The 72,089-nt window shown below is 39.0% G+C and overlaps 3 protein-coding genes across 3 annotated transcripts in view; 1 reads left to right on the top strand and 2 right to left on the bottom strand.

Moving 5' to 3' along the window:
* Window positions 1–20,882: 20,882 nt before the first annotated feature.
* LOC139737969 (uncharacterized protein MT2135-like) lies at window positions 20,883–49,698 on the bottom strand. The gene is made up of 17 exons (XM_071648636.1): window positions 49,670–49,698; window positions 48,119–48,293; window positions 45,945–46,091; window positions 38,920–39,097; window positions 37,409–37,470; window positions 35,302–35,388; window positions 31,041–31,076; window positions 29,685–29,724; window positions 28,891–29,027; window positions 28,080–28,202; window positions 27,516–27,650; window positions 26,633–26,728; window positions 24,427–24,503; window positions 23,752–23,817; window positions 23,049–23,165; window positions 21,831–22,011; window positions 20,883–21,079 (listed from the first exon to the last, which is right to left on the bottom strand). Exons 2-17 carry the CDS (start codon window positions 48,224–48,226, stop codon window positions 20,999–21,001), a joined length of 1,671 nt encoding a protein of 556 aa, XP_071504737.1. The 5' UTR covers window positions 48,227–48,293; window positions 49,670–49,698; the 3' UTR covers window positions 20,883–20,998.
* Window positions 49,699–56,699: 7,001 nt separating this feature from the next.
* LOC139737967 (thioredoxin-like protein 4B) lies at window positions 56,700–58,809 on the top strand. The gene is made up of 3 exons (XM_071648635.1): window positions 56,700–56,833; window positions 57,754–57,905; window positions 58,387–58,809. Exons 1-3 carry the CDS (start codon window positions 56,702–56,704, stop codon window positions 58,550–58,552), a joined length of 450 nt encoding a protein of 149 aa, XP_071504736.1. The 5' UTR covers window positions 56,700–56,701; the 3' UTR covers window positions 58,553–58,809.
* An 11,482-nt stretch (window positions 58,810–70,291) lies between these two features.
* The window catches only part of LOC139737966 (zinc finger CCHC-type and RNA-binding motif-containing protein 1-like), a 7,603-nt gene continuing 5,805 nt past the window's right edge, over window positions 70,292–72,089 (bottom strand). The window contains exons 6-7 of the mRNA XM_071648634.1: window positions 71,653–71,722; window positions 70,292–70,945 (exon numbers count right to left, since the gene is read on the bottom strand). Of these exons, the coding sequence (XP_071504735.1) occupies window positions 70,799–70,945; window positions 71,653–71,722 (217 nt within the window). The 3' untranslated portion in view covers window positions 70,292–70,798. The remainder of the gene's footprint in view (window positions 70,946–71,652; window positions 71,723–72,089) is intronic.

Below are 72,089 nucleotides of genomic sequence, written 5' to 3'. Positions count from 1 at the left end.
GCTGATTTAATCATATTGGGTGCTATCAATGCAAAAGTCTAATTGTAAATTTTTTTGGGGGGACATACTATATGAATACTTGAACACAATGTTAACATTGAATGTCACCTCCGAAACAAAGTTATTCTTCCCTGGTGTTGTGGAATGAAATGTTCTGAGAGCAAAGAAACATTACTAAGATGATCTTACACCCTCATTTTAATTTAAGGTAGAAAATGGAATGCCATGTTTCTTAAGTTTACTATATCTAGTTTATTTCCGTCATATTCTTACTGTAAATTAATATTTTAACACAATGTTAACATTGAATGTCACCTCCGAAACGAAGTGATTCTTCCCTGGTGTTGTGGAATAAAATGTTCTGAGAGTAAAGAAACATTACTAAAATGATCTCACACCCTCATCTCAAGTTAAGGTAGAAAATGGAATGCCATGTTTCTTCAATGGAAGGCAAACTACCGGTACCCATGCTAATTAATGAAGTGTAAAAAAACACTTGTTCTGTGTGGTTTATCTGCTTGAAACAGGAGTTAATTTCTTGTTCTTGAGTTATAATTATTATAAACATTGATAAAAAGAAGAAGTTTTTGTATTATTGTCACTTATTCTAAAAAAAGGTGAGTGTTAATGTTAATGTCACCTCCGAAACATTCTAATATGTTAACTGTCACCTCCGAAACATCCATGTGTGAAAAATCCAAGTTTTAAAGAAATGATTGGAATTTCATTTAACCTACATAGGAAGGTAGCCCTTCTTAAAGACTTCTTATAGTAAGAGTTTGACCTGGCCTGCCCTCCAATAAATAGTTAAAATCTTAAAAATTACATGTCAATTGGTATTTTTAGCAAAAATTTATAGATCTCATGTATTTTTTTTCAAATTCACTTTATATTCAACCCCAAAATAGTTTTGATTCACAAACTATATATTGTTGTTAACCATATAAACTTTGCATGGTGAAGTTTGACTAAAGAGTTTTGTCAATATGGTGGAATTCATGAAAGCAAAATTTTGCTTAAATTTACTTCAGGTGCCATGGTTTTCCTTAAATTACACCAATAACCCTTCAGCTTTAAGGTCTGAAATGTTATTTTTTCAAAAATTTGAATACTTTCAAACAGGAATCAAACAGAATAATGAAAAAATATTTTGTTTGAAATTTTGACCCTCCGAGTACAAAAGTTACACCACTGATCGTAAAAAAGGCCATGAGGGAGTGACACTTGCTATTGGATCCAGTTTTGGTAATTACATGTATGAAACTTACCGGTACTCCCTTTATTAACAGCTAGGAGCAGTATATACAATGTATCTACCAAGGGGATGGTAATAAGGTGGGGTTTGGGGTGGGTGATCTTCAAGTGGAACAATAGTGTGATTCATATCTGATCCTACAAATTCCTATCCATAGGTGATGTCCATAAGGTGTGGAAGCAAGGAGGCCAGGACAAGCACCGAAGCCCAGCCCATCAACACTAAGGAAACCACCAACAAAGATCTGCAGGAGGCACAGGCCAGGGTAACCGGGCAACAGGAGGTTACCAAGCAACAGGAGTCAATTGCCAGAGAGGGTAGGATACCTACATGTACGGTCACTGATGCACTCTCGCAGTCAGATGGAGACGAGAGTCATGAAAGGCAGCCGCAAGAGGGCGCTAATCCTGCTGTTAGCAGTAATGAAGATGAAGAGCAGGTAAGCTGAAGGTGTAACCATACAGTGTGTCCCAGAAAAAAAAAATCGGGAAAAAGAAATGTTCGTAACACAGGAATAGAGCCAGAGATGAAATGCTTTATTTGTCCTACATTACTTCTTTCTGCTGTTTTGAACTCCCAGTAGAATGACTTCCAACTTCAAAGAGAAGGTTTTAGTCAGCGACTGACTATAGCCATAGGTGGCCTGGCTGCTCTACAGCAGTTCAGTGCAATTGGGGCCAATACAATCAGGAGAGGGTGCAAGAGAAAGGGGGGCCAGGAGGCCAAGAAGCTTACTCACTTCTGGTATGCATACCAGAAGGGGTAGCAATGCCAAACTTGAAGAAGCTTCAGACATGCCCCATTTACAGGGCCCAAAAAGAGGCAGGCTATGGTTAGTATGATTCATCAGATGCAGGATAAGCAGTACAAGTTAAGTGGTAATGCACAAAGCAACTAAATCATTATTTTGAGGGTTTTTTGTATTTTTTTAGGGGGGAGGGGGTGGCAAATAAGTATAAATCCTACATGTAGTTGCAATTATGTAGAAATCATACAAAAATACTGTTTTGCATTTCATTCAAATGTACTGATATTGAATGGGCTATTGAAGAAGTAAATGAATCAGGAGAAGGAGCTATGGATGGCATTAAATTGTTGCAATGTTGCTTATTATCAAATGCTGTTTTTGTTTATTTCACTTGTAGCTCTACACAGTAGCCACAAAATTTGCCTTGGAGAAGGATGTTGTTGAGAATTTCTACCATCCACAGATGCTGTCCGCGGAGGAAGCCAAGAAATCACCAAAAAACAACAACAACAACAAACGGAGACTTACGGTGGAAGTGGCAGTCTCGCAAGTAAGTTTAACTTCACTTATTAGAAATAAAATGAGTTTACCCTTAGTGGTTATTAAATTTGTTTTAAAAGTTACTTTCATTTATTAGTTATTGTATGTAGAAAATTGTTTTGATCTGTTAAAGAAGATTATTTAGTTGTGTACATGAAAATAGAAGAATTTTGTTTATGAATCTAAGAAGCTGGCTGTGATCATAATTAGGCAAATAGTATGTAAAGGTGACATGCATACAAGAAAGTAGTTGGATACACAACATTTTGGTGTGATTTTTATAAATAGGGAATATTGCTTTTAGCATACTAATTATTAGTACTCAATACTGACAAAACGTGCACAATAGCGTTGTGCACGTACATGCAACGGTCCCTTATTAAGTTTAATACTGCTTATTACAAAGTTGCTCAACTTGTTGCTACTCTGACTGTTGTGTTAGTTATCAATAGGCTTTTGTTGTAATTTCATATTATCTTCTGATAATGAACTCGATGACTTCATTTTACAGTGCATGAAAAATTATTGTTACCATTGTTAACGTGTTACTCGATACTGACGAAACAGGCATCTCGCAAATCTAGCTATACAGCAAGAACTATTACACGTGCCAGACTGCTTGTCAGCTGCTAAAAACAAACGAGGTAGTTGTTCAATCTACATAAATTGGTAATGGCCCGACCAACTGATGCCCCAGTATTTTTCAATGTATCAAAACATTATCACATTAAAAATTTCTCAAGGAAAAAAAAAAAGTAAACAAAGCGTCTTTTTGTCGCTCGGCCCACGGTTTATACCTCCCTCCCTGAATGAGAAAAAAAAAACCAGAACAACTTCATATGTCTATTCTTTTTGAGGCTTTTCATTATTTTCAATTGTCTTGGTGGCTGGGGAGGCGAAGGGGAAGCAGTCCTTCATCCGGTTTGCCAACCTCTGAACACTATCAAAGAAAATTCAAACAACAAAAATACCATTCTTTACATTTCGAACAGGAGGCGGTGCTAGGACATCCAGACGTCCATACTACCGACAGCAACACGGGACAAATCAACCTCAAAGACTTTTCATTCAATTAAGATATTTTATGTTACACAGCAGCAGACTTTCTGCCCTCTTTTCTTCTGATACGTTGTGCTAATTATCATGGTCAATTTCCTCCTGTTTGGTCATTCTTTTGTTCGGCGATACTCTCAGTCTTATCTTTCTGTTTCCTTCAGTCTTGATTTCAAGCATATTCCTGTTCGATGCATTGGGGTGGGAGGGCTCTCTTTCGATAGGGTGAAACCTTACAGTGTTAAGTTCAATGATTTAGTTAATAACTTAAACAGAGACAAGATTCTCATCTTTGACATGGGCACAAACGACCTGACCGCGACCAACCCCTTCATTGTCTGGGACAAGTATGTCGATTTTTTGGTGTCACTGCAAGCCAATGTACCCGTACTCCTTGCAGGTGTTGTTATACTCCCGGTGGTTCTGGGAACACCGGAGGTTGAGTCATCCGCGCTATTCATGCACAGTTAATGATGGTGTCCATCTCACTACAGAGGGCATGCGTGTATACCACCGCATGGTTGAGGCCATCGTAACTGTCTGTGCTGAGGAGAGTAGACTGTGCTCGTCAGCATATAGCACATGCATACATTACCATAATGTATTGTTTTAACAATGTTACTACAATTTGTAGTAATAATGATTGTGATGATAAAGCCTACTAGTAATGAGTACAAAGTTCATTTTTGGTTCTTGACCCGATTAAACAAAAACTTGGCTCGATCTTGGCTTTTTTCGGGAGACGAAAGTTCAATGCCCAACATATGTCGATATTATTGTACAATAGAAATAATTTTAAAAGGTTAACGTAACAGATCCATGATTTGACCACCCGATGCCATGATTTGATCGTTTGCATTAAGTCAATGCGAATTTCGAGCTGCAGTGCATGTGGCACTGCCCAGTGGCAGTGGCAACATGGCAGATGCTCTCGCACCGGCCGCTCCGGGCACGTTTGCAGTGAGATTCAATACAAGCAGCAGTCAAATTGTTTACGTAATCTAGTCTCGAAACGTGGAATATTATCTTAAGAATAAAAGGAAACTAATTCAATAAATAAAGGTCTAGCTGATGAACAAAATAGACATATTTGTTTTTTTAATTGCATAAGATAACCCTTTAAACTTTTTTATTTAATCAACAAGCGATTTGTCAGATCCACTGTCACTGGTAGTGGTAGTTGATATTGATTAAAATTTGTAGGAAGATCTTGAAGCTTGCTTATTAATAAGATCATCATTTGACTTGAGTTCACATGTTCACATGCGCATGTTTTTTTTTTTATTATTAATTCTGCTGTTGTGTTGAATGTTTCTTTTAGGCCCTTAAATTTATATAAAGACATAATATATACCGGGTGTCCAAGAAAAAGCAGCACAGCGAATTTTCAATACTTTGCGATTAAAAAAAAGTTAATTATAGTTGCATGTGATAATACATTTTTGTAGCAAAAAGAATGACACCAAGATTGTTAAATTTGGTTCAGTAATTCTGATTCTTTTGCAATTTCATGGATGTTTGTAATTTTCAAATGTACATATCCGTTTTCATATCTGAACGTGCCTTGAACAGCATTTTATACGTTGTTGAATCTTGAGCATTACTCTGTGCCAACAGAACAAAGAAAGAACGTACCTGTATGACTGGCACAACTTGTGTTACTCATTGACATAATCTGTGTCAAATTCAGGAAAACTTTTTTTTTTTTTTTTTTTTTAAAGATGACCATAGAATCAAAAGTACCAAACCAATTTCGATGATCTTGGTAAATGGTGTCATTCTTTTAAGAAGAAGATATCTTATAAAATGAAATCAAAACATGGATGATTTCTAATTGAAAAGAAATTAACATTCACTGTTTTGCTTTTTCTGGGACATCTAGTATTGTACCTACTGCATATTTTCTTATTCACCTATATCATGCAACTCTACTCTAGACAATTATTTATTACTTTTTCTTATCTCTTTCTTCTTTACATACATAATTATACTTTATAACTGCATAAATTGTAAGGGGCCAGACTTGACTAGCATTCATGCTATTTTCTGGTTCCTATTATCCTCGCTTTTTTACGTAACTGATACAACTATAAACATGTACAATGATTGTTATTGCATTGGAAAATAAATTCATTCATTCATTCATTCATTCATTCATACATGTAGGCATGCTCATCTGCCTTCAGACTGCGACACAATTCTTGTAGGTGACTCTCGATTGTCCGTCATTGCCAACTGTATGACACCGCAATAACTGTATGCTTTCCTGGAGCAACACTGCGCAGTTTGGGAAATTTGTTTTTGACTTCTTTTAATCAGCCATATAACTTTTCTATTAAATTTGTAATTGTTCATATGGGAATTATCTCCGAGGTGGTAGTTGGGACAGAGACGGTCAAGAGTATTTATATCAATATAATTTAGTTAAAGAGATTTTTTGCTCTGCCTGTGTTATATTTTCATCAATTACCCCCCCCCCCCCCCCCTTGGGACTCTGAACCGTTGTATGAAGTCAGTTTACTTTATAATAAAAACATAGAGCAGTTGTCATGGAAGCTTTAAGGATTGTTTATATATTGTTTCTTCCGACCTTTTCAATGAAGACGCATTCTTTTTTCAACCTGATGGACTCAATTTCAATTTTTCTGGAGCAAAGGAATATTCCAAAGCACTTTCATCTTTTACCGGAGAGGAACTCCAACGGCAATAAATAGCAAAACTACAACCATAACACCAGCTATCTGGATCCCATCTGAACGTAAGAAGCTCTTCACTCCTCCAAAACAGAAGAAAAAAGCACTCAAGACCTGGAAAAGTACAGATTTGGATGATTATATCAAGAGACATGAAGCTAAGCGACCCTAGTATCGCGGTTCGCCAAGATGCAGAAAGTGGAAGCTTGAACCCGTGGACTTACCAGATGGCTTCAGGGAGCCATCTAAGTCACTGAAAAGTAATCCAGAACTCATTGAACTACCGCCACATTGTCACATTCCAGAGTACAGATCACATATCCTCATTCCTTATTTTAACATTTTTAGCAGAAAACAGTTTTTCAAATCAACTTCATCGCCAACCAACTTGCCCAACAACAGAAATGCGTATGTAAGGCGAAAAGTCAGAAGGCAACAGCTCAATACAAGTGGTTGTTGAAAGAAGAGGAGAAAGAGGAAGAGGGTAAGTCGTATGTTCATGTTCGATGTCAGTACAATTTAAAGCACAAAGATAGTTTTGGTAACTCTGAAAACCCTTCAGATATATATACTTTTTTTTGTTGCAGAAATTCAAGTATTTCATCCTGATTATGTGTGCAAGTCATCAAGCAGTAATGGTTTGCCCTGTTAAAGATCCTGTGTATAGCGGCCACCTGTCTAACGCGGCCAGCGGCCACAAATTTTGTTTCCCGCGGTAGATTTTAATGTCTATAGTGGCCAAAAACCCAATGGAGCCGTAGCCAAGCCAATAATTCAGCATGTTTTTCTGCTTTGTAGCCGTGCGGGCAATGTTCAGTGATCGCCACCGCTGCATTCATCCCTCATTCAGTCATAATAATGCACTAGTGTTAAGCTTTCTTCACGACAATACACATACTACTGTGCATTAATTTCATAAACACCGGCATGGTTATATGCATGAAACACACGATGTGTGCATACGTACACACATACATGTACATGTAAGGATACAACGATGATACATGTACATGTAAGCAATGCACACAAAGTTGAATTGCCTGTCTATAGCGGCCACCTGTCTATAACGGCCACTTTTTCCGTCTCCCTTGAGTTGCCGCTATAGACAGGTTTGACTGTAATTGGATTATTTTTCGAATTATTCAGATGGCCTCCGAACAAATCTGAACAGGTTATCAATGCACTTTGCAAGGTGTATTTATCATCAAATTGTTAATCGCTTCAAAGTATGAAAGTTGTTCAGAAATACTTTGCATTTGGTCTTATCAAAACTCGACGATGTTACAACTGCAATGAAACTGGACATCTGAAGAGATATTGTCCGCAACTGAAGGAGGCATCAGATTCTTCACGGGCCATGACGGAACAATCTCATGGAGAAACCACTCGCATGCTAGCTGAACAGAGAGATGGGGATGAGAAGAAGAATGAGGTGAAACAGCCTGAAGACAAAACAAAAGGAGAAAGTGCGAGAACGTCACAAGATGCGAGACGACATGGACTTTTTGTAGAAGGGAAGGCAAATGGTCAGTCCATCACATTTCTTCTCGACACTGGATCGTCTAACACACTCATCTCAAAAAGTGCGTTCAGTATTAAAGATCATGGAGGCGAAGAAGCCTTCTCTTCGAACTTCCACAGAGGTTGTTCAATTGGTGGACGGCTCCCCACTGAAAATTGCTGGAAAAGCAACAGTGGATATAGAGGTGGGAAACACTCAATTTGGAAACGAGGCAACGGTGGCAGACCTACAGAATGATGGACTTCTAGGTCTCGACTTCTTCATCAAGACAAATGCCGTTCTAGACTGCCGTAAACTAGAGTTACGAACTCCTTGTGGGAATATCCCATGCAGAGACTCACATGGGCGAGCGTTCTGTTACCGGATGGTAGCCGCCGAGCAGTAAAGCAGTCAGAAACAGCCTTCAGGATAGGACTGGTGGAGTCACTTCACAAGACAGTGGCCCCTGAGAGGAAGGGGTCAGCACGGCGAAGCTTTTCGTCGAGAAGTGGGCAGCATCGTTCCTGATGGAGTCGGTCACCACCGAGGCAGACACGCCTGCCCCTTCGACGCAGTCCCTCGCCTCCACCGTCGCCTGGGCGAGAAGTCAGCAAACCCTCAGACAGCGTTCAAGTAGAAGTGCTGCCTTCGAGCCGGTTCATGAGGAACAGGCGAGACTGCCTCGAGAAGCATCCCCGTTGTCGGTGTCATCGGAAGGGAAGACACCCTCTCGAGCGGCTTTGCCAGTGGAAACGGCCTCTTCAGGTGGGAGGTCTCCATCCCCTGAGGCATCCGCAGACAGGGCTGCGTCGCCAGCAGGGAGTATCTTCCGGGATGCTTCCCCAGCCGAGTCCACCTCTTCCGGAAGGAAGAGTCCCTCACCAGAGGTCTGCGATGCAGGAACCCAGACTGTGCTGGACGGCAGGCACAGAGTCAAGGAAGCAGTCAACCAGCTGAGGGGAATGTCGATGTCCGCGTCCACGGTGCTTGAAGACAGCATGAGGGAATTCGTAATTCCCAACAACGTCGTTGTCATCCGACGCACGGAACGGTACATCAGCAACCCTGGAGAATACATCGAGGTTATCTCGGAGGAGATGAGACGAGTGATGATCGAGTGAAATATGGTGTAGTGAACATGGACTATAAGTGATAGGTTGAATGGACACTAAAAAGAACTCTGTGAAAGACATTCGTTCCATTCTGCATATTTTCTTTGTCTTGTTTTCTCTTGCCAGTTCACTTTAGTTTAAGCTACCTTAATTAGTTAAAATGTGTTTCAAGTGTTCTTTGTTGTTTTTTAATTGATCTTATGTCTCGAGAAGAGTGTTGAACTTGCACTTCAGCTTGGGGACCAAACTTATTAGAGGGGGGGAGTTGTGTAACAAAATGATATTTATTTTGAGTAGATGCAGTGTGCTTTTCATTTGAAATTCGTGCAAAACTGTAGTCAGAGTGAAATTTGTTAATAGTGTAACGAGCCAACCTCGTTACAGTTCTTTCTAGTAGCTTTCCCGTATAAAAATGTCTTCTTTTCTTGCATTTCTTTGTTCAGTTACGAAGCAGCGCCTTATATCTCTTCACCTATTCTCTCACTATTCCTTCCGCCTGTTGCTATAACTACTTTCTTTTCTCTACTCTCCACCTCTTCCCTTCTCTCACTGCTTCAAAATGTAAGATGAATAATAAAGTTGCTAGAAGTTTATGCTTTGGCTATGAATTGTTATAGAAATCACTACAGTTGCTTTAGTCATGACAAGCATATAACTCATAGCATAACTGATTGGAGAATAGAAATCTGAAATTTAGTCATTGGTCGGTATTCCAATATCCAAGTTTACGGCATTCGTGACCTATAGTTGACCTATCCTTAGCTGTAGTTGTTTTGCTTGGATACGAGTTATAAGAATAGACATGGTTAATGCACATTGCATTCAGCAACTTCATACATTCTATAAGGCATTGAAGAATGTAGGGAATACCCGTTTGTTATGAACTGATGGCCAGGAATATTTTAATAATCGCAGGATTTAGTATGTGTAGCGAATATTTGAGTGGTAACTTACCCCATGTTGACAGAAATATGAAGGAATATGGAGTTTGAATATGATATCTTGTCTTTACGAAGGATCCAAAACTGCCGGTAGATGCGCGTACTGTGTAAGTGATCATTCAGGATTGCGATCGCAGACCTTCCCTCGTTCATTATCTTCGATGTTCTGGCCTTTCATTTTAATTCATATCCAAAATTTCCTAAATTCACCATTTTTTAGAAAAATAAGGTGCAAATACTGATACACGAATTAGCTTTTGGTGATAGAAGTGAATTTTATTATTCCTCGGAAGCGAACTTGCAAAATGATTTTAGATTGAATGGAAGAGTCTGCACCTGAGCTGCCTCCTAATCTACCTCCAGTGGACCTAACCATAGAGACCACTCACTTCCCCTGTCTTGGTCTGCCTCCACTAGTGCTTCATGAAGAGTCTCCTCCAGAGCCATCTTCTGACCTGTCACTCATTGGTGTGTGATAATACCTTTTTTGGTTTTGTCTTGATTTTGTAAAAAATGTATCTCATGAAAGACATAATTGATCATTTTTAACTTAAAAAATCAGAGCGTGATGGCCTGTATGCTATCACAGTATCTGATGGTGTTTAAATATAACCTGTGAAGACATTACGTCCAAGATTATCTTTGAGTGTGTCCAATAGCGAAAAGTTAGTGAGATCATCTCTTTATACTACTGTGCTACAATTAAGATGGTATACAATTACTTTCAATAGACGAATTCATACAAATCTTGATATTTAATGTATGATTTTTATTCATTTCATTTAATTTATTAGTTTGTTTGTTTTTTGCAATCTTGGTAGGTTTTGCTTTCATATGAACATAATTATGTGAGTCAGGCACCCGAGTTTTATTTTATTTTTTAAAACAGGTCAACCACAATGTTCGATGGCAGCTGGCTCTAAGTTGTAGATGTATTAATAATGAAACAAAAAATTAAATCCATAAGAGGTTGAATCTTTTCCTTCACATCAATTTTTTCTTTCGTTTTCCAATTAGATCCACCAAGTGGACTTGCAGAGCCCCATCCTGATTTGCCTCAACTCGTGGAGGGATGTAACACACAAGAAATGGAAAAGTTGGGGTGAAACCTTGTGGGAAAGTTGTATGTGGCCCATGTAGTATATGTGGACAAGCCATGAGTCACCTACAATATACCCACATGTCATCAATAAAAACTTGTATATTATATGAGAAAATCCTATTGAATGACAGGCCTATGCTGCAGAAACCAAACAAAAATGGTAAGTTAGCAGATAACTCTCCTCTTCCCCTCAATGGCATAGTGACACTAGAGTTGAAGATAGGCCCTACTTGTGGAGTTTCTAGATTGCTAGTCGCTGACATTAGCAATGATGGTATCTTGGGTCTTGGCAATTTGTGCAGAATGGGAGCTAAGTTAGACTTTAGCACTTTTGAGCTCTCAACTGAATGGGGAAGCATTGAATGTGAAAGAGAGAGTAATGGATTACTTTACTGTCGTATTAGTACAACAGAGACTGTTACCGCCCCAGCGGGACATGAGGTCCTAATTAAGGGAACTGTCAAAGACAAACTCAAGCCAAATAAGTTTGGAATTGTAGAAGTAGGCGATGCTGAGAACCATCTAACAAAATCAGGATTGATCGTAGCATGTACTTTGGTCAGAACATGGAATGAAAATGTCCCAATGAGAATTTTCAATCCATCACCTTCAAACAAAGTAATCAAGAAAGGAACTTATTTAGGTACGATAACAGTAGTTGATGAGAGTGACATTGAAACCACTCCAAACTCTGAAGTAGCAAACTCTGATGAAGTACCAGAACACTTGCGAAATCTATTAGAAAGAAGCACCGAGGAACTTCCTCACCAGTAGCAGATGTAGCAAATCTGCTAACTGAATTTCAAGATGTTTTCTAAAAGAAGTAAAAGAAGTCAGAAGCTTTCTTGGACTAGCCTTGTATTACAGACGCTTTGTTAAGGACTTCGCCTCTATTGCGAAACCTCTTCACCAGTTAACCGAAAAGAAACGTGCCGGGCGGTTCAAATGGAGTCCTGCTTGTCAGAATGCATTCGATGAACTGAAGAATAGACTGACAACTACGCCCATCCTTGTGTACCCTACTTTAGGAGGAGAATTGATCCTTGACACTGATGCTAGTAAAGACGGTATCAGTGGGGTACTTTCTGTAGTCTTGGATGGACAAGAACGGGTTATCGCTTACGGAAGCAAAGTCCTAAGTAAAGCCGAACGTTTAACTACTGCGTCACTTGTAGGGAATTACTAGCAGTAGTCACTTACTTGAAACATTTAAAACAGGACCTTTACGGTAGACATGTCAATGTGAGAACTGACCACGGATCCTTGCGATGGCTCACTAACTTCAAACAACCTGAGGGCTAACTAGCCCGATGGCTTGTGGTTATATCAGAGTATGACGTTGAGATAGTTCATAGGGCTGGTCGTAGCCATGCCAATGCAGATGTACTTTCGAGACGACCTTGTACACAATGTGGTAGAGAAACTGACTGTGAACTTGACACTAACGAACTAAACTTCGGTCATACTTGTGTTATTCAGTTGTCGGATGATGGTAATGCAGTTGAGATAAGGAAGGCTCAACTAGATGATCGAGTCTAAAGCCAGTCATAGAGGCTTTAGAACGCGGAATTAAGCCGACAAAGGAGGAAATGTCTCCTCTCTTGTTTAGGACCAAAGTGTTGTTAGGTTATTGGGGACAGTTGCATATGTGTAATGGAGTTCTTTTCCGGAAATGAGAATCGGAAGATAATAGGACTACTAGAGATGACTAGTTTTGCCAAAATCCATGGTACATGAAGTTTTACAGGAACTTCACTCCAGAACTTTCGGTGGACATCTCAGGTCTACCTAAACGCTAAAGAACGCTCAGCTTCATTATTATTGGGTCGGGATGAAAGCAGATATTAGATCTTTCATTCGACAATGTGCCGCATGTAGTAGGCGGAAAACTTATGGAAAGAAACGAAGAGCACTGTTGCGACAGAGACAATCTGGCAGTCCGATGGAGCGGATTGCATTAGATATTTTAGGGCCCCTTCTGTTGACCTATGATGGCAATAGGTATATTTTAATGGTAGCAGATAATTACACTAAGTTTGTTGAGGCCTATGCCATTCCTGATGAACAAGCGCATAACGTTGTGCAGAAGTTAGTAGAGGAATTTGTCTGCCGATATGGTGTACCGAAGGAAATTCACACAGATCAAGGTCGTAATTTTGAGTCGAATTTGTTTCAAGAAGTCTGCAAGCTCATAGGTGCAAAGAAAACATGAACTACTCCGTACAATCCAAAGTCGGACGGAATGATAGAACATTTCAATAGGACACTGTTAGGAATGCTAGCCACGATGATCGACCCTCTTGAACACCAACAAGACTGGGATTGTTATATCCCATTTGCCAATGCTGCCTATAGAGGTACTGTTCACAAAACGATCCAAGAAACCCCGAATATGATGATGTTTGGCCGCGAGGTTACCCAACCCGTAGATCTGGTAGCACAACACTCTGCCCCTGAATTATGCACAGATTACGCTGCCGAACTTAGAGACCGTATGGAAGATATCCAAACACGGGTGACCAAACATGCCAAAACGAACATGACACGACAGAAGAGAAATTACGATAGGCAAACATCAGGTGAAACTTTCAAAGTCGGACAGTTTGTGTGGCTTCGGAACGACTTTTGTAGGAAGGGTGTAAGTCCCAAACTTACTAACAGATGGGAAGGCCCATTCAGAGTCTTCACTCGACTCTCTGACGTGACTTACCGAATTCAACTCTCTCCAAGAAGCAAACCAAAGATAGTACACTTCGACCGTCTCAAACCCTACACAGGAGAAGAACTAGCCCCATGGCAAGAGACGCCATCAGATACAGACTTGATTGAAGGGGTTTCTCCAGACCATTCCAGTGATGATGACAATGACGAAATTCTGAGTAACTTACCTCCCGAACGAACAGACGTGACATCCTTTCAAATGCAAAAAGCCAGATGCTATCCTATTAGAAATAGAAAACCACCTGATTATTTCTACTAGGCAACTCTTATTCTTCTATTTCTCCCCCTCAGCAAAATGCCATTCACTTGCAGGTTCTGTACTTACAAAAGTTGCCAAAAGGACCAAAATGACAGAACACGAAGGGCGGCGACATGCTACTCTCAAGTCTCAACAGGAGCGAAGTCGATCTCCCATCCACATGACCTCCGACTTCACCAGGCATCACCCAACTCGTCCCGCTCTCCCCTATCGCCAACCCCGATAACTCCCTGCCATTCCCTCCCCACCGCCAAAGATCTCGCCCATCAAGGACCTCCCGAAGACCCCCACCCCAAGTCCCACCCCTGATCCTGTACCTATGGACTTGGAGGCTGACTTACCTGCCGAAGTGGCAAAGGAGCCACTTCCGATGTCCCCAGCCCCATGACTTCAGCCCCAAAGACCCAGAGCCAGTCCCTGAGGATGTCCTTAGCTTGGGTGGAGAAGAGTGGGAGGAGCTACATTTTGAAGATCAGGCAACCCAGACTGTCGATCCAGAGGACCATATTTCCCGTTTAATGAACCAGTGCCGGCTCTCCCTGGAGAGACTATGAATTGTTATAGACGTCACTACAGTTGCTTTAGTCACGACAAGCATATAACTCATAGCATAACTGATCAGAGAATAGAAATCTGAAATTTAGTCATTGGTCGGTATTCCAATATCCAAGTTTAGGGCATTCATGACCTATAGTTGACTTATCCTTAGCTGAAGTTGTTTTGCTTGGATACGAGTTATAAGTATAGACACAGTTTAATAATGCACATTGCATTCAGCAACTCCATACATTCTATAAGGCATTGAAGAATGTAGGGAATACCCATTTGTTATGAACTGACGGCCAGGAATATTTTAATAATTGCAGGATTTAGTATGTGTAGCGAATATTTGAGTCGTAACTTACCCCATGTTGACAGAAATATGAAGGAATATGGAGTTTGAACATGACATCTTGTCTTTACGAAGGATCCAAAACTGCCGGTAGATGCGCGTACCGCGTAAGTGATCATTCAGGATTGCGATCGCAGACCTTCCCTCGTTCATTATCTTCGATGTTCTGGCCTTTCATTTTAATTCATATCCAAAATTTCCTAAATTCACCATTTTTTAGGAAATAAGGTGCAAATACTGATACACGAATTAGCTTTTGGTGATAGAAGTGAATTTTATCATTCCTCAGAAGCGAACTTGCAAAATTATTTTAGATCGAATGCGAGCTTTGGCTTCGCATCGCTGCGATGACGTAGCCAGGTCAGCTTATGATTTGGATCCTTCATGTGTAAAAATTACTGCCATTTTGTCGATTCTGGTCAATATTAGAGAAATTTGGTTTATTACATGTATCTGATTATTTGGTAAATAACTTACAAATTATTGTAACACGGATCCCATATTTTGGAAAGTGATATTTGTCGAGATGATAAGATATTTGCGACGTCAAACTAGCACAAAATCTATGGAGTGTACAAGTTCAGCACTTAGTGCTCACCGTAGCTTCCTCCGCATAGTGTTTCCCGCGACGTCAGCATTAAGTGTATATAAGCAGGAAAATTTTTCAGATCAGGAGACTCCTGGAGTCCTACTCCAGGTAACGAGCTACTATCTGCTCACTCCTCAACCCTCTAGTTTAACTATAAACTTTCCTCTTCCCCTACCCCACATATGTAGAGGAGACTTGTAGTTCTAGTCCAAGTAACGAGCTACTCTGTGCTCACTCCTCAACACACTAGCATAACTATAAACTTTCTTCCCTCCCTCCCCCATATATGTAGAGGAGACTCTTGGAGTTCTACTCCAGGTGTCGAGCAAACTGATTGCTCACTCCTCAACACACCAACTACAACCCCCCCCCCCCCCTTGTGTCCCTATGTACAATTTGAACTTATGCTTTGTATCTTCTGGCAAATTAGAATTCTACTAGAATATAAGAGACATGCTTTATATTAGTTTCAGGAGATCTTAGGGATTCTGGCGAGTCATTAACTAAGTGGAAACAGAAGAACTTAGGCACACGTACAAATCAAACGAAATGTATGGAGGATTCTGTATTAGAGTTTACGAATTGGTTTAATAGGCATGCATGAATAACTTGAAGATAGCAATCTTGTTGGAACTTTGTAAAAGAAAGATTGAACTTTGATTTTTGTTTTTGTTGAACTTGAAATCAGAGTACTACAACCTTGTGTCTTTCTTTGTTTCTGTGTACGACTCACTTGACTTAGTTTCTATTTTCACACACCACACAACCCATACACAACATACATACCTACTACTACTACTACTACTACTACTACTGTAACTACTACTACTACTACTACTACACACACACACACACACACACACACACATACACACACAACACGTATATTCCTCTCCTTGAATATTCCATCTTCCCTCCACGGTCATATACTTTGACCTAAGAACTCATCCCCACCGAGACTATTAGTTTCCGAAAGGTCAATTAACTCTGTATGTTTTTACCGCTCGGACATTTGGGCTTAACACCTAGCCCACAGAGTTGATCAATCTTTCCGGACAACACACACAACATCTACGTTACTGATACATCTCGGTTATATTTTATTCTGTGGTGGTGGCAACAGTGCTTCCTCGACGAACAACAAACAACAATTAAGAAGGGCGTTATACACACACACACACACCAGCCCAGGCCGCCACAATAGCAATTCAGTAACACAATGTGGTCGTGGTTACTTTGTGCTAATTTATACATGTAACAAGCTATGCATTCTAAAAGAGTATTTGAATTGTTCCTTTTAAGTCAGTCTTCTGTATTGATGATTATTTGTCAATTAGTGGTTTTTGTGAAGATTCAGATAGTGTACAATATATACAATATACATACTGGTATATTCATACTGTAGATGTAGATATATGTACCTATGAAAAAGTCAAAGTAAGGGTGCAGGAAAAATTGGTCTGACGTTTCGGTCGAAGAACTTCTAGTCAAAATCATATCATGGACACACAATATATAGGTACATGTATATAATATCTATATACAAGGCCATGGCTGACATACATAAACAAACACAGCTGCTGGAGAGCATGTGTGATGAAGGGCGAAGCTTGAAAGTGCAAAAGTTTGCAACACAGCTTCTTCCTTGGTGTAATTTTGGCTTATTTCATGTATACAAAATCACACAGATCAAACAACTTCATACATAAATGTGCGCAACATGAACTTCATGAAACGATGAAAAAACTATTAATAAGGACAGCATGGGAAAAAAAAAAGAATATTGAATGTGTCCATGTAATTTGCATTGGCAGAAGTTTGTTTGATAGTGATTATATGTTAATGAATATTGTAAGTAATGCAGTACAGCAATAGCATGTTTGCCGTTTTTGAATTTCACACTGTTACATGTTAGACTAGTAGGGCCTATGTGCTACAACTTGTAGTACTTCATTGTTTTTTTACGATCAGTACGGCAACATAAATACAATTAGACTTGAATTTCAACGTTTACTCAGTGCATTTTTCCATCTAACAAGAAAGTCATGGCTCATGATCACATGTCCTAGTTGATGCTGGTTATAAGCTCAGGCAAAAACAGCTGTCGGGTTATGCCAGTGCAGTGGTTATCATTGTTTGATATGGAGCTGGATAGTTAGCAAACTGAAGAGGTTGATTCGGTGATCATATCTGGTCAACACGGTGACCCGTTCTTACAAAGTACTTGAAAAAAAAACAACCTTTAACAGCAGTCATGCACGTGCACAAATCACCGCATCGATCTGACGCTCTGGTGTAGTGTGGTACGCCAATGCTGACCCCCGTTTGAAACATGCAAGCGCGGTCTCAGAAAACTTCATTTTATTTCAGCTATAAATACACATAATTGTTCAAATTTATCAGCTGAATAAGTGGTACATGTAATGCATTTTTGCTGGGAACAGGCATGTAAAAAAAAATTTTTTAAAAATAGCCAAACCAAGACGGGACACTCGCACGATCTCGAAATAACCACACTCGTGGTAATCGTGCACTACCAACACTAATATGTACATGTGGGACAATATGGAAACTGAGCTATGAGCACTGTGTACTCTGAGCGGTACAGAGACTCCAACTCTCCCGTTTTCGACGGGAGATCTCCCGCCGAAAACCCATTTTTGCAAAATCTTCCGTTCTCCCGCTTGAGATTTAATTTCTACCGCCCTGGCTCTGTTTCTCCAGCTTGAAATGATTTCTTACTTATTGCCATTACTATGTTGAAAAATAAGCCTTAGATAGCATGGGAGAGCATCTCTAGAGCTGTCTAGAGAAGATTTTGAAAGATATAGTATTATAACAAACACATGAATTTCTAGATCCTCTTCAGTTTGCTTATCAGAATAAAAGAAGTGTTGATGATGCTATCATGTACTTCCTTCATATAATCTGCAAACATTTGGAGCAAATAGGAACATAATTATGTTAGAGCGCTTTTTGTTGACTTTTCCTCAGCCTTTCACACAATTGTTGACCATTTTTTGGTTCACAAACTGCAATATGATATGGAGGTCAATCCTCTATTGTGTTCATGGATATGTGATTTTATAACAAACAGAACACAAAGGGTACATTTTGGTGACTGTTTATCACATCCCCGAATTTTAAATACAGGAGCCCCACAGGGATGCGTGTTATCACCTATGTTATTCACATTGTTAACTAGTGATTTTATCTGCCTATCTACCTCAAACTGTCATGTAATTAAATATGCAGACGATATTTGCATTATTGGTCTCATCACAAATAATGATGAAACTGCTTATTAACAGATACGGTAGATAAGTTTGTTACATGGAGTTCAAAAGCATCTTTAGTATTAAATACTAAGAAGATCCAAGAAATGATCTTTGATTTCTGGAAAAGTTCTAGAACACAACATGCATCTTTGTGCATAGCTGGTGATCCTATTGAACAAGTTGCAGAGTATAAATATCTCTGTACTGTTATTGACAATAAGCTGAGCTGGCATAGTAATACTAGCAGATTGCAGTCTAAGGGGAACCAGTGTTTGTATTTCTTAAGAAAATTAAATTCTTTTCATGTGAGGAAAAAACACTGTTTCTTTTTTACCAAAGTGTCATTCAGTCAGTAACTTGCTTTTGCTGCTTAGCATGGTTCCATAGCCTAACGGCTAGGAACAGGGCCAAGCTGGAGAGGATTGTAAGGCATGCGAGTAAAGTGATGGGAGTCTCTGCCAGCTGTTTGGAAGATGTGGCGGAGAGGGCTGTCATTACAAAACTGCAGGCCATGAAAGATCCATCCCACCCCTTATATGGGGAGGTGGTTTTCAACAGGTCTGGTCGGATAAGGCTTCCTAGGCTGCGGACTGATAGGTTGAAACGGTCATTCTTACCAAGTGCAATGATGCTCTATAACAGTAAATTTATTAGGTGAGGGTGGATAATGTTTGTCATGTTTGGTATTCAACAGCTTCAATTGGTAAACAATGTTTGACTCTTCATTGCACAGTTGAAGGGTAATGTACCAATGTGTGGAATTAGTGTGGCGATATACGGTAATTATTTGGAGATAAATTGTATGCTAATATAGCAGCAAGATGACACTGTTTTCTCAACATTTGTAGCATTATATAGTGATAGCATTTTTACACATGTACATACGGCACACACACATGAACACATACACACAAATACATACATATACAAACACACAACAGACTTTCATACACACACATACACACACCCACACATATAGATGCACCCATACTCACTGACACACAATTATTTGGTTTGAACAAGTTAAGGCGGTACATGAGAATATAATCATTACACGTTTTGCTACTTTTTATTTTTATCACACTGCTAGAACATGTGTATTGCATATATCATGTATTAATGGAGTGCTGGGTGGGTGGGGTCCCGAGCCATGTGTGCTTTTTATTTTCATTCACTGAGTTTACTGAGATAAATTGCTGAAGCCAGAATCTCTTCGAACAATCACACATGTACATGTGCAGGGACCAAGTGCAATACTTTAATTATTAGAATACATGTTCTTGATGTACTTTGTTAAGTGTTATGTTACTTGCCTTTCAGTTATGTATACATATATATTCATTTTCCTTTATATGAGGAATTTTAAAATGGAGACTGTTGAGAGGATTTTTATGCCTTAGTGCATGATAATAAATTACTTGACTTGAAAAAAATCGGGGTTGATTTTGCAAATGTGCAGTATAATATAATGGCTCTCTCTACCCTTCAAGCTAAACAGAAGGCCGTTCTAACCCTTTCCCACAACCGACTTGGAGAAATACAAATACCTCAAAAGATATATCAGCTTTTTCCACCAAAATACATATGGAGGATGATATATCCATATTCAATACATGTGTTGCTGGACAAAATGGTATTTTTATAGAAGTCACTGAGGTGATGTCCAGATAGGACTATAGGCACAGGTGGGATGGACATTGACTATGGTCATTGGAGGTATCACGGAAGACTTTATACAACTGACCAGATCACCAACACACTCACACACACATACACACACACACACACACACATACCCACACACACAAATGCAGATGGACACATAAAAATGCACATGTACTTTTAAAAGTGAAACAGCATTACACACAAGCTTACAACTATTAGCTTTCAACAAAGCTGAGTACTTATACATGTATATAGTATGTCTTACACTCATCTTTCTTTCTTTTTTATATATATCCCAAAACTTTGCAACTTACAGACCAGAAACACACAACATCCCATCAATCTCACAATAGAAAACATTAACACTTACTGTCTGTCTATATCCTTTAAATCATAAATATTGCATATTGCCGACTGTCTTAAAAAATATGTGTTCTTTCAGTTGACAGAAAATAAATATCACATCATGTCTGTCAGTAGTACTATTTGATTGTCACTAATAACAGAACACATCAGTGTCTACTGACCTGAGCAATGAGCACCAACAGTGTGTTACTGTTACTATCTTACAGCAACCTGTCATCCACGTACAAAAATAGAGAAATCTGATGGGTACCTCATAAAGTACAAATTGCACAATTAGTACGAGTCACTGGAAGAGCATGTTCAGGAGTGGAATGTACGGTGAGATGTTAATCCATATAGTCTTGCCTCCAGACACCTCAATTAACTGCAAAGAAAGCACACACACAAAGAAAAGAATAGAGAAACAGGTGTCTCTTTGCCAGTTCTGTCAAGTTGTTAAAATTAAATCTATTTTAAATCTATGAGGTATATAAGGATTCACTGGATGAAGAATCTTTGATAGAACACATTAGGGACGTTTGTGGAAAATTGGATAATCTATTAAAAATTAATGGTCAGATAACCAGTTAAGTGATGTCCTGTCCAAATCCTTGCTGTCTTACCCCCAAAATGAAGCCCCCACAGCATATCAAAGGAAAGGCTATTCCATTTAATATAGTGCTGTGACGTGGCTTCTATTTCTTTTTTTGCTCTCCTGAACATTTGACATTTTGTAGACGCGAGGTCTTGTCGCCCCCCTCACAACATATGTTTGTACAAGTACTATGGGCATGTGTGCATCATTTGAGGAATGTTCCACTCTCAAAATAAATCTTGTGAAAAGGTTGTAATTTTAGGACCCCCTAAAAAAACCAACAACAACAAACAAACAAACCACAAATTAGCAGTCATAATCCTCCTATCATCATTGTTTAACATTCTGCTTTCCCACGGATTTGTCGTTTCAGATGTTTCATCCTTGAATGGTCTTTTTCCAGGCTGCCCAAATCAGTATGAGATATGAAATACCAAACCAGTTCCTGACTTGATTTGTCCGCCTGGTTAGCTGTGAAATGGACGGTGCCCACTGCCACACATATTTACGCCAGCAAGTCTACAAATGACATTTAACGAACCTTCTGCTGCCTGGACCGGTTGATCGGAGCGCTGAAGACAAAGCCATCAGGACAAGCGCTGGGATGACCGTAGCTTGCGGCCACCCCCAGCGTCCATTCATCCGGATTTTCAGTCCTGGCACACGCTGAAGGCAATTTGGTTGAGCAAGTCAAAGAAGTGTACCATCTGTAATCAACTCCACTGAAAAGAGACAAAGAACAACAAAAAATACAAATAAAATCACACCACGTTAGATAGAATACAACCTATCAAAATATTTTCCTGTCGTAGCACATCAATTTTCAACGTTCTCGACCAACCAAGCAGGATACCATACAACCTTTACAAAAGTTTTCCTGTCACAACACATTATCAATATCATAATATTCTTGACCCAAACGATTGACCAGGCATGTAAACACAAGGTGTGGGAGAGGTAAGGAAGATGTTTCGGCTAAAAAAGGGTCAAGGTGGTGTGACAGCTTGCTGGTTTATAATATTTTGTTTTGCCTGTCATAGCTGTAGATTTATAGTTTATCAAGCATATGACTGAAGGGATTCTTCCTTTGGTTACTTATTAGCTGGACTTTACTCAGCAAAGTCAATACACATTTCAAGAACCCTTCCAAGAAACTAGATATATCTATCTATCTATCTATCTACCTATTATCTATCCATCTATCTATTTTTTTTTTCCATCACCATTCAAGCACGGTGTTAAGGAATAAATTGGCATATGATTGAAAAAACAAATCAAAACAAAACAAAACCTAACCTAATTGTATATGCTTGAGCAAAACCAAACTAGTCACTGCTGGAGTAGGGTACTGTTTACACCACATATTTAGCAAGTTTGATTTTTTGTTTGCGAATCGTAATCCCTACAATTTTGCGAGTGGTTAAATTGATGATCATGGAGTACAGTAATGAACACAGAAATGCACACGCACAGGTCACATTCTTGTTGGGATCACAGTTAACATTTATTAAATCGTGTTGATGAATTCACATTTTGCACCCAACTCACAAAATTTAGAAAATCAAAAACCCCGTGAAATATATGGTGTATACAGTACTATACAGGCCTGGTAAATGCTACACTCTGTTACACATTTGTGAAGTTTGGCATTGTCCCTGAAAATTAATATGTTCATACAGAGAACTTTCTTGATGCAAAGTATGCCACTCTGAAGATTGATTTCACACACTTTTGAAGATATTTCAAAGGTGTGTCTCACCTGAGGAAGACACAAGAAGCCTTGGAAAGTGACCCGCTTGGCTGGCCCTCCGCCCACGTCCACACAGCTGTCCGTAGGAGCATGGGACTGACCTGGTCAGCTGCTGGGTACTGGACACTGAGTGGGGTGAAAGAGAGATGGGTGTCTGAATTTGGTAGACTGACCACAGTGTAAGCAGCATATCAAAACAAGAGAGTGGTACATTGTTTTGTAAGATAAAATCATGTCAGTAAACTTAATATATACAAAAAGAGCTTGCTGATAGATGTGTCTACATGTTAAACTCAATGTATGATTTACTACAGTGAAACCCTAAAATAGGGAGCAGATAATCGTAGAATAACCTGTCATGGTTCGTCTGTTTGAATTTTTGTTCAGACTGCCACTTTTGTTGATTTCAGGAAGAAGCACACACCAAAATGTGCATATAATGGATGGATATCAACAAGTAGTGAGAAATTTGTACGGAAAGGAAAAGTTGGAATTCACATACCACCTAACAGTTTTGGCAACATGTGGTTGATGAGGAGCTGTAAACAAACCATATGGAGTTGAACTCTGTTTATTGGTAGGCAACATGTGAAGAAATTTCCCTTGTGGGGATGTTTTTTTTTTTTTCTCTCTCTCTCTCTCTGTCATGCATGATCCATAGTCGTCCTTCCAAGTATAGAGAAAACACAAGCATGCAAGCAGGCAGACTTACCCACATTTCATGAACTCGGTAAAGTCCAAGATCACCCCAGTTTGTTTTGGTCCATTCCACAATGGCCTGATTGAGGAGAAAAAAAAAATATTATTGTAAAATCATCTTTCCTTTACAATTTCCTTGGAGCATGAATACAGTGTAGAATGCACACATGAAAACATAAAATACCAGTATATCCTAAAGTCTTTTATTATCGTGGTGAATATCAAAAGGGGATGTGTTCTTTGCTCACAAAATTTGGACTCATTCATGACCTTCCTGTCTCAGACTGCAAGTTAAGGCTTCTGTTTTCTTTTTGTATGAGGAATCTGAAATGGTATAGCATTCATCTGGGTTCATACAACAACAGCAGCAGCAACAACAACAACAACAGCAACAGCAACAGCAGCAACAGCAGCAGCAACAGCAACAACGACAAAAAAAAAAGTGAAACTTTAGAATCCTTTCGTTGGCAGAATAGACTAAATTTGCTATGGCCTTGTTTACGGTGGAACACACAGCCACTTGCTATTATCACTGAAAACCTAGATATGTTGGCACTGCTGTGAAAGGGGAGGGGTGGTAATAATTTCTGTGACTTACAGTATTAATATTTCTGATAAACATGCCAGCAAAAACACAGGCTATTGTGAAAGTCACGTCAAGGGTAGCTTGGGATCAAGGAGAACTTACCCATAATTTGTGCTATCACAGTAGAACCTCAGGGGAGATGGGACATGAAATCCTCCACATTCTGGGTAAGGGGTGAACTGTAGCATTAAGGGGAAACCATGGCAACAAAAATCATGAGATGTGAGAGAAGATCAAACATCATGGAGAATATTCTCTTCTGTGAAAACACTGCCTAATGAAAACATTCATATACAAGCAACACACAATGTGATTGCTTAAATTTCTGTAGTGTTTTTATGATAACAAACACACACTGAAAGACAGCTGTATAGCTGCTGACTCGCTTTGTAACTGCTGACAATATAAACCGGATAGATATGAGCAAAGAAAATTGCTAGCAGCATGCAGTGTCCCACCTGGAAGTGTCAGCTGAATAATGTCTACACGGTAGGTCGTATGTCGAACAAAAATGAGACTTTCAATTTATTGTTAAAAACGATGTCGGCTATTACACATTCTGAACTTGTAATGACTGATAATTAATTTGCTTGTCTTATTCTTCTTCACACTTTCAGGTTCAGCGCCAAGGAAGAAAGAAATCCGAATCTCATTTCCAGTGCAACAAGAGGATGTGTTAACAGAAGAAAAGTCAAGTGCCAATCTGGAAAGGCACTTGGTTTAACCAGAGCAATGTGAATCTGCGCCGCAGTCTTCTTCTTGTGTTTTGTTTCATTCACAAACTACCGTATACCAGAGCGGTTCACAAGACTTCCATCTCCTCTGGAGATTCTACTGCAGAAAGTGAACACGGTGAAGCAAATGTAGAGATGGCTGCGGATACTCCTTCCACTTCAACTTCTGGTTCAACTCCTTCTACATCAAATTCATCTTCTTCCATATCTTTATCTGCATCAACTTTGGTTTCTGTAGCTGCGTCAACTTCTTCGAGTAGTTCTAGCTCTAGATCTACATCTAAAAGAGTTGTCACAACGAGCACGGAGACTGTCAGCGACTACTACAACTACTGCAGAGAGGTGTGTCAGTGGGCTGTGCTCAACAAGCTTCAGTGCAACTCGCCCATTGGAGGACCAGGCAAAGTGGTCGAGATTGACGAATCAAAATTTGGAAAGCGCAAGTACAACAGAGGGAAATCAGTTGACGGACAGTGGGTATTTGGGGGGATTTGTAGGGATACCAAAGGACTCTTCCTTGTTCCATTACCAGAAAACAAGAGGGATCGAGCGACGCTAGAACCACTCATCATCAAGCACATTAAACCTGGAACTACCATCGTCAGTGAATGTTGGAAGGCATACGACCAACTAGGAACACAAGGATTTCACCATCTTACCGTTATCATTCACTACATTTTGTCGATCCCGTTTGAAAGAAACACACAAACATCGAAGGACTGTCGGACAACAAGAGGGATCGAGCGATGCTAGAACCACTCATCATCAAGCACATTAAACCTGGAACTACTATCGTCAGTGACTGTTGGAAGGCATACGACCAACTAGGAACGCAAGGATTTTACCATCTACCCGTCAATCATTCATTACATTTTGTCGATCCCGTTTCAAAGGAACACACGAACAACATCGAAGGACTGTGGTGGCAAATCAAGCGTCAACTATCTGAAATGCACATACGCAGAGATAAGTTGGGGCTTCACCTCATCGAATATATGTGGAGGCAGTACCACAGAGGAGAGGATCTCTTCATCACCTTTCTTGCTGATGCAGCTGAACTGTACCCTCCCAAGGAGTACACGACCGAACCTGGTAAGTTCGTTATATTGTATTTCTCTCAACTAATTTAGTTATAAATACACATAACTTTACAAATTTATAAGTGCTCAGATATTTTTTTTTTCCAATTTTAGTGGGGGGTACATATGGAAGTCTAGCCTACCTTTATAACAGCTGACAATAAAATATACTCAACAAGGTTACACTTCTTCCACTTGTGGTGAGAACTAATTTTCATTATTTACTGAAATAAATTTCTATACAGGTACCGGTATAAAATATGTCTGAGTTTGTGAAATCATGTGCACGCTATCTTGATTGTAAGCAAGCTCATTTTGTAGGCAAAGTGCATGTTTGTGCATGATTATTGGGTTGTTATTGTTCCATTCCCTAGCATGATGCACTGTAAAGACCTGACACAAATTGAAATGAGACACACCGAGCACTGCTATGCTGTGGTGTACAAACATTGTTAATTCCACAGGATCAATACCACAACTGAATGACAAACTCACCTCGTTCCTGATGGCTTCTGTCCAGTATCCATTTTGAATGTAGAGTCCTCCATGGGTGTAATTCCCATTGGTTGCAATTAAGACTGTTTTCTTCATCTGTGAAAGGAGAATTGAATTCCACAAGACCCTTAATATGATTGACAGATGTAAAGTGAAGGAAACAGGTGGTATAATTTTGGGAATTAGGACATATACACTTGTTGTACAAATAGAAAGAATATGAGCCTTTATTTATTACTTACAAGGTCTGTTATGGTAGCACCCTTTGCACTTCACAAGAACAGTCTCACTTTCAAAACCTGTTGTTCCCCTTCTGTCCTACTGTTCATTTGCATGATTCTTGAAGTAACATTAATTTCACATATACTCGTGTTGTTATGATCATGTCTATTTCTATAAGTCGAGAACAGAATGTTCCTACAGTAAATCCTTATTTTGTCAATAACTACATATTCACACAAATATATCTATGTAAGGGTAAACAAGGTTAATTTGTGCATTTATTTTTCCATCACAAGAATAAATTTTGCCTCTTCTTTAAGTCAGTTAGATTATAAAAAGTATCTTTAATATCAAATCATGTTAGATTTCCAGTTCAAAACTCATAAAAATCATATTATCCTACTAAAAACAGCAAAGTCTAAAATTTCATATTTCCCTTCTTTCAAAATTTGGAGTATTATATCTAGTATAGTTCATTGACAACTATATACATCAGACTATGTCATAGAATGAGTGATTTCAAGTTTGATGCAACTGGTGTTAGTGTTATCTTAAATATTTTATTGTTCCTGTAGCTGGTGTTGGGCCAGCTGGGCCTGGTGTTAAATGTTGTCTGTTGACCCTGAGCTACACATCCCAAAAGATTCTGTGCCTATCTCACCTGTTTCATTTCTCTTAGAGTCGGCCATCTTCCAAGACTCTTCAGATCATCAGGGGTGAAGACTCTGTCCCCCAGATAATCCCTGATTGGACCATTGATTAGGTCATCATGGCCCTTGGTGTGATATTTACCATCCTGGGAAAAAAAAATATAGAAGGGATTAAGATCTTAATGACAAGAAAAAAAAATCTCTTAGATGTACCCAATTAAAGCTCTATGATTTCATTAAAATCAACCGAGATGAGAGTAAGCTGAAACTGGGATTACTTGGTATTGGTTACAGTAAAACCAGAAATGTTTGAGTGCATTTTAATTTCCCGAGAGCGAAGATTAGCAAAATTAAAATGTACATGAAAGTTCCACTCTACACTATATGCATTAGAATGCCAGTGGCAATTTATGAAAATATCATGTCACAAAAAAGGCCGTCGGCTCCAATTCACAAAAATTCAGTGCCGTGAAAATATCTTATTTTACAGTACACTGATGAGGGAGTTGATTGATGCCATTTACGTTGAATACATGTATAATGTATTAATATATAGTAACGGGATATTATCTCACCTCAAGATATATACGAATCACCTTTCCATCATTTTCCGGTCGATGAACCCACTCTCCTATCTCTTTCATGCCATCTTCAAACAACCTGTCCACTGGTCCACAAATTAAATGGCTCATGCGTATCTTGGAGGAAAAAGAATTCACAAACAAAATGTAGCATAAATCAGCTGATGATTATAATAATGATGAAACAGTATTAATATAGCGCCATTTATGTGCAGAAACATTCAAAGGCACAAATAAAATTGAAAAAGCTGAAACTTGCCACTGTGGATTCACAGCCAGGCTTAACTGCAATCTATTCAAAGGGGCTGTTGTGTCTCTGTAGGTAAGACCATAAACAATCAATCTGATGCTCATGGTTCAAGTCCCATGGCTGCAGGGGTTGTGCTCCTAGGCAAGGCACTTTATCTTCATTGCCTAGTCCTTTGAAGGGGACTAGGATACAGCCGCCTGCTTTATCTTACAGGCAGTCACTGCTTTCTTTAGCAGCCACGTTGAAGGAAGCCAAAGCCCAGATATAAATGTGGATGGAGTGAAAGCAGCATTCAACTGACTCTTCAAGAATGGTTCTGTGAAATTTAGTGGAACTTCACAATTTGATAGCTTGCTTTGTTTTCATCTGACACTAATCAATTTTTTATTAATTTGCTCAGACACTTTTACTCTTTTTTTATTTCAGATGAACATCTTACTGGTCCAGATATCTTCTTTAATGCCTCTGGCTGTACAGTATCATGCCAAGATGTGACTCCAGAAAGAGTTGAAATAAAGATGGAAAACGTTTACCCTTTACGGAACATTCTCCTACCTTCTTAAAACACCACCATACATCAATCTCCAGTGCCCTGATGCCCATGTTGAGCATGTCGGTAAGACTGAACTCCTGATTGGCCAGATCCAAACAGTCTCTACTATAGGGCGGGGGCCAGGGGCAGTTGTCTGCAACTGAACATTCAAGCAAAGGCAAGACGGATGGTGAAAGACTGGATTTTCATGATCCTGTAACTCGGCAAAGTTAGTAGAATGTGCTTGGCCTAAGACAGTCCTTTTTGGTTATGGTACATGTAGGGTGATTATCATACCATCAAAATTTTTATAGTGAAGGATACAGACTAAAAATAGAAACATCTCTTTTTTCCAAATATCAGCCAATCATTTCATGCTAATTGAGCTAATGAAGATAGCATTTGTTCAATTTGTTTCTTTAACAAGCTTTTGCCAAAGGTGTACTGGGAATTGCTTGCCTTGTCATTACTCCATATTCTTATGGAATATAACCTAACATTTTTCCTGAAGAATTTAAGATTAAATCATATTTGGTCATGAATGTCAATGATGTCATGGTCATGTGACTCAAATAGCTGTTACATGTTACAAAGTATTTCCATTTTACAGACAGCTGGGAATAAATCTGAGACATATCTTATTGGTACACTATGTATTCAACAAACCTGCAGTCATTTGTGACTCTTATTACAGGCATCTGTAAACCTATGCATTTTATTTCTTAATGGTGCATTTACATTATGTTTGATAATTGATAAAAATGTTGCACGGGATAGTTTTAACAACAAACAATGTTTATATAATCATCTAACTTACCTCCATATGAGTCTGCTCTGTTGTTATATGCATTGTGTGCCTGTAGAGAAAGATATTGATAAATTGTGATAGATTATATAAACATAAGCACATAGCATGTAATGAGTTGTGCTTGATAAACAGAAAAATAGACGCGAAAACACTTGTGTGCAATCCAATCAGAGACTGGTGAGGTGATGACATCGTCACAGCAGATGATTGGCATATATATTCTTTCTATTTAATTTCAGTTGGATTTTTTTTTTTTTAATTTCTAACATTTTGGAAATATGATTAACTTCTTTATGAACATGCAGTAGAATTGCACTGGAATAACTACTGTAATATGGCAGATTAAATCACTTTGAGTACCATGACATGATGCAATAACACTATTTATAAAATGGGTTCAAGAATGTAGCCAATTGGAAGCGCTGAAATGAGTCACGTTTGAGTGCATTATTTTCTTCAGGTAAGCACTAAGAAGAGTCTCTCTTCCACCTCCCTGGCCTGACGTATGTCACAATGTTTTACACTAGCAGTGCGCACTCAATCAGTTGTTACAAGTGCGTCACGCGCTACTATACGCGCTGTCAATCCTGTAAACAACTTCTAGTTTGGGCCGCGGGCTGCCACAACAGCCGGCGGCCTTTCTTGTGCATAACAGTACGTGGCGTACGTATACTCTTATACGTACGTACAGTACTAGGTGAGTGTGCGGGATTTCCGAGTGCGACGTGCGTAAATGTTTGGGACGAACATCTTCGGACATCTTGACTTTTGAGCGAGTGCTACATGTAGCTGACTGGTATTGACCCACAAAGGTACGTGAATAATGCTGTTAGTTTTCGACCCATTTTATAAAACTAATGATGCACAGGATTATTTCGTGGCGTGCGCCTCGTGCATGTCGCACCATTGTCAATACTCTCGAGCGCGCCGCACCTTCACTAACACACTCTATCCTGTGCATCATTAGTATAGCATGAAATACAACACCCATTTTCACATCATCATATACTGCATATACAAGTGTATGCCAAATATTTCATTTTTTTTTTCCTCCAAAATTTTGCTAGTCGGGTGTTATTCGCAAATTGAAAAATATGTGAACAAATCAACTCCAATCCCAACATGAATGTGATGTGCATGCATACATTTCTCTGTTCAGTACTGTACTCCACAATAACAAATTTGACCACTCACAAAATTGTCAGGAAGTCCCAATTCGCAAAAAATTAGACTCGCTAAATATATGGTGCATACAGTAGTCAGTAGTTTGTGTCATCCAAGTGATTACACCGAGTGTTATGAAGAATAGCATGAGACATACAGGTTGATTCCATATATTCATCTTAGAATGTTTGATCTACTCACAGCAGGCATCTGAACCATGTTGAACGGCTCATCAATCTGTATCAAAGGAAGATGAAACAGAAATGAAACATGTTAAATTGGTAATGATTTCAGAGGCTGGCTCAAGTTTCTGTGCATACATCAGTTTATGCCCCACTCACAACTGCATAAAAGAGGTTATCATTGATAACACATGTGTAGTAAAGATATCCTATTTCAGCACGGAAAACACTGCTCTTACGTCACTAAGCTTCGGAATTGACATATTATTTAACTCACTTCATTCAATTACAACTACCCTCCAACAAATCAACAGGTTCGACTCTGAGCAAAAGTCCCAATTGTAACAAGGAAAAGTAGAAATTATGCGGTGCGTAATATATGTCCCCCCCGGAAGTAGCATTTAGTAGCAAAATGTACAATATAGGTCAAAAGATCAAGGTCAAAGGTCAAAGAAGTCAAAGGTCAAAATTCTATGTAGAAGTTTTGAAGCCCTCACCTAGTGCCATCACATAAAGCAAACAGAATCGAAATCGGGTTAGAAATGGCGAAGGAGTAGCATTTTGTAGCCAACGTACAATATAGGTAAAAAATCAAGGTCAAAGGTCAAAATTCTGTGTACAAGTTTTGAAGCCCTCACCTAGTGCCATCACATAAAGCAAACAGAATCGAAATCGGGTTAGAAATGGCAAAGGAGTAGCATTTGGTAGCAAAATGTACAATACAGGTCAAAAATCAAGGTCAGAGGTCAAAGAAGTCAAAGGTCAAAATTCTGTGTAGAAGTTTTGAAGCCCTCACCTAGTGCCATCACTTAAAGCAAACGGAATTGAAATCGGGTTACAAATGGCGAAGGAGTAGCATTTTGTAGCAAAATGTACAATATAGGTCAAAAATCAAGGTCAAAGGTCAAAGAAGTCAAAGATCAAAATTCTGTGTAGAAGTTTTGAAGCCCTCACCTAGTGCCATCACATAAAGCAAACGGAATCGAAATCGGGTTAGAAATGGCGAAGGAGTAGCATTTTGTAGGCAATGTACAATATAGGTAAAAAATCAAGGTCAAAGAAGTCAAAGGTCAAAATTCTGTGTAGAAGTTATGAAGCCCTCATCTAGTGCCATCATATAAAGCAAACGGAATCAAAATCTGGTTAGAAATGGCGAAGGAGTAGCATTTTGAAGCAAAATGTACAATATAGGTCAAAGGTCAAGGTCACAACTGAAATTCTGTATAGAAGTTTCAAAGCTCCCATGTAGTGCTATCATATAAAGCAAACAGAATCAAAATCGGGTTAGAAATGGCGAAGGAGTAGCATTATGAACATTTTGATCACACACGGATGCACGGACGGACAGACGGACAGACGGACACACGGACACACACATGTACGGAGCCCGTTTCATAGTCCCCTGCTCGAACTCGTTCGGCGGGGACAACTAGCTTTTCATGATAGTGGTGAAATAAAAGAAGAGGAAGAATCATTTGACAATTACATGCTAAAAAGCAATGTAAGAAGGTTTGAAAGTCATTTATGTCATTTAAGTGAAAAAAAAACCCCGACATGAAATCTCATCTTTTAATTCTTTCTATTCCATTCATTATTTGTTCTTTATGCCTCTTTGAATGAATTAAAATTTTTCATTATGAAATCATTTAAAACATTTACACACACATCCACACATTAATGCACCCATAAATTCAGTGCTTACTGAAGTGTATACTCCAGCTTCTCAGACATATGGTACAAATGATTAAAAAAACTAGAAATGTCGCTACGGCGACTGATGTCTCCGCTATAATGCATGATTCTCCCAATAGGCGTATAGTACAATGTCTTCACAATGTGTGATCCATGACAATAGGCATATAGTACAATGTCTTCACAATGTGTGATCCATGACAGTTTCACATAACTGGCAAAATATTGATAAGACAGGTTTGTCAGAAATGACTTGAACGTTCACTTTCCTTGAACTGGGTTTGCTATAATTGTCGAAGAGTGCAGGTACTGAATATTTAGGGAATTAAAAATTTTTACTTGAATTCTGACGGACCCTTTTATAAGTTTATGCATTGAGTAATTTCCTAGGTATGAAGAAAGAGTGTAATTACAGTACAAAATAGATTTTTTTTTTTTTTTTTTGGGGGGGGGGGCATTGAAACCTGGCCTTTGACCCTTAACCTTTGACCTTTGACATTCTGGCTGGAAATTTCCTGGAGAATCTCCATTAGGTACTGCATATGTGACCCGCTACAACAAAATGATCCTAAAGTCAGGCGAGGTTGATTATTTGGAAATTGCATGATATATTCCCCTAATCTTTCTGCTTTAAATTGATATATAACACATTTTATAAAAATGATCGGCTGCGGAGATATCGATGTTTAAAAGAGAGCATGTCGAGACGTCTGGAAAATCACTGTTTCGAGAAAAGCGCCCTAAAAGTCTTCCTTTCGACGCAATCGCGATCAAGGAACACGCTACTCAGTTTTCACCTCTGGACAATAGAAGGTAAGCCCTAGCAACCCCCGAAGAGTTCATTCAAGCACATCAGCGTCGGCGGTCTCCTCACCAACCAATCAGTGACCAGGATGTGAGAAGCGGCTGAGCATAGCGCACCCCGCCCGCACGCACCAGTCGACTGGGCAGTGTGCGAGCTTCACGCTTCGGTTAGCAACAAGCAGCAAACTGACCAATGAGATCACTCTGGTCGTTGTTAGGGGCGGAACCTATCTGTGGCGCTCAATCCAAATTTTCGAACCAGTTTCTGCTTCGTTGAAACGCCAAAAAACATGGCTCAGAAAAACGCTATTTTTTGGTCTTTCCTTTGATCATTTTACTTCAAAATTTCGACATATGATAGAAGACATGTTAGACTCCAATAATATATCAAAACCAGAAAATCGTAAGTTTTGACCAATTTTAATGCTCTGACTTCAAACACGATTTTCACGGCTTCGACCGTGCGCGACTTTAGGACCTTTTTGTTGTAGCGGGTCACATATATACTATAAGTTTGAAAACTAATAATACAAGCATTTCATATACTAGTGTATGAGGGAAATAGTAAAATATTGAAGAGTTGACCTTGACCTTTGACCCCATGACTATTGACCTATGACCCCTAAATTCCCTAGATAATCTCTGCCAGTCAGTACATGCGTATGTACCAAGTTCCATGAAATACATTGAACCATTTGTGAGAAAAGTGATATTACAACATTTTCACCTAACCTTTGACCTTTGATCTTATGACATGAAACTCTCTCTGGAGAATCTTTATGCAGTAGTACATGTCTGCACCAAGTTTCAAGAAAATACCTTCTAAAGGGCATTGCATAGATATTGGGGAAATAGCAACATTTTTAGCATTTGACCTTGACCTTTTGACCTTTGACCTCTTGCCAATGTCACTAAAATCTACTCAACTAATTGTCCCATCATACATCATCCTTGGACCAAGTTTGGTGAAAGCTGCTTCATCCAGTTTTGAGTTATCACGTAAACAGATTAATTTCAGGATTTGACCTTGATCTTTGACCTTTGACCTCAGTCCGATTTCACTAAAAAACTAATCACAAGTAATTGTCCCATCATACATCATCCTCTGACAAAGTTTGGTGAAATTTGCTCGATCCAGTCTTGAGTTATCGTTAACGGATACAATTTCATGATTTGACCTTGACCTTTGACCTTTGGCGGATTTCACCCAAAATCTAATCAACTAATTGCCCCATCATACTTTGTACTTGGACCAAGTTTGGTAGAATTCAAGTCAATATTACTCAAGTTATCGCGTAAATGAAAGCGGATGGACGGACGGACAACCCGAAAACATAATGCCTCCGGCATCACTTTGTGGCGGAGGCATAAAAATACATGTGACCGTAGAATATACTGTTGCTTAATCTGAATTGATGCTTCTTTACCATTGATCCCTATGCCTCATAACTATGTGCACATTTCAGATGTATTTTCTGGAAGTAAAAGGAGGGCAGTGTCTTAGCATTGCTAGATATCCATTGTGGGTCTAAAGAATAGCAAGGCGCAATCACCATAGTTTACATCTGAAAAGCACCCATCCTCTACATACACACACAAACACACTATATGTAAACTCAAGCACAAAAATACACATTTTCATATTCACACACACAATTATATAAAGGCACACACACACACACACACACACACACATGCAATGCGACACAAATGCACACACTCACATGCCATCAAATGCACACACACAAGCAAACTGGTCCAGAAATCTGCTTTTCTCACTTTACCTGCAGTACTTGTTGAGTCTCCAGCGCATAATTCAGCCATGGATCTACTGGTACATGACCTTTGACACATCGCCCATATGCCGAACACTTCATGTATGAAAAAAGAAAAAAGAAAAAAATATGATTAAACGAGTTACCAGTATACACTGACTGTCAAATTGATAGTGCAAATGAGTATGGTCTTTACATAGCTTCAGTAAGCATTTTTTTATTCTCTGATTACTGAAGTACCCTAAAAATGAGCTTGTTCTCAAAATTAATGTGCTTTTGTGCTATTCTTAATTTAAAAAACAAAACAAAAACAAAAACAAGACAAACTAGATAATGCCTCCAGTACCACTTCGTGGCGGAGGCATAAAAAACACTCAGAGAACACAGACCTTCACCAAACAGCTCATTATCACGGGGTCCATACAAGCATGTTGAAAATTGCCCAATTCCCCAATACAGTCTACCAAAGTCTTTTGTTTATGTCATCAGCTTCCAACTGTGCAGCGCCTGCCCAAGCAAAGCATGCGCTTTTTAATTTAGTGCGCGCATGTAAACCTCAAATATGCACAGTTCGAACTCTCAAGTTCATTGACCCGCTCTGCCAAAAAATGAAAAAAAATCCTTCAAAAATTCATAAAAATTCCGGGATCACTACCAATAGTTAATCATCTGTTCATTGTGTCCTTATCAATTTTTCCTGGAAGTTTCATCCAAATCTGTCTACAACTTTTTGAGTAATTTTGCACACAAATAAACCAATGCTGATGAAAACGTAACTTCCTTCCTTGGCAGAGGTAACAACATAGAATGAAAAAAAAAGTGAATTGATAAGTTGTACACATCATCCTATTTTGAAACCCTCCCAAGTCAAGGTAACTTCACCAACAACCAAAAACTGTCAAAAGTGAAAAAATTTGACACAAGGGTTTACCTTAACTGTTGAAAGTGAAAAAAATTTAACAGGGTGTACCTTTTTGTGCAAGTACAGAACTCATTCACAGGTTTTAAAAACATCAAAGACATTATATTACCTCCAAAGTGTGCAGAGAATAATGCTGTATATAGGCATTTACTCAACAGAAGCAGCACAAAGTGCACACTTTGCAGATACACAGATCTCATCTTTCCCTCAGTTCTCGAGTGCACTTTTTAATACAATGATCATACAATTGTAGCTGATCATAGCATGGGGTAGCTATCCTCAAGTTTGTTAATGAAGGTGAATACTCTGATATCTGATATTTCATTTCCAAACAGACTTGTTCCAAGTCACTGATTGTATAGTTTCTATTTTCCTTATGTATGTAATGGTTCGAGGAAGAAGGATACAGGTTTACAAGCATCACTTCCAGTCAGGTATCAGGTGCCAAAACATTATGGTGAACATCAAATTAACAATTTCACGGTTCACATTAACAGCATACAATAGACATCAGCAGGTCCATTAACAGGCTGATAATTGAATTGGAGCACTGATAACACACTCTTTTATATGGCAGTTGGTATCATTCTCCTCCGAGGTACAGTGGGAACAACCAAACTTCAGTGACACAAATCAAGTTCTTATTTTGCAGCTAACCATGAAGTGGAGCGGCAGCAGGAGCAAACTCAAGAAACTCTCAGCTTCCTTACAAGCTGCCTCATCCCTCGTTGACTGCCCGCTGTCTTCTGCCACTCCCGAGAAGCTTCCAGAAGCAAACTTACTTCACATCAAAACCGGATACTGTATCCCTACACTTCAATCTACTATGGACGCTGTGGTTTCACAAATATACACATGTATGCACATAGCTATGCTTATGTATCCTAACATAACGCTTCCACTCACAAGCTACATTTTCTTTCTGCTGATGTACATTTCAGTGCACAGGCACTACACCTGTCTGCAGTGAATAATATATGCCAAATTCTTACACTTAGACATGGTTCAATTTGCATCCGTACCAGACAAGACGGTATGCAGAAATATACACAACCAACAAGGCAACCCTGGGCACATACCAAGAGTGCCAAACCTGCCACCAAAAACAACAACAACAACAACAACAACAACAACAACAACAACAACAAATCACACCACTACACTTAAAGAATGTAGCACAAGAAGAACATTTACCTTGGTGCATTTTGCTTCTCTGCTTAGTTTGTCACAGGCCTGATCATCATTCCCTTTAATTTCTGAAACAAAATTGAGTGAGCAAAGCTAGAGCAAAGAATACGCTGAACATGCCCAATGCAATTCCATTTGGTATCAAATAAATCAATTCATAAGGAGTGTACATCTTTACATTACATTCGCTCTGAATCTACTGAATGCATCATTTTAAGGGAAACTAACACTTAAACCCAGTATTAATGTGGATTGAGAGAAGTCAGCAATATTGGTAGAACACATTGAATGTTTGACGAAAATTGGACAATCGACTCAAAAGTTTTTAGTAAGAATTCTTTTAAAGTTTTGGTGCTGTCATCACTGCATAAGAAGGCTAGTTACTACAGTTCATGACGTCACTATAGACAACAATATATAGAAAATATAAAGAAAATGTCACAATTTTTCACATTTCTTGCATAATGAAAGAGCATTTTGATTTACATGTACCTCTTTCAACAACAGGTGGAAATGACATTACCCTTAACAGCTATTAGTAAGTTGATGGCATAGTTTGTGGAATTCTCCTTAATACTTCCTCGATATTATATTGCCATCCATAATTGTAATGTTCTATAGTGCTACAGATATGTATAGTAAGGCAAGGTGTATATAAACACTGGAGAGAGCCGTCCAGCTTGACTGTAGAATTGTATGTGATGACAACTTTACTGCAAGTGAGACCACACTTCTGAAAATAGCCAACATGGAAAGTGAGCAGTAGTCCTTGAAGGGCAGTGCTGTAAAAGTGGATATTTTGTGAGAGTAATTTTTCACCCTCAGCCAGGTCAGATGAGGTTAGCATGTGTTTCATTCCAGGGAATCAAGACATCAACTACTAGAGCATATGACTGGCAAAAATATTCGCATGCTTTTATTTTTGCGCTAGTTTCTGGTTGCGCTAAATGCACGAAAATTTCCACTTTATGTGGCCAGAACCGAGCTTACTGATACTGGACATCTGGACATAATAGGAGGACTAGTCTTACAACTAGTCTCATTGAAATAACGATGTCATGAACTGTTGTAGTCTTCTTATCCAGCTAGACACTGAAACTTGAATCGACTGTCAGATTTTCCTCAAACTTTCACTGATGTATTCTACTATATGGTTGCTTTCTCCCGATGTACATTAATATTTGGGTTTTGGTTCTTTAATTCTTGCACAGATCTGATAGATGATAGAGTAATCATTAGAGAACACTTTGATAGTATCAAATACATATATAATTGATATCATTGCTGCTCACTCATAGCTTCACCAATTTCAGTAGTCATTCCTGTATGAAAATTATTAAACTGAATTCAGATCCACGTGGGTGAAACTACCATGTTAACTTTTGTGAGATCCCTGTATCTCGAGCTTTATTTCAAAACACTGAAATGGCACACCTTCAAAAAGTACAGTGTATCATGATTACAACATTTTGATCATGTTTACACTGAGAAGCTTTACTCCAACAACTAGTACCTACCTAGTTTATGCAAAGTGGATTTGACAGTTCGATTAGCTGCTAGGTTGAGGGTGGCTTCCATGTGGGCCATATGGGTGGCAGCATTGCCATCTTCAGTTGAGAGAAAAATGTTGTATCTGACCATGTTTGTGTGGTTCACTGGGTTGATGTCTTGAATGCCCCTGAGTTGATAAGAAGTCTGCCATGAACACATGCACAAAAGAAAAGGCACAATTAGAATCAATGGGAAAGATATACAATGTGTACACAATATACATACCTGGCTATCAAAGCACATCCCCCTTGTTGATTCTAATGATTCATACTTTAATACAACTGAACTCATTCACAATACGGTGCATCCCAGAAAAATTGAGCCCTAAAACAAAGGTTTATTGTGGAGAAGCATTGGGACATACTATATGATGGAAAAAAAAATGTTCAAAATACAGTTTGACTTAAAATGCTATTTCAACGAATCTCTGAGTACCACAACTTTGAAAATTTAATGCCAAAAACAACTGCTACACTTTTTAGCTTAAAGGCATAATTTACCATTTGCAGATGAAACAAAAACCCAGCATTAGGGCTCACATGAGTACAACGATATAAAGAAATAATAAAGAAAATTCAACATATATCCATTTTTCTCGCATAACAAAAGAACACTCGACTTCTCTCTTTCAGAAGGTAGGGGGAATAATATTACCCTTAACATACGTCAGTAGCAAGTCGAAGAACTGTGCACTTTATTCAAAAAGTAAAGTTTTGTAAAATTCTCTTTTTATTTTCCTTATATAGTTGTACGCATGTGACATCATACACTGTAGTAGTCTTCTCTTCCAGCAGTGACTGCGCAGATACTTAAAATATTCGTAACTTTTGAACAGATTGTCCAATTTTCCTCAAACTTTCACTGATGTGTTCTACTAATATTTTGCTGCATTCTCTCAATCCTTATATGTATATGAAGGTGGACTTGTCCTTTAAGTGTTGTTAAATATACAAAATGTGAACAATGGTTATAATAAAAGTGTTTCCAGACTAAACCGTCTACAGTTATGGTTTAATGAGAAAAATAGTGATTATCTCCTTATATTTTAGGCTTCATTGCAAAAAATTTATATGGTAGGATGTTTTGTGATACAACTGACCTACACATTATGCATCAAAAGTGATATCTTGAACATTCTTTAAATCACTGTTCCAAAAAGTAAACAGGGCCTTTACACACTCTGTACACCAGAAAGTAGTAGATGGACACTTCTTAGTCACAGAAAAACAAAACAAAATAACCGAATGATAACCACTCTCAAAATGACCAGAGGAAGAAGACAAATTTTTGCACAAGAGGAAATTTTTGAGTTTGGATAATCATCAAGATGTTGGTGAAAATTGTAAGCAAATCAAACATTTCATTTTATAAATGCATAAAGAATGTACAAGAATGTATTGCATCTGCATGCTTGTTTTGAGAGAATTTAAGAGCAAGAAATGTGACATTTCTGATTGTGGTTGATCATGAAATAGTTATGCTTTTTTATGCAAGTTAGTCTCATATTTTTTATACCAATTATTTGTAAGCTTCATATGGGCTGAAATGAAGATGAATGATCTGTCTCTAAGCTGTTGACAGCATGCTTCCCTAATTAAGTCTGTAATTTTTGCACCACGAAGTGATAACATCATTCTACAGTTCCACAAAAGATTGTGGGTACTAGGAGTGAGTGGTTACCATCTTGGCTGCAACTCTTATTTTTGGTACTTTTTGAGTTGCCTTTGGTCAATGAAGAGAGAGAGAGAGAAAGAAGAGGAGGGAGCCAAGGAGAGAGAGGGAGAGTGAGGGAGAGACAGGGAGAGAAGTTTGCACCACAGTCTGATTGATGGTGGCATGTAGAAGTAGTAGCAAAGAAAAAAGTAAGGTCCTGTAGATATGGTCACAGGAGTTGATTCATGTTATATGTCCAGTCACTCACGAGGGATTTGCCTCACTCTGGCGAGTGGCCTTCAGTGAGCAAATGGGTGTAATTAGTCAACAAATTGCAGCTCGTTCACTTCACAGATAAAATGTTCTTATGAGCAGTTGAGAAATTGTAGAACAAAGGGGGAAAAAAACACTCTACATTACTGTAGTATGAAAGAAGCGTTTGCTGCCCAGTCTTCCATTACGTTTAGTGTAGTGGTTGTAATTTTGTATGAAGCTATTGTTGACTCATATACGGCAGTGGGATTTGTCTGGCATACTAAAAAGCTAAAACTGATGAACAACAAAAATTTCTGTGATAATTTCAGGCATGAGCGATGCTGTAAATATTTTATGTAAGAATAAATCAGATCTATAGGCAAGTTGTTTCCCCACTATAGAAAGGGAGAGGATGATTTCTGTATTGTATTTCTGTGATTATTTATGCACTGATTTCTGGAACTGCTTAAATAGTATCCTTAGCATATGATTTTTTTTTTTTTTTTTGCATGAGGTATATATAGATATTTTGATTTTGGTCATTTTTCAGTCACAAAAATTACAGGTAGTTGATGTAGGAGTATCAATCGTACTCTTAAGGTGATGAAAATGTAAAGGGGTGGGTTGGTCGGGGGTTATGGTGACCTTGTATTTCATGTTTGGAAAAATAAGTTGTATTATTAAGAATTGTATATATACTGTAGGAAGTACAATAATCATTCCGCTTGCACATTATACTCGTATCAAAGGTTTGCTAGTTGAGAAGCATACATTGTAGATGGGAGAGTATTTGTACAGATACTATAAAGTAAAAAAATAGAGTGTATTGTATTACAATGTATGCTTGTACAACAGTTATGGATGGTGTCAAATAAGTATGGTTTGAATTTTGCATTAGTTTACTCAAGCTGTTGCTATTTCACTCTTTTCCTAGTCTTTACCCTCTGTTGTTCCTTATCTTGTTTGATGTTGCCTCCCTATTCATCTTTATCCTTCACAGGCTGACCCATTATCACTTTTCAAAGGGGGGGGGGGCACTTTATACTTTTGGTGCCACTTCAGGGTTTCATCAGCTAACATGCAAAAAAAAAAAAAAAAAGAATTCTTCAGCCACTAAAAGAAAGAACCTTACTCCGCTCACACTTCAAAGATTCATTCCCCCCCCCCCTAGTGCCACTTTAGGGGGGGGGGGGGGCAAAATGGTGACACCCTATGTATTTCTGTGCACGGTGCAAAAAGGAAATGAAAACATAATGCCTCCGGCACCACTTCATGGCGGAGGCATAAAAATAAGCGGGGGCAGTTCCCCCCCCCCCCCTCCCCCCAGTTTCTCTGTGCCTGCTTATAATCCTTGGGATCATCACTGACCCACCTCTGCCTTTTGTCTGTTCACCTCATGCTTTAAAGGGATGATGTAGTATTGGTGGAGATTGGAAATCAGGATTGGGCTTTTCACTTTTTGTGAGATACCAAAAACCTCGTATGAAATAGTATAGAACATACCATTCTAAGAGGACTTCAGAATTAATTTGATGAAAGTCAGTTTTGGAATGGCTGCAAAATCCAAAGTAAACAAAGCTATCGTAATAAAAGCTGGGTCCCGCCTTTTATTAGGATCACCCTTTTTGGATATCTCAGCCATTTCAAAACCAATTTTCATCAAATAAACGTTGAATTCCTCTTGAAATCACATGCTCTTTCATCTTTTACAAGAAGTTTCTCATCATCTCACTGAAAAATGACAGAAACCTGAAGTTCGGTCTCAACCAAAACTATACGATCCCTGTAATCCCCATCCCTTACCTGTTGGGTTCCCTGCCCTTGACCTCTGACCCACCCCTTTTGTTATATTTGTTCAATGTTCTCAGCCCTCCCCTGACTGTGCTTGTGTGTAGTCCTTCTTAGTGGTTGCTTTTTCTACTTGTTTGTTATTTTGTCTCTGATGAAGATTTTGCTGGGATTGAAAGCTCAGGCCCCCTTTGACTCTAGTTTAAATTTGCTGTATGACACAAGCCGAGATAAAGGAATTTAATCAATCGGATACAGATGAATATGAAAACAGTTTTGTTGCATCTTGATTCAGACACATACAAGGATTCAAACATTTGCAAATCTTGTTTAATTGAAATAAATTATGTAATTAAGGCAATACTACTAAAAAAGAGGAAGTTCTACTTAGTGAGTAAACCAATTCTCTAAATTATGGATTATTTTACAAATTTTCAACTAGATTGAATGTGTTCAGCTGTGATAAACTATATACTTGTAGTCATATCAGTAAATTGTATGACAGTCTGATAATTATATTGTGTGGTTCAGTATACTATGTGTAATTACTGCTTTTGTTCTTGTGCTTCTCCACTTTACAAGTTTTTCTCTTTTCTTTTATTTGGATCGATTCAGTGAGACTAAAATTAAAAGTTCCTCAAACTGAAGTCTCCATACATCTTTATTTGGTGTGAACCCTGTGGGCCTCAAATGTCCATATTCTGTGAAGTTTCTCCACTTCACAACATTCATGAAGAGACTTTTAACCATCAAATGCTTTTTGTTCTTGTATATCTAGTGAGATCTGTGATAGGCATGTAGTACTGTTAGATGCTGCTAGTCCCTTCCTCTCTCATATCAATCTGATCTGTAACAAAACAAACTCAGTGCTACTTTCTTCTTTACATTCCTGATGTCAACATAACAACATAAATTTGCATTTTATCTAGTCCAACTTTGAATCAAATTTTTAATGGATTTTATGTTCTTGGCTCTTCTGTGTCACTTTTCATATCATTTAGCACGGTTAGTTTACAGTACTGCAGATCAGTTTCATTTTCTACTGAGTCAAATATGGCTGTTCATCAAAGTTTGATAAAAAGTTGTGTAATTGAACTGCTACAAACTAAAGTCCAGTGAGCAGATGTTCATGAATAATTTGTACACATTTTACACTCATACACACACACACAGATGATACAACAATTCAAATTGATAGTTTAATGGGGTTTTTAATCAGTACATTTTGTATATTTTAGACATACTTTTTTTGTGAATTACTGTACCAATTTCTTTTGCCAGTGGACGGTGATTTTCTATAATTTATCAGACAATACACACTCTTAAATTGAATCTTGAATCTTGAATAAATTCACACTACTTCTCAAGAAATAATGGACAGAAACTCCAGCATTAAATTGTTCATCTTTGGAACTATGTCACAACAATATCAATCAAAGCATGACTACCAATGACTCATATTTTCAAAAACTACCAGCCTCTTACTAAAACATGTCAAACATTTATGACAATATCTGATTCCAAAGAAAGCAATTCATGAATTTCTCCCAACAATTATAAAGCAATACACTTTCCCTATTCCATCTATGTAAACTTCTGCCTTTTGATCTCAATTTCTACTAGGGATACGGTGTATTGGAATAACAAGAGACCCGGGGGTCACGCGCTCAATTGAGTATTGCAATTTCATCTTCCATGCATTCTTGCACACTCTTACCTGAGAACATTGGAAACTTAGGTCTGCATATGGATCCCCCCCCCCCCCCCAACTCCAGGGTGTTGGGGTGGGGGCAGGCAGCCCTGGATCTGCGATGAACAAACTTGGAACTGAAGTCATCAATGTACAAACTCATGGTATTAACTTTGCTTTATCATTTCTGATTCTAGAGTAGAAGATTTTAAAGGGATCGTATAGTTTTGATTGAGACCTAATTTCAGGTTTTTAACATTTTTTTGAGATAATGAGAAACCTCTTAATGAAATATGAAAGAGCATGTAATTCTATGAGGAATTCAATGTTTATTTGATAAAAATTGTCGTTGAAATGGCTGAGATATCCAAAAAAGAGCGATTCTAATAAAGTGTGGGACCCACACTTTATTATGATCGCTTTGTTTTGCTTTGTTTTTGGATGTTTCAGACATTCCAAACCCGATTTTCATCAAATAAAACTTTGAATTCCTCTTAAAATGGTATGCTCTGTACTATTTCATAAGTGTTTTTTGGTATCTCGCAAAACTTTAAAAGCCCAATTCTCATCTCCACCAATACTGTACCATCCCTTTAAATATTCCTTAATGTGGGGAGGGGGGGGGGGTGGGGGTGGGCCCCCTAGGGGCCCCCCAAGAGGGACATGGTGCCCATTTGAAGGAATTGAGATTCTATTCCCCTAGGGATGCTACCTGCCAAGTTTGGTCAAAATTCATCATGAGGCTTTCCAGAAGAAGATGAACATGTACAATTCAGGCTCCATTACCACTGTAGGACTTCTCCCCATCCCCTCTCCTGGGTCCCAAGGGGGGGGGGGGGGGGGGGGGGGGGCACCCCTGATTCCGCCAACCCCATGAACAAACTTGAAACTGCAGTCATCAATGTAATAACTCATAGTATTATCTAAGCCCTATCACTTCTGGTTCTAGAGAAGGTTTTTAAAGATTCCTTAATTTTAGGGGGTTTGGGCCCCCTGAGGGCCCCCCAGGTGGGCCATGGTGCCCATTTGAACAAATTGAGATCCTATCCCCCCAGGGATGCTACCTGCCAAGTTTGGTGAAAATCAGATATGGCAATCTCAAAGTGAAGATGAAAATGTACAATTTAGGCCCCATTAGGACTCCTCCCCACCCCCCTCCCCTGGGTCCCAAGGGGGGCACCCCTGATTCCCCCATGAACAAACTTGAAACTACAGTCATCAATGTACTTGCTCATAGTATCAACTAAGCCCTATCACTTCTGGTTCTAGAAAAGAAGATTTTTAAAGATTCCTTAATTTTAGGGTGTTTGGGCCCCCCTGGGGCCCCCGAAGGTGGGCCATGGTGCCCATTTGAACAAATTGAGATCCTATCCCCCTAGGGATGTTACCTGCCAAGTTTGGTGAAAATCAGTAATGGGGTTCTCAAGAAGAAGATGAAAATGTAAAAAGTTTACGCACGACGGACGACGCACGGCGGACGTCGGACGAAGAGCGATCGCAATAGCTCACTTGAGCCTTTGGCTCAGGTGAGCTAAAAAAGGAATTGTAAGTATCCCTCTAGAAATTCAATATCATGTTCACACTCAGATAAACCTTCAATCTTACCTTGAATTGATGATTGAAGTCCAGGATCAAAAGCTCTGCACCTTTGGCCATGAGGAAGAGTTCCCTATCTCCAAACTGTTGAAATGGATCAGGTTTCTTTCTGTAGTACAGCAGATATGCATCCATCTCATCTGCACCGTATGACATCTGGAAATATCAAACAGACAAAAGCTATCATTTGAGTCCTGTTTGCTAGAAACACAATACCTTAAAGGGATAGTACAGTATTGGTGGAGATGAGAATTGGGCTTTTAACTTTTTGCGAGATACCAAGAAAACACTTATGAAATAGTACAGAGCATACCATTTTAAGAAGAATTCAAAGTTTATTTGATGAAAATCGGGTTTGGAATGACTGGTACATCCAAAAACAAAGTAAAACAAAGCGATCGTAACAAAGTGTGGGTCCCACACTTATTAGAACTGCTCTGTTTTGGATATCTCAGCCATTTCAAAACCAGTTTTCATCAAATAAATGCTGAATTCCTCATGGAATTACGTGCTCTTTCATATTTCATAAGAGGTTTCTCACTATCTCACCAACAAATGTTAGAAACCTGAAATTAGGTCTCAACCAAATCTATACGATCCCTTTAACGACACTGTATTTTTTTTTTCTAAATTATGATGTGCAAACTACTTCAGCAGTAAACTAACTCTCAGGCCATGAGAGAGATCTATATTCCTGAAAACCTTTATCAGATGCTAAGATTGAAGGTAAAAATTAGCCCAGGATATTATTAGTTAAAAACCCAACACAATACAAACATTTAAACACATACAAATTGGCAAACATTACAAACAAAGTCTGACAAAAAGACCCCCCCCCCCCCCAAAAAAAAAAAAAAAAAAAGAAGCTAACAAAGTACACAAATCATTCATTAATACAGGACTAAAATGGGAAGAGAGGAAATTATGATCCTGATTAAGGACAGTATCTATGCAGTTTTTTTTTTTTAGTACAGTCACTACTTTTAATTTGCAAACAAGCTCATGATCATGCTTGTGGAAGCCACCCTCAACCTAGCAACTAATCAAACTATCCAATCCACTTTGCATTTATAGGTAGGTACCAGTTGTTTGAAGTCAAGTTTCTCAAAATAAATATGATAAAATTAAAAATGTTGCAATCATGATACACATACATTTTTGAAGGCATGCCATTTCAATGTTTTCAAATAAAGATTGACATACAGGGATCTTAAACAAGTCAACATGGTGTAGGTTCATCCACATAATGGGTCTTAATTTAGTTTAATAATTTTAATACAGGGTTGACTACTGAAACTTGTCAGAGATACACAATGTACTTAGCCATGTTACCTGCGTCTCACCATAATCTATAATATACTTTTGTACAATATGAAGCAACGGGCCTGTGATCCTCAAATCCCACTCATGTTCAGTTTCTATTCTATCAAGTTTTGCAGAGATGACAATGGCTTCGTACTTTCTCCATGCATCACAGACATTTGACTTGTTAATGATATCGAGAATGAAACTCCACTCGAGCTGACTGCAATTATTCTAAGGGTAACATCAAGCAAAGAACAGCACAAGTAGTCAGCAGTACATGATGTATCATAACACGATTCGTATGTAAGTAAACTAGATACTGAATAAAAAAGTAAGGAATTTTTGTTAAATTGAACTTGCTTTTACACATTAATACTGAGCCATAACACAAAAATCTCACAAATATCATGCTTTGGTCATTCCTCTAGCAGCAACAAAACCGTCTCCCCTCACAACTCATTGCTGTGAAGTTCCCACAAATCTACACAAATTTATTGCAATGAGCATAACCTATTCTTCCTACTTTGAGGATAAAACTTTGCAATTTATTAGCTTGCAATGAATATTATATATTCCTCCTAATTTGACAATAAAAAGTTCTTTACAACCATACCATGAAAGCAGCTTCCATAATTTGGCAGTTGATTTTGTTTTTGTTTTGTTTTGTTTTGTTTTTTTTTTTTTTGGGGGGGGGGGGGTGGGGATAATTGAATAGCAATAGCATTAAAAACAGAAATCATTACGTGTACCATGTACTTTTGAGATACTTTAGTGGAGCACAAATTTCCACTTTGGAAATTTCCACGTTGAGAAGGACTATGTTTACTGTATTTAGAATTTTTATTTTTTATTTTAAAAATCACTCATCTCATTCTCACCTCATGCATTGCTACAATCTCCACCATCATGGACAGAAGGAGACAGAAGAGACGGATAAAGCTGGCTTTTCCAGAGCAACTGAGAAATTTGTCTCTTCGTTCCGCCATCTAGCCGAGAGTAGCAGTAGCTAGTAGTGCCTTGATCTGGTTTGCAATGTACGAAGAAACTTACTTCCTGTAACAAAGTGAAGTTAGAGGTACAAAATTAACCTTTGGAATACATTTCATACACATAGGCCTACAACATAGACTTCTAACATCTAGATTTTGTTTCTTTTTTTTTTAAACACAGCACCTTTAACAAGACTTGACCTTGTTCAACAAGGCTTGTTGTACATGGTGTAGAAGTAGAACATATATGTTTCTTGATATGTTACTGTTAGCCCGACCAGACGCTGTGCGAAGCACTGTAGCGACTGTCGACTGGGCTGTGTATAGTTATATTGATAAGCAACATCATGAAAGTGATAATCCCTCCTTCACTAGTTTTAATATTTCACTTGCTCCTTGGAGGCTTGGACTTGGTTCTCAACTACAGTACTACTACTCCTACTTACAACTTAGATCTATAGCAAAAATACCTCCTTTTGCTTTGGCTGGTATAAAGTTTTGGCTACGCAAACACAAACAACACACGCAGGTAGGTGAACACGACTTGAGTTGAAGAGTTTCCCCAGCTCGCTCAGCTCAGCTCAGCCATCTCAGCACTCACCTTCTTGTGCCGATCATGGACCTTCCTGTAACAAAGTGAAGTTAGAGGTACAAAATTAACCTTTGGAATACATTTCATACACATAGGCCTACAACATAGACTTCTAACATCTAGATTTTGTTTCTTTTTTTTTTAAACACAGCACCTTTAACAAGACTTGACCTTGTTCAACAAGGCTTGTTGTACATGGTGTAGAAGTAGAACATATATGTTTCTTGATATGTTACTGTTAGCCCGACCAGACGCTGTGCGAAGCACTGTAGCGACTGTCGACTGGGCTGTGTATAGTTATATTGATAAGCAACATCGTGTGAAATTCCCTACACGACCACGTTTCACTGAAAGTCTCTTTCATGCACAAGCTGATAAAACAAATGAACCCTGAAGGCTTGAACCTTGCTAGACAGAAAGATCCGTCTGTCCGGCGGAGTCTTTTTTTTTTTTTTTTGACGTTATCGCTCTCCTCTGTATAGGAGGGGATCCGTGAAGCCAGACGCAGTCTCCGTGGAACATTTTCCCGACGACCAGATACAGACAGACCGATCTTTCGGTCAAGAACCTTGCATAGTGAAGTAAACCTTGAAACTCATGAAAGTGATCCCTCCTTCACTAGTTTTAATATTTCACTTGCTCCTTGGAGGCTTGGACTTGGTTCTCAACTACAGTACTACTACTCCTACTTACAACTTAGATCTATAGCAAAAATACCTCCTTTTGCTTTGGCTGGTATAAAGTTTTGGCTACGCAAACACAAACAACACACGCAGGTAGGTGAACACGACTTGAGTTGAAGAGTTTCCCCAGCTCGCTCAGCTCAGCTCAGCCATCTCAGCACTCACCTTCTTGTGCCGATCATGGACCTGCCATGTGCCTACCCAACCATGCAGCCGACGCAAAACCTTGTCGGCTGGAAATAAAATGAACGTTCCAGATGGAGCTTGCCGTCTTGTGGAGCCTGAGCTAACACACTTAGGTCCGAGGCGAAAAGACCACCGGTAACGTCGAATGAAGATTGTGATGATGCGATCGTAGGAAGCTAGATCATGGCCATTTTGGTATTGGAAAAGCGGTTCATGTCGTGATCCTTGTAATCGAGATGACGCTAATTAATGACCCGTTCGTATTCGAATTTAGGGAGGTGGAAGACAGATCTGAGATAGCGAGCGCCGCCCGAAATATGTATGTGGCTTATGTGTGTGTGTGTGTAAACTGTGGCTAGCTAGCTTACCCAAAATCTTCTCACCTGATGGCCGGATACAGGGCGCGCAGGCAGGGAGAGGAAAACAAGCTAGCGATAGTAGTCTGATTCACAGCCTCTAGTGAGTTAAAAGTGGGAGGTCATAAAAATTGAATACGATACACTTTATCGAGTACAGTCATGTGTACTGCAAAGGTAAACTGCACCCCTACGGAAATGTACATTTGTTTGTTTTTTTAAATCATCTTTCAATTCATTGACCAAATAGCTGAACCTGACATAAAAAACACAATGCAATAAACAAATCTAAACTTGTAGGCAAAGAGAATTACAAAAAAAAAACAAAAACAAAAAAACAAACAAACAAACAAACAATTGGAAAACTAACAAAACCTATTACGTGTCTATCCCCAGTCTTCGGACAAGACAGCTGCTCACATCCGAAATAATTTTGGCGTGCTTTCCCCTAATGATAATAGCAGACTTGCCAAATTAAACAACCTCAGGGGAAACAAAATACATATGCACCATATGCCCTTGATGAACTGCAGTGAGCTTAATGAGTTTTGCCAAGTGTGCATTTTTTTTTTCATTGGTTCCTGTTGCATAAAACTAGATGCAATCAAACATACATATAGTCAGGTATCTTGTCAGCCAATCAGAAATGAGTATACAGAGACTTATGTTTGATTTTCTGACGGCAAATTATGCTTTATCTCAACTCTTATGCAAAAAGGCCTTGGGTCGAGCTGAGGGACATAGAGGACATAGGTGAGCAAAACGGGTCACCCTGACCCAATTCATGACTCTGAATGGAGTCTGACCCCATACCTTCCCTAACAAAAAAGTCCTGTGGTACTCCCTGTGGTACTTGTCGGTACCACACAATGTACCACACACTTGTAATGTTACCACAGGAACTGTGTGGTACTGTACCACAGGCTTGTAGGGTACTCCCTGTAGTACTTGTCAGTACCACACAATGTACCACATAAATAAATGTTACCACAGGAACTGTGCGGTACTGTTTTACAGGCTCATGTGGTACTCCCTGTGGTACTGGTTGGTACCACACAATGTACCACACAAATATATGTTAAGACAGGAACTGTGTGGTACTGTGACACAGGCTCGTGTGGTACTCTGGGATGTACCACAGGGCAGTACCACAGGACATTACCACAGGAAAGTTCCACAGGACAGTACCACATGACAGTATACACACAAATTGTCCTGTGGTATTTTGGGACGTATACCACACAACAGTACCACAGGACAGTACCACATGAATTGTCCTGTGGTATTTTGGGACGTACCACAGGAGAGTACAACAGGAAAGTACCACAGGATAGTACCACAGGACAGTACCACACGACTTATTCTGTGGTATTTTAGGACGTACCACAGGACAGTACCACAGGGCAGTTCCACATGACAGTACCAAAGGAAAGTACCACAGGATAGTACCACAGGACAGTACCACAGGAATTGTCCTGTGGTATTTTGGGACGTACCACAGGACAGTACCTCACGACTTGTCCTGTGGTATTTTGGGACGTACCACAGGACAGTACCACAGGGCATTACCACAGGACAGTACCACAGGACAGTACCACAGGAAAGTACCACAGGACAGTACCACAGGACAGTACCACACGACTTGTCCTGTGGTATTTTGGGACGTACCACAGGGCAGTACCACAGGAAAGTACCACAGGATAGTACCACAGGACAGTACCACACGACTCGTCCTGTGGTATTTTGGGACATACCACAGGACAGTACCACAGGGCAGTACCACAGGAAAGTACCACAGGGCAGTACCACATGAAAGTACCACAGGACAGTACCACACGACTTGTCCTGTGGTATTTTGGGACGTACCACAGGACAGTACCACAGGGCAGTACCACAGGACAATACCACAGGAAAGTACCACAGGATAGTACCACATGAATTGTCCTGTGGAATTTTGGGACGTACCACAGGACAGTACGACAGGAATTCCTGTGGTAATTTTCGATGTATAGGCCTACCACAGGAGAGTACCACAGGAACTGTCCAAAATCCCACAGGAAAATCATAATATGGTGCTATTCCACACAGAAGTACCACACAGCAAATTAAATTCGTAAGTACCACAGAAAAATGCTACAGGATATTCTTCTTTTTTTTCTTAACATTTTATACCAGAGGACTATCACATCAGGAGAATATCACACAGCAGTATCACACAGGAAAATTGTAAGGCAGAATCAACTGAAATTTATAACAAAAATACAAACAAAAAAGCACATATTAATATTCCTCAATTAATTGATAGATGAGTTATGCTGTGAATTATGACAATTGATTTTATGACTTATCCTGTCCTATACTCCTACAGTATTACCTATTTAGTGAAAGTGCTGATGTAAAGCATGAGAAATTTCATAAGAACTTCTGTGGTACTCCTGTGGTACTCCTGTGGTACTCCTGTGGTACAAATTTTTACATAGCTCATGAATATTCATAAAAAGCACTCTAGATTTTAGAAAATACATATATGACTTAAAAAGTCAAAGTAGTAATGATGGAACTTACTTTGAACTTTATGAAAGATTGTCTAATTATGTTATGTTATTCCCAATATCATAGATATTGTTATGAAAGTGTAATTTCATATCTTGATAATAAAGTATAATCGAGTTAGTAACCATGCCTTAATGCTTTACGGATAGACGGCCATATATATATGTACTGATAGGGTCGATGGCTACCTAGGAATAGAATATGACTACAGTAAACCTCGGATAAGTCGACGTCGAGTGAGTCGAAAATCACTTAACTCGAAGCAAAATAAAAAGTCCCGATTTTTCCTTATGTATTTTCTCTAAGAAATATTTGCATAAGCCGAAGTACGAGAGTCGAATTTCGGCTGTGTCGAAGTAAAACATTCAGTCCCTTTTGTACAAAATACGCGTAGTTTACATCACTTGAGCCGAAGAAGATTTGTCTGGCATTCTCATTACATTTAGAGGAGAACAAAAACAATCGGCATGTCGCAGAACCCCGTCCCTGGCCTGCTGCAGGTATAAGCATGCACACTCACCGTACCGCTCAGCACGCATGTCGAATACATGCACATGTATACATGTATACACACAGCACATCCATCCATACTTTATCCATACACTGGGCACATCCATACTTTATCCATGTCAAGCCAGAACTCCTTGGTCAACCAATCGCTGCTTTAATATTTTAGTGACAGGCCAAGTGGGCGGAGCTTGTTTGTGCGTGCCCGGCTGGCTGTATAGTTTTGTTCAATGGAGGTGGGATGGGCCTGGGAGAGTGTTTGTCTCTCAGGGTAGGTTGACAGAGATGGCTACCTATGTTGCACCATGGACATACGATAGCACATGCACATTGCCACATTAGCGCAGACATTCTCAGAACTACGTTTAACTACTATTACTTGTATTGATACAAATTCCATGTTCAATTTAGAACAAAATAAGAACATTATCTTCAAGAACAGACAAATTTGAATGCAAACACACACACGCACGCACACACAAACACACATGCATGCAAATGTACTATAATACATGCACATAACTGTGAGTCGAAAAAAAATCGACTCTCGCGAGAGTCGAAGTTCACTTAAGTCGACGCATTTTTGTCAGTCCCGAGAGCTTCGACTCATGCGAGGTTTACTGTATATAGATCTATTATAGGACTAGATTGGCACTTGGCCATTAGACTCTCGTTTGAGGTTATATGTTAGGAGTAGGACAGGTTATTAAGTAGGGCTATGTTTGTCCTGAAATCCATCACTCACATATCAGGAATATTCCTTGAAATGTGGCTAAAAGTCTCCCAGATTTTTTTTTTCGATCTATCCTGTGTGGTACTCTCCTGTGGTACCATGGAAATGCTGTGTGGTACTGCCCTGTGGTAATGCTTTGTGGTAATGATCGACCTGTGGTACTGTCCTGTGGTACTGTCCCAAAATACCACAGGACAGTTCATGTGGTACTGTTCTGTGGTACTAGTCCTGTGGTACTGCCCTGTGGTACGTCCCAAAATACCACAGGAATTCCTGTGGTACTGTCCTGTGGTACCGGTCCTGTGGTACTTTCCTGTGGTACTGCCCTGTGGTATATCCCAAAATACCACAGGAATTCCTGTGGTACTGTCCTGTGGTATGTCCCAAAATACCACAGGACAATTCCTGTGGTACTGTCCTGTGGTACTGTCCTGTGGTACTTTCCTGTGGTACTGTCCTGTGGTACTGTCTTGTGGTAATTACCACAGGAGTACCACAGGACTTTTTCGTAAGGGAATTGTCATTTCTGACCCAAATGTTTTAAGAGTGAAGACTGAATGAATAAATAAAATAAGCAAGCAAGCAAGTATATATATATATATATATATATATATATATATATATATTGATAGATAGATAAATAGATAAATAAATAAATTGTTTTAAAAAATCAAAGCAATGGGAAATTTCTTCAATATGGAAAAGATTTTACATACAAACTTAGTTCATCTCACCATTTACAGAAACCTACAATTCATATTGATTATTTTAGCTGTTTCAGCTATATAGATTTCACAATTTCTTACTTCCTAATTTTTATCTCTGATCAACTTTGTTCCCTGTTATGCTTGTTAAAGGTCCAGTTTACCTTTGGGAGCAGTGATTTAAAAAATGTTCAAGATATCACAATTGATGCATATGAGTAGGTCCGTTGTACCACAAAACATCCTACCACATAAAATTTTTGCAATAAAGCCTAAAATATAAGGAGATATAAGTATTTTTCTCAATAAACCGTAACTGTAGATGGTTTAGTCTGGAAACAATTTTATTATAACTATTGTTCACATTTTTTTGATTTTACTGATTCAAATTTTTATAGTGGTTGTTTCTATCCCTAACTCACATTTTAGCACTATTTTAAAGCACTAATGCCGGGTTTTTGTTTCATCTGCAAATGGTAAATTATGCCTTTAAATGTTACTCTTTCTTTTCAGCCTAAACTTCTGAATGGTCCGAATATTCAGACCATGAATGTTTTGGTGAATGTTTGTGAAATGTATACCGGTAACTCCCCTGCCTAGACGCGTTATTATTTGGGATGCAGCCCAATACACCACTGTGTATACTAGTAGTCTGTTCAAATTATTGGTACATGTATAACCGATCAACATCATTTTTATTTGAAGGATCTGATTATCACATCTAAGTGCTGAAAGGCTGCATGCAAGCCGCGCCCACGTCCTCCGACGGCACCCACATCTTCACGGAATACATAAACGCGGTCACATGACTTTCGAAATGATCACCTGATTGTTTCGTTGTCCGTGGGTAACTATTACACTTTGATGAATATTGACACTTACTGAATTTCCCGTAGCGTAAAGGAAAACGTAAAAACAAGGCTTGCTTGCTGAAGCTTTCTGCACTGTCATCGACATCGTCCTGGTCGAGTAAAATCAAGGGGCTAGTACTTAGTAGTAATTTTACACTCGTTAGCGCCTATGATTAATCCAGTGTGAATCGAAAGCGCGCTCCCCCTCTTCCACGCCACGCCACGACGCGACGACGACGCCGGGCCGCCGGTTAGACGGTAAGCACACACAACCTCCAGGCTCCAGCCACCTCGCTGTATACTGCCACTCTGCCTCTTGAAGATACTGTTTACCATTGGGAGAGCTAGAGCAGTGATTTAAAAAAATGTTAGAGATACACATGTAGCACATTTGATACATATGTGTAAAACTAGGTCAGCTGTTAGCCCGACCAGACGCTGTTGAATACGCTATGCGAAAACAGCCCTGTCGCGACGTACCATGTACAGCGACTGGGCTGTGTATAGTTAGTCAGCTGTATTTGTATCACAGAACATCCTTGGGGGGCTACAATACTAAAAAAAAAGAAAGAAAAAAAAAAAGAAAAAAAAAGAATGCAGCAAAGCCTAAAAATATCAAGGTTAAGGAGATGTCACTATTTTTCTCAATAAACCATATTAAAAAGGCATAAGGTATTTTACTAAGTTTACATCTTATTCTTAGATAGTTTAGTCTAGCCCACATTTTATTCTAACAAGCTGTAAGGAGTATATAGTATTGTTCACATTTTTGTATATTTAACAATATACTCCTAATTCAAAATTTTACAATGGTTGTTTCTATCTTGACTCACATTTTAGAATTATTTTGAAGCACTAAAGCTGGGTTTTTTTTTTCATCTGCATAATGACTTTGATGGTGAGGCCGTACTTTGTACATTACATGCGCCTTGTCATCACATACTTTCAATATCTATTCAACAGCAGTAGGCTACAAGTGCACATGTCATGAGTAGTACCACAGTTGTTTCAGCTCAGTATGTCAAGTTTACAATACATTAATGGACTATACTAATCTGAACTAGTACTGACTATCTTTTCAGGATATAATTTTGATAAGTAAATATTTGTGTTTTTGCATTCTTCTTTCCCATCACTTGCATTCTCCACATTTCTCTTTAAAAAAAAATCACATGTCTTTGAAGAACTTAAATGTAAAATGAATCTTGGATTAAAAGATTTCATTTATTTATTCATTTATTTATCTATTCATTTTTTTTTTTACTGTCTCTACAGGTTTGAAATAACTGAGGATCATCTGGAAAAACATGAGCTACCTGTTACCCAAGCTTTCGACAAAGAAGGCAGTAGATGACATCATTAAACAAACAGAAGACAAAGTTTTGGTGCTCCGCTTTGGACGTGATGATGATGTTGTTTGCATGCAGCTTGATGAAATAGTAAGGTTGAGAAAATAAGATTATTTGCAGTGTGTCTTCATGAAAGTAAGATCAGGTCCTGTACGAGCTGAAATTTTCGCAGTGGTTTTATTTTCGCGAATTTCGTGAATCGCCTTTGAACCGCGAAAATAACAACACGCGAAAATGTCCTCCAAAGAGCAATTCGCAAAAATATCTGTACGCGAAAATTTCAGCTCGTACAGATGTGTCTTGACATGCCTAACCCTTTCTGTGCCAATAGTCAAATGTGCACAATTTCACACACATACTTAGACAGGAGATAAACATGGTGCATAGAGGGTTATGGACATGAAATGCGTAGTGGAATATATCAAATGTAAAGGAACCTAAAAGTGAAAAGATAGCCATTTGTTTTTAGCAGTTTGTTTGTTTGTTGTTGTTTTTTTCTTCTCCAGTTTTGATTGCTGTGAAGTCTGCTACAATACCGTCACATATGTTCATTCAGAAATGTTACACAGCAGAATTACTATGCAAATTCTGAATGCTATTTTACCGTTTTGCATATGAAACACAATTTGAATTTTCTTGCTGTAGACTGATTTGCTTGTCCAAAAACAAAACAGCTTTCGAATACAAGCATCACATTCTAAAAATTCAGCCAGTTCTTCCAAATCAAATGTTAAATATGGCTGATATACTTGCAGTTGAAGAAAAAAGAAAATCAATTTTGTATCCCATAAATTTCTTTCACAGATAGAATGAGCTTCCAAACACTCACTGCTAAATGTATCAGTCCAACTTGTTAATCAATTTATGTTAAACAGACACATTTCACTATTTAAAGGAATGGTGGTTTAAGAGATGAGTTTAAGCTGACAAATGTTTTTTTTTTATTAAAGTCAAATAAATGGATCTGTCATTGTGTTTTTATATGCATTTTAAATTGTTTCTTCATCCAGTTATCCAAGACTCACCAGGACCTGGCAAAGATGGCTGCCATTTACATTATTGACGCAGACAGCGCTCATACCTACACTCAGTATTTTGATATCACCCTCATCCCTGCAACGGTCTTCTTCTTCAATGGACAGCACATGAAAGTAGACTATGGGTAAGAATATATGCTAATAAAAGCTGGAGGGAAGAAAGAAGAAAATAGAGCCATATAAGCTAAGTTTACATATGATAATAAAGAAAAGAAAAGGTGGTCACTGCAGTAGCTATATGGAAGGCATATAGGTGTTTTAAACTATGATCTAATAAGATTAAGATTTGTCAAATTTGATCTTTGGTAGGTTTTGAAGATGAGTGTGTCTCTACTTTAGTCTTTTGTTGAAAAGAAATATCAATTAACAGTGACATTCAATGCTTCTAACTTGATGGCATTAATGATAAGAAAACAGAAGAAAAGACAGTGAAAAAGAAAGAAAAAAGAAAACCTGTAATTACTGGCAAGAGTTAACAAGGATAAAATTTGTTAATGAAATCTTTTACTGTATACATTGTCCATTTTATGAATGTTTGTTGAAGTTTAAACTCGTGAGCCCCTAGAACTCTTTCTGAACCATTGTTCCTGATATAATATCTTGCAGAACACCGGATCACACAAAGTTTATTGGAAGCTTCAAGTCAAAGCAGGATTTCATCGATTTGGTGGAGGTCATTTACCGTGGTGCCATGCGGGGTAAACTGATGATAACTAGCCCGATAGATCCCAGGAATGTGCCAAAGTATGAACTTCTTTACCAGGATATATGAAGGACATGGCACCATCGTGACCAAGAGCTGTCGGGAAGTCACCCAAAAAGTCGCTAGTAGTCTTGCCTTGTATGGTGTAAAGGCTTACTCCCGTGTCCAGAAGGCATTGCTTGGAAGAATGATGAATCCGAACTATGGCGAAGGCATCATTGAGAATGTTGAGATGTTCAACCTTGCATCCCAGAAATGAGACATCTCAGATCTGTTGGTAGGAACTTTAGCTCGTGGTGGACACAGCAGAACCCAAGTCCATTTGAAATCAGACATCTGCACTTGAGGCCAGCAGAGTTGTTGTTGGCTTAAGTTTTCTCTCTATGTCTCCTGAAGAACAGCCTGCCATCTTGTTTACTCTGGGGGGAAATATTTCCATTTGCTACTTGTATGTGTTTTGTGTTTACAAGTCAAACTGCTAAGTTACTCATGATGCATATGTTTAGAGTCCATTGGAGTGTCATAGTCTTTTGTGTGATGTATCCAAGAAAAGTGTCCTTTCTAGCAACACATGTAGCATTCTGTCTATTTTTTTCCAGACACTCAACTAGATGGTGGATGGTGGTCCAGTTAGCCAAACCTATGAGAGGTTACTGAAGGTCGATCAGCTCTTTGATAGTCCTGTACCATGCCCCTCATTAAAGCCATGGTTGGAAAGGGTCTTTGTGTACCACAGCTGGACCACTAGAACCTTGAAGAGTAGCTGTGGTCTTCTCTCAGTTATCCTGCTGTTGCTATGTCCATGGCCATGGCAGGACTCAGGGTTTGCCTCAGCTCACACCCTCTCCTGGTTCTCCAACTCCAAGTTTTTATTTGTTTGTGTGGTGCTGTACTGGCAATGCCTGACAATGTAGTGGAGGTCAGCGATGTATTGAGTAAAGACTTGCCTACCTATCTGACCTTTATATCAATCTTGTAACTTGTAATGATAAATGAAGGCTTGGAATTTGTAAGTTTTGACACTTTACTATCTTCAGGGGTTTGTGAAGTTTACTTATAATTATTTTTATTGCCCTTAACTGAATAAGATAATAAAGACCATTCTTCTTTTTCTTTGTTATGTTGTTGGTAATGAAGGAATGCTTCATAAAGTTGGCAGACAGTGTACTCTTCTCAGCCTTTGTATGCACACACACCTCCAACTAATTGCCAATAATGAGAAATCCTGTGTGGATTATATCACCAAAAAGATGATAACATGTGATCAGGAGGAGTCAAATATGCAATAACGAGGAGTCAAATGAACCCATCCCACATTTTGTTGCAATGTGTAGGCCTATGTGCAGCAGGGGATACTAGAACTCTTGTTTGAGCTTTGCATCTTACATTCCAGACTTGGCATCGACTACATATTCTGCCAAAATCCTTGTTATGTGTCAGGAAAAGTATGATATCAAAGTTATATCCTAAAATTGTTCTTCAGAGAACATTGTTTGGATTGATGTCTTTTGTTACACTGTGACAAGGTTTATGTGCTGTGGTTGTTAAATTGTTAGGTCAATGGGAATAAATTGTGCAAGTATGACAGAAGATGTGATATATGACATTCCTGGAAACACTGGAAATTGCCTTCTTAATTTCTTGATTTTAGGAAGAAGACATACTTGTACAAAAAGAGTGTGAGAATACATACACTTGATTCTGTTTTTAGAAGTCAAGTTTCTTAAGTCTTCCTCTCAGAAGTCCAGTGGACATCACAACACCAATGAGGATGAGTATAAAATATTTAGTTCTTTGAAATGTAGACTGTCTCTGATAATGCTACCATTAATTAGGATGATGATATAAACTAGAAGTGTGCTGATATAGTGTTGGTGATAATGATGTGATTATAATTGTCCTAGTAATAATGTATTTTTGTTTGGTTTTTCTGTAATACAGCCACTTTAGCTTAAAAAAAATAAATAGATCATCACGGCCACTGATTCTATAAGAATACCAGTATGTGCATTCAATGGAGGATAAGTTGACTTGGTGCTATATCCATACTGTCTCTCTCTCTCTTTCTAAATGCCATATCTGGTGATGTAGGTGATCGTGGTGTGCGACAATCTCTTTTTCAAGACCCCCTTTTCTAATCACATGCCCTGAAGAATCTCATTTGTCTAGTAACCTGTACCGGCCAGATTATGTTCTGTTTTTACCAATATTGGCACACACTCAGGAGAGCTTTCTATGCCAATTGCCACATGTGCTGGTAAGGTGATATTGTAGATGAATAGAGATTAACAAATCCTCCTACTCCCAGTTTTGAAGTGAGGTTCGTCAATCCAAGATTGAAATATGGATAGTAAATAACAGAATGAAATAAAGTTTGTTATTCTGAAGGTTTGTTAATCCAAAAGTGAAATAAGGTTAGTTAAACTGAAAATGAAATGATCGAGGTTCATTATATTTTGAAAAGTTTATTTATCCTAATATAAAAAAAAAGGTTCATTGTTCCAAAGATTTGTTATTCCGAGTGTTTGATATTTTGAAGGTTCACTAATCTGAAAATGAAATAAGGTACGTTATTCCAAACGTTCTTTAATCCAAGTGTAATAAGGTCTTCATTATTCTTTGGATGGAAAATATTTCTTTTTCAATTGATAACACAATTACAATTAAGATTGTGTTCTAGTTTTTTCTTTGGAGGAAATAATATGTTACTTATTTTGCTATTAATTACACAATTACAAAAGTGTCCAATTGTATTCCAGTTATGAAGACTGTATCATTTGTGTTGATTTGTGTTTGTTTATATACATGTCTGGGTGTGTGTGTGTGTGCGTGTGTGTGTGTGTGTGTGTGTGTGTGTGTGTGGGTGTGTGTGTGTGTGTAGGTGTGTTGTCATTATTTTCATTATTTATATATTACCATTACCATTTTGTTTTTGTTTTTACTACAACACAATATTTTTTCACTGGGTTCAGAAGTACCATGTATTAACCATGCATATTACCAGATAAGTGATTTTCTGGACAAAGTTGTAGGCTATTGGGTTAACAGTCAAAGGTGAAGTGTCAAAGGTGCTCGGGACTAAATACTGTAATTCTCCCATTGTTTGCAGCACATTAATGACAACACTGTGTCCCTCAAAAGGACAGAAACAGCAGCACCCCCAAAATATTTGGAACATCCCCAAAACTCCAAAACTCTGTTCAGTAGCCTAATTTGCATAGAGCACCCCTAGACAGTGAACACTCACTACTAGTACATATATGCTAGTAAGCAGAGCACAGTGTGTCACTTCGGTGGCTATCACTCATGAGGACATGTAGTGTCAATGAGGAGGTGTCTAATACATAACAGTTGGTGAGTTGAATTCAGTTGACATCTTTCTTTGAAATTGATGGAAAGTGAATCTCTTAATTGTTTTACGTTCCCTGTCGATGTATCAACACATTCAAGCCGTGGTGCAGGCTAATTGGACAAAACTTTAACCAAGTGTGAGGAATTGATTGAGACATGTGGGAAAATGATAGCATGAAGTGTTCTTAACCAGGTATGAAAAGGCTAACTTTCAATGATAAACAAAACAAACTGAACTTGGTAATTGGAGTGTGGATAATCTAAGTGTAGTGTATGGGACATTTGTTTACCGAGTGTATAATAATAGTGTACGGTACATAAATGCCTGTTTATGCTACGGGACACAGGACAGTGTAGCTGGAGAGATGAAGGAGAGAGAGAGAGTGTGTGGTGGGTGCATGTAGCCCCAAGTGAGATAGCTGCCATGGAGACCACTTCAGAACAGTGAATGGTTTGTGTAGCTTGCTATGCAGTTGTTGTTTTGTGTTAGTGGCATTTCTCATTCTCCTTAGAATATTTACGCCAAACACTGCTCTATAGATTTCTTTCCCTTTTCTTGTTTTTTTTTTTTCTTTTTTTCACACAATAAGGTGCTCTGTAAATACAAATTTGTATCATGATGAGGTCGAGTCCTTGGTCAGCTGTCCATACGTCTAGGCCTATATCTTCTGCACAGGATAGTTTGTAGTCTGGCTTCCAGATGGTCTGCTCATACTATTTTCCTTACCACAATATTAACGTTCTCTAACGACAAAAGAAGTAACAGGTGGATGGTCGTGCCTTCAGCGAAAGGGTGCATTTTTAAAAAGGAGTACCAAGGTGAAACTCCTTGTGTTGGGAGTACCAAGGTACCTAAAAAATGCAGGTGGCAAAGGGTCTGGAAACCAGACTACCCTGAGATAAACCAGAACCTCCCAAAACTAGTCTGGCTTCCAAACCTTATGTTCATACTAATTTCTTTCCCAGCATATTAACACCCTCTAACGACAAAAGAAGTAACAGGTACAGGTTCCGCTAGATGGTACCGCCATTGCCTTTGGCAAAGGCAGCAACTTCATCGCGGGCGGCGACTTCGTTGCCGTGGAGGGTGCATTTTGTAAAAGGAGTACAGTTGGCAAAGGACCTGGAAACCAGACTGCCCAAAACACTTCCCAGTGACAGGGGCTTATGTATGCTGAATTATCAGTTCTTGTTGTTTCACCGGCAGTGGTACTAGATAGGCTTTTTCTCATGGCCAAAAAAAAAAAAAAAAAAAAAAAATCCCCATAAAACACACACAGATCTACCAAGTCAACATGAGTTTCTATCTCTCTGCTCACACCCTAGCAGCCCATTTCACACGCACTCACCCACCCAGCAAACATTTCTTCACATGCACCTCGCAGGAAGTTGGATAGAGGAAACCTACATGGCTGCATGTTTCTTAAAAATTACAAATTTACTATTCTAAATAAATACATGTAATTCAGATGTGTAGCTATAGTATACAAAAACTCTGTCATCTTTTAACTTAAGTCATGTCAATTATACATTCTACAAATCAAGACTCATCCTCCATTGTAGAAATTCTGGGGAAAAATGCTCAAAATTATATCTTTCAGAACCATTTACATGTAAGAAACAGATAAGAATTACGCCAGTAAAACTGCATTATGGGTACACACCAAATTGCACAATTTGCCTACCAGTCCCAAAATGTTTAAAAAAAAAAAAATTAAAAAAAATGTCACACTGGGACACAGTTATACTCACGCATCTCTGCCTATACACACACACGCACACGCACACACGCACACACACACACACACACACAAAGCATGGATTTCTAACCATGCACCAAAAGAATCACATTTCGAGACAATATACATGTACATTTTAGTCAGAATTTGCCAAAATGTTTAATACATTAAAGGTATGTAACAGATATAGCATGACTTACAGTCTAAAAATACTAAGGAGGGGAAAACCCCTCCTTGTTCGGGTGGTGCTGATGTGCTTCTGACATGCCATAAAATCTCACACCTACAGCTGCTCTCTGGCCTTGACATACGTGCATAACAGTGCATTTATTTGTCTTGTATATTTCTGATTGAATTGAATTACTGAAACTACACTGGTCTTACACTCGAGGAGACACAGTGAACAGTTCCAGCGCATTTATTTTCATATTTCACTTGACATCGAGATACATTAAAAAAGAAAAAAAAAAAAGAAAAAAAAAAAAGAAAAAAAAAGAATACAAACCAAGCAAGATATAAAATATGATATAAATCGGGTCATGGATAGAAAATGTGTCAGCATACATAATGTACATAAGACAATTCTCTATAACTTGTGAAATATGATGGAACCACAAAAGCAAAGCTTGTAAGCTTGCAAGTGACAGGCTTTTATACAATTGCCACAAATAAGTTAATGTATGAAAGTTTGACAGCAGTTTGAGATTAATAAAAGATAAACATTCAAAATTCAGATTGCGTTATACAGCATAAATGCATATTACTGTATCCAAGTACTTGACAGTTTGCGATATATTACTGTCACTGCAGCAGTGTGCAGTGAGAATTTGGTATAATTCTGTTTTACAAAATGGGTCTAAGATTGAAAACTAGTATAGTGGTAAACAGGTTTAAATTTGCAGACTATCTGCATTCAATGAAAGATAAAACCCCTTCCCTAGGTGGCTAGAATAAACACTGAACAATTCCCCACTTGTTTTTGTCCCCGCATTCACATTGGTTTCCGCCATGCGGGGACAGCCACAAGAGATCTTATCTTTTTTACGACTGACCGTTCACACCGGTATCTCATCTGTCCCTGAGCTGTGGGGGCATATGGGGCTTGGAGCGAGCTCTGCCACTTGAAACCAGGCATAGCGCATGCGCACATTTGATGACCACAGCTGGACGCTATCAATTGCGCCCCAAGGTCACTCTCCCCTCCAAATTTTGTCCCCGTACCCGACTTGCTTCGCGGGGACGGGGGGACAAGTCCCAGTGAGCGTTCACATTATGGTTTTCGAGGAGAAAGTCCCACAGCTCGGGACTTTCCCCGCGTCGCGGGGACCAATGTGAACGCGGGGAGAGAAAGTACACGTACATGTATCAAGAATTCACCATTTACTTCGTACAGCAATAGGGTTCTGTGCATTGTACATGTATGCAGTATTATGTGCGGACATGGCAAGCTATCAGTGACAGTATTCACATCAGTTCCAGTGAAAGCTTGCAAAGTTACAGCAGTCTGACAAGTTTGTTCAAGTATTGTGGGAAACAACTGGCCCAAATTTGATTGTTATCTGAAGGTTGGTAATGAAGAGAAGGTCAGCAACTTGAAGTCCATAACTGAAGAGTTGACTGGAATTTCATGTTGGAAACATCAGTGTGTTAGCCTAATAAACAGGTGTTTGTCAAGTTCACCGGATGTCATCTTGCTTCATATTTTGACCTTGTGAATAACAACTAAGGAGTGTTGTTTGAATGAATAGTGGAAACTCCTCCGAGTTATGAGTTGTCCCGTAGGCAGTCACAATAACAATCAAATTGGACTGTCGTCCATATAACTAATAGAGCTGACTGTAGTCCAAATGAGCTATGAGCATCTGGTTACTATCATCAATTGGAACAGCTTTAAATGGCAATGGAATATGGAAAGTTCTGAATGCCTTTGAATTGTATAATCTGTTGATTCAACTGAACAAGTATTACAGTACAGGGGAAACTCGGTATAACGAACACTGCTATAACGAGATATCGGTTATAACGAGGAAATTTTCCCGGTCCCAAATTTCCTTCCACACAAGTCTATGTAAAATGCTACTCTTATAGCGAGATCGGCTATAACGAAATAACTGCTATAACGAGATAAATTTTGTGACTTCCTAACAAAGAAAAACATAGCCGATCAAACCTGCTATAGCGAGGTAAAGCAAAATGCCTTCGGTAAAGCTTTACTTCGCCTGTGCTATCATCTTCCGAGATTGTAAAGCTTGATGCGCCAAAAACTGTCTTGTACACACATAATCATTTTCTTCAGTGCACTCCAGCTAGCACTACATGTTGTGTGTAAGTGTGTGTGTGCGCGCACACTGATACAATGTGGTGGGACGGCCATAATGTATACATGACATCATCATGACGTTTAGCAGGAATGAGGCAATCTGATGCTGTGATTGGCTTTCTACATAGGGAATTCCCCATCTTCACACACACGCAGTCATAATGTACATACAGAATGTGTCACATACACACACAGCATTGTGCAGACCATTTTCAAGCTTCCATACAACACACACCCATACGATAACCACATACCAATCCACATACGATCTTGATACAATCGCAAGCTATGTAAATTTACAAATTCAAACATCTACAATTAATAAGAAACACATTCTTGACTTGATATTGGATTTCCTTGGCGAAAAGCATCTTCTTACCCATAAAGGTGAGTAATTCCCTCACAAACAATATCAAGTTATCAGTATTGACTGAAATATGATGGGTAGTCCCACATGTGCAAATTAATGTCTTTATGTTATGCCTTCTTTTATGTCTACTGATATAACGAGATATCGGCTATAACGAGGGAAATGACTCGGTCCCGACCATCTCGTTATATCGAGTTTCCACTGTACTAATACAGCAAGTAACATTATGGCTGCCGTGAACATTTCCAGTAAACTTGATAGGCTGAGAGTTCAGCTGGTCAAGATCTAATCTGTCAAGGGTGATATCTTGTCTAAATCACTGCCCGAAATGAAGATTGGAGATGAGAAAAAGTTAACCTCAGCAAAGGAAAAGCAGTCAAGAGAGAAAAGCTTTTCAAGCAGAACTAGATGTAATGGACCAAGAGGATCAGATCGAGATTCTGCAGAAGGAACATGAACATGCCATTACGATGCAAAAGGCCAAGATGGAATTGAAACCATTGAAGAGGAGGAAATGGCTTGAGCAGAAATTGTCTGAGTTAGAAGAGTCAGATGAGGATGAAAACCATACAGAAACAGGGTCTAGGGCTAGCAACATCTTGCTACCACAGGAGAGCAGAGAAGAATCTGTTCAGAGATTCTTTTATAAGTCACAGCCAGTAGATGATGCAGAAGTTAAGTACTCGGATCCCATAGTTACAGAAGTTAGTTATTCAAATCCTGTGACACAGGATAAAGTCACCTCATCTGGGATGGAAAAGGTTTCAGAATCCCTTGATCATGTGGCAAGCATGATCATGCGACAAAATGCCACAAGTCAGCAAGTGGCTGCAGCAAGTCAGCTTCCAAAGATAGACGTTCCTATCTTTGATGGAGACCCAATACGATACCCTCTGTGGAGAAATGCCTTTTCAAGATTTGTAGATTCAAAACCTCTAGACGCAGCTATGAAGCTTAACCTGTGCAATAATCACATTACTGGAGAACCGAAGATGGTGGTAGAGCACTATCTCCTACTGGGCATCGATGAGGCATATTTGAAGGCAAGGGAGTCTCTCGCCAACAGATATGGTAACACCAGCATCGTGTCTTCAGCATTCATGAAGAAGCTCAATTGATGGATAAAGATATTGGACAGGAACCCAGGTGGACTGCAGTCATTTGCAGACTTCCTGCAACAAGTCAGTGTTGCAAAAAATGACAGTTGACTCACTTGGTATTCTTGACTATCCACAGGAGAAGTCAAGTGGGTGATGAAGCTGCCTTCCTACCTTGAATGCAAGTGGAGAGACGAAGTTGATAAGTGCCAACGGTGTGGGTATGGCACTTTCATATCCAACATTCGCGAGATTTACAGATTTTGTGAGAAGCGCTGCAGAGAAAGCGAATATCCCAGAGTTTGAACATTCTAAACTGGGATGAGCACAAGCAGAAGTCAGCCCCTTCCAAGTCCAAGACCTTTCAAGGGCAGTCATTTTCTACATCTGCTGAAGCAAACATGCGGGGAGAGTACTCATCCTGCCCATGTTGCAAACAAGACCATCACCTGGATGACTGCCCGGTAATTTCAGAAGAAGTCTTACCATGCAGAGAAAGCATTCTTTTTCCAGAAATATTTGAGCATGGGATGCAGTGAGAGTAGTTCTCACCTTGGGAAAGAATATCCCAAGAAACACAAGTGCAAGAAGTGTTGGCAAGCACACTTGATGTGTCTACACCGGGAAAAGGCAGAACGGTCATCAGGAAGTTCCAAGTGTATGCGTCTGCTCTCTACCAGAATAAGATGGCAAGGACCATTGCATGATTGTGCCAGTGTGGGTCCGACACGCTGATAATCCATCAAGAGAGTATTTTGAGTATGCCATACTTGACGATCAGTCCAATGTTGGATTTGTGTCTATTAGAATTTGTGTGACAAAATGACAGTACAAGGACAAGAAACTGATCTCATGCTGATGACAGCGCACCAGAGCACTCACATGAGATGTCAAGAGATCAGTGGTCTAGAGGTTCTAGACTTCAAAAGAAACAGGTCATCCAGCTTTCCCTGTGCTTCACAAAAGAAGAAGTACCAGCCAAGCATTCTCAAATCCCCAAGCTGATGTCCTGAGGAGCGAGGTGGTCACATCTAGCCCCAATCGCTGATCAGCTGATGCCATATACAACCCAGCTTTCAAAGTTCCTTTGTTAATAGGAAACAACTGCCCAAGAGCCATTAGACCAAGAGAAGTAATTGCTGGTGGAGAAGATGACCCTTACGGCATGAGAACAGCGCTCGGCTCGGGTGTAGTGGGCAGAGTGTGTCAGACTCCTTCCCAATCTGAAGATGGTGCTGTATGCCACAGGATCCAGACGAATCAAGAATATCCCCACTTCATACATTCCACCAAGGTGAAGGAAGTGTTCTCGCCTGAGACAGTCCTCAAGATCCTGGAACAAGAATTCCAAATGACAAGTCCAAAAAGAATGCCATTATCCATTCAAGAGGCTAGACTTATGTCTATCTTGGAAGACGGCATTAGGCAGCGACTTGATGGCCATTATGAAATGCCCTTGCCCCTAAGTCAGATGAGGCCAATTTTCTGAACAAGAAAATTCTAGCCATGAAGAGATGGAGGCAACTGTCTGCCAGATTCCGCAAGGACCCGCAGTTTCTGGCGAAAGTTTCTAGCTGAGATGGATCAGACTGAGGATAAAGAGTACCTACTACAGAATGGATGTGACTGGATTCCATTCCAAATGAACATGCCACATGCATCTCATATGAGTGGTGCATGGGAGCGACAGATCCAGGCAGTTCGCCATGTCCTAGAGCCGCTGATGAAGTCTGCAGGCAGCCAGTTAGACAATGAGGCCTTCTGTACCTTCATGACAGAAGCAGAGGCCATCATCAATTCCAGACCCCTAACCACGTTGGGCATAAGTGACCATGAAACAAGGGAACCGCTGACACTGCTCCATCTCCTAACTATGAAGCCAAAGGTCGCCTACCACCTCCAAGACAATTCCAACAGGAGGATATGAATGCGAGGAAGTTGTGGTGAAGGGTCAAGTATTTGACCAATCAGTTCTGGCTACAGTGGAGGAGAGAGTATAATACTGTATAAAGAAAATAACTTCATGGAATTCCACAAAAATTCATTCTTCATGAAATTACATATTCCATCAATTTAATACTGACATACATTAAGGGTTGTAATTATTCCCCCTGCCTTCTAAAAGCAGTGCTCAAATGCTCTCTCATTATGCTAGAAAAGTGAAAGCTTGTTGAATTTTCTTTATATTTTCTTTATGTTGTTGTCCACACATGACATCATAACCTCTGGTAGTCTCCTAATCCAGCGCTTCCAACACCGAAACTTTAAAAATTCATAACTTTTGCAGCAATTGTCCAATTTTCCTCAAACTTTCACTGGTGTGTTCCACTAAATGTTGCTGCTTTCACTCAGTCCACATTTTCCTTTGGGTTTTGGTTTCCTTTAGAAGTATATATAAAAAACTACATTCCATGCCATTCCACCACAGCCACAGTCACTCTATCCTGTTGATTTTGCAGTGGAACTGATCCTCTTTCCTCTGATTGCTATCACGCTTGGATTGTCTCCCTAAGGAGCAGTTTGGAGTTAGCTCATGTGCACATTGGTACAAATGACCTTTCTTTTTCGCAGTCAGTTAGGGACACTTCACTTGTTTTCAGAGGGACATAATGCATGAACTTTCCATAACAATTTATGGGATTCATCAATCCTGTTCAAACAAAGAATGAATTTGCGTAAACCAGATGACCAGAATGATCCGTCAATTAACTCATGGGAAAGCATCCACTTCGTTATTTTGCACTGAATACAGTATATCAACAATATCTTTCTTTCATATTGCCAAATACCACTTTTGCTGTCATGTGGATGTGCTGGCAAGCAGCATTTATAAGATTTACACAAACAATCATGACATCACAGATGCTTATCTCAGTGAATTTTAAAATCAACGTACTTGCTGGAACAAATGACCTTTTTTTTTTTGGTCACCTACAAAGTGGAGCTGTGAACTGGCTTATTGAGTACCTTCAAATGGTCATCTCCCTTCTTCTTACAATTACTCTTCTAGTCTCATGCGAATGTCAATGATGTCTTCTTCTCCACATTCACTCTGTGAAATAAAAGCACTCGCCCTTTTGACATGAAGGGAGTCAGTCAGCACTACCCTCACAACCCAATGTGGAACAGACACTCTGTAAAAGATTTGAGCTCTATTCTCTACAGGCTCAGGTAATATCCAAGCCTCAGAAAAAGACATCTCTGCCTGTACTGAGAGTTAACTGATATTTGATGTCACACGACCATCCATCAATGATAGTAGACTTCAGTCATCCCGGGTGTATTTCAGCAGAGTATTAGACATAAATGTATCCACAGGAAACTGGTGTGTACGGCACCATGGGCCATAAGGGAATAAATACCATCATTCACATGGTGGTCTGCGTCCTGAAACCTCACAAGGGCCCTGAGATTGATGTCAACACACTCAAGAGCCTTTCAGTCACTCAGCTCATCTTCATCGCTGAAGTATGCACTCTTCTTCACTTTGGGTCTCTTGGACATCGGAACAGAGCTAGATGATGCAAGTTCATAGCTCCCAGAGGCTACTATTTGTCTGTACTCCTCTTCTTCATGCTTTTCCCTCTGTTGGCAAGATGGGGGAGAGAGAGAAAATGATGCAGACACTCATTAATGCCAACTGATTATCTCAACTGTATGGAATATCTAATATTAACAGAACAAAGATTCTAAGGTGTAACTTCAATAAACTTTATAAAGTTTGACAAGGTTTAGTAACTTTTTTCTCAACAAGTTAGTATGGATAGTTTTCATATACAATCATCACTAAGTGGGATCAAGGAAAATCAAGGATTTAATGTCTGTTTTCATAAAAGCAGAGGATTGTCTCCATCATTTCTATTCCTGCCAATTTTTGATATATTTTTTTTTTTTTGATGTTGGAATGTCTTTTTTGTTCTTAAAGGAATTCTTATTTCAAAAACAAATACCAGAGCACGGAGGGCTGTTTTGAAAAGAAATACAATTTGCAGACATTCTTCACGAGCCATATACAAGATAGAAGAAATTGTCAGCTATACATTGTACAGGAAAAGATCAAACAACAGCATAGTAATAAGATCACTGCTAATGCAGGAAAACTGGTTACAACTTGGCAAAAATGGCTTAATTAGCTCATTCTTTATCAAACATCCAGTGGCTATTGGTCATTAATATTAAACTGCCATTTTTTTTCACAGAAATTCTGTTCAGTCTTTCCATGCTTACTCCAGTAGGGCTTGCCAGATATTTGAAACAAGGAGATTGACGATGATTTTCACTCATGAACAAACCTCAGAGCTGATGGCTGCATGAAGGCTCTCCAGGGTGGGGTCTTCACCCTCAAAGTCTGACTCCTCCTCACTGCAAGGTGTTGTGAGTGACAAGAAAACAGACATATTACCTCAAAAAATCTTTCATTTCCAAACAATGCAGGAGGTGAAAAAAAGAGAAACTGTCAAACAGGGTATTCACGGTATATTCAAGATTCTACATCATCTGCATGACAAAGGCTCATGAATTTCTTATTGCCCACCCTGTGACAGGATGTATTTCTTCACCTAATCACTTTCATTATTTGAATTAAATTTCGCAGCACAACTAAGTGCAAACAATCTCGAGTTCTATAATCAGGGCACTTGTTCATACATGTACATTTTAAGTAGTTAAGATTTAATAGTGCCAGGCTACACCTGGAACTCCAATATGAAGGGAAAAAGACCTTGTGAGG

The sequence above is a fragment of the Diadema antillarum genome, unplaced genomic scaffold (genome assembly GCF_040938485.1).
Source record: "Diadema antillarum isolate AM-2024a unplaced genomic scaffold, OU_Dant_1.0 seq00000717_RagTag, whole genome shotgun sequence".
Taxonomy (NCBI): Eukaryota; Metazoa; Echinodermata; class Echinoidea; order Diadematoida; family Diadematidae; genus Diadema; species Diadema antillarum.
Note: the sequence above shows the minus strand (reverse complement) of the source record. Positions and strands in the feature narration are given on the sequence as shown.

What these genes read in the sequence shown, in the direction of transcription:
- LOC139737969 (XM_071648636.1), bottom strand. Translation starts at nt 48,226, where the DNA reads ATGGCGGAACGAAGAGACAAATTTCTCAGTTGCTCTGGAAAAGCCAGC. An exon ending in CTCTAAGAGAAATGAAACAG is followed by an intron (nt 26,729 to 27,515) that starts GTGAGATAGGCA and finishes CTCCTTTCACAG; the next exon opens with ATGAAGAAAACAGTCTTAAT. An exon ending in CAGAAGCCATCAGGAACGAG is followed by an intron (nt 24,504 to 26,632) that starts GTGAGTTTGTCA and finishes TTAATGCTACAG; the next exon opens with TTCACCCCTTACCCAGAATG.
- LOC139737967 (XM_071648635.1), top strand. Translation starts at nt 56,702, where the DNA reads ATGAGCTACCTGTTACCCAAGCTTTCGACAAAGAAGGCAGTAGATGAC. An exon ending in GCATGCAGCTTGATGAAATA is followed by an intron (nt 56,834 to 57,753) that starts GTAAGGTTGAGA and finishes TTCTTCATCCAG; the next exon opens with TTATCCAAGACTCACCAGGA. An exon ending in CACATGAAAGTAGACTATGG is followed by an intron (nt 57,906 to 58,386) that starts GTAAGAATATAT and finishes AATATCTTGCAG; the next exon opens with AACACCGGATCACACAAAGT.